The sequence below is a fragment of the Palaemon carinicauda genome, chromosome 15 (genome assembly GCF_036898095.1).
Source record: "Palaemon carinicauda isolate YSFRI2023 chromosome 15, ASM3689809v2, whole genome shotgun sequence".
NCBI lineage: Eukaryota > Metazoa > Arthropoda > Malacostraca > Decapoda > Palaemonidae > Palaemon > Palaemon carinicauda.
Window position 1 is genome coordinate 3,830,429 of NC_090739.1, and position 72,089 is coordinate 3,902,517.

The following is a 72,089-nucleotide window of genomic DNA, read 5'->3' on the forward strand; positions in this document are numbered from 1 at the left end:
ATGTGTTTGGCCTATAATTATGTCATTGCACAGTTTTCCATATAATAATATTTGGATGTAATTAAATTAATCTTTTAAGAATTTCAAGTATTGGAATTTCTTATGTTCTAACTGGCGTTAACGAACGTTGATCCTGCTTCAACTAATCACCGGATAGTCATTTAACAAAATAATAGTCCGTCTTTACTCTCTTACGGTTTTAGCTTTTCGCTTGTGATAGTATCCAGGGTTGCCAGGTTGGCCTTTTTTTGGGTCAAAAAAGTTCAAATTTGGCCTTTTTTGTGCTAGATACCTAAATTTGACCTTTTTGAAAATGGTTGGCCTTGAATGCTATATTTTCGGGCTTTTTTTTACTATTAGGTTGGCCTTTTTAACCTGTAGTTGATCAGATGTAGACCTTTTCTCATTTGGAAAACCTGGCAACCCTGGTAGTATCATCACAGCAGTCAGTTAAGATCTATCCATGTAAGCGGTTGGTATCGCTGCTCGTCTGTAGGAGATCGGTGACTTAAAACTTAGTTTATATTATTAATTTGTGTTTATTTTGTTTGTGCGCGCGTACGTCTGTTGCCGCATTTATCCAGTACTTCATCTTCGGGCCTGGATTGGTCTTGGTGAGTACCAAACGCAATAACAATTAGTAATCTAATTGGCCATTGGTTTTGTTTTGGCGGGAACCTTTTAAGACAACTCCATGGCGGTTGGGTGTCATTTAGATGTATAATTAATTTTTTTTCCCTTTTATATTGATTATTAACTAATTTTGAATCTTGCTTTCCATCTCTTTCCAGTAGTGTTACCAGATCTAAAATGACATTATTCCTTTGACATAATCAGTGGGTTATTATTATTTTTTTTTTTACCATGCTCGTTTAGCATAATTTTATGATGATTCGGGAATATTTCCCATTAAAATGCATAATTTGAGAAAATTGATAATCATAGGAATGTTCAGTCAGTAATAAAAAAAAAGAAATAATATGAAGGTGTAGCCCAAGCAATCAAGAGGTATTATTAACTCGGTGAACAAAGAAATCTTCTATGAATAGACACTGGAAAGAAATAATCACGTTTACATAATTTTAAAAGGGCAATTTATTATCTGTATTTATTATTTCTCTAAAGAGGAGCATATATGATAGCCATCAGGTCAACTTATATCTGTTTGAAACACCAGATTGTCAGCAACCACCTATGTTGAAACTGTCTGAAGTCGAAGTTAAGTTTGTCCATAATATAGATATATTATCTAGGTATTTGTGCCGACTATTTTAGGTGGTTGTAGAGTTTGGCATTTTGAAAATAAACTCGCTCTGAAACTAAGCATAATTTTGTTATTACACTGCACAATTCTACTGTATACTGGTCTAGCATTATTTGGACAATGTGGTGTGGTAACACTGATTAGTGTAATTGTGTGTAGGCTAAAATTTAATGAGGGTTTGCGTTGCACCATTAGAAAAGTTAAGATTATCTGGCCTTTTTATTTAATGCAACAATTCTAGAATATTCTGCAATTTTGGTTGAGCATTAACAAAAAATGTATCTCTGCACTTTTTCCAATTTCAATTCCGTAATCTTATGGTCTTTTCAATTTCAATTCCGTAATCTTATGGTCTTTATGTATGAAACCATATTTGTTTTTTATTTTCATAACCGAGGCCTAATCTGTTCCATTCCAACACCCTTGGTTCAATGTCGAGGTCCTTGTGTGCGCCGAGATTCTTTGCATGTACCGAGATTCTTTGCATGTACCGAGATTCTTTGCATGTACCGAGATCCTTTGCATGCACCGAGATCCTTCGCATGTACAGAGATCCTTCGCATGTACAGAGATCCTTTGTATGCGCTGAGAACCTTTGCATGTACAGAGATCCTTTGCATGTGCAGAGATCCTTTGCATGCGCCGTGATCCTTTCATGCACCGAGGTCCTTTGCATGCGCCGAGGTCCTTTGCATGCGCCGTGATCCTTTGCATGCGCCGTGATCCTTTCATGTACTGAGATCCTTTGCATGCGCCACGATCCTTTGCATGCGCCATGATCCTTTGCATGTGCAGAGATCCTTTCATGTACAGAGATCATTTGCATGTGCAGAGATCGTTTGCATGCACCGAGATCCTTTCATGTGAAGAGATCCTTTGCATGCGCAGAGATCCTTTGCATGCGCAGAGATCCTTTGCATGCGCAGAGATCCTATGCATGTGCAGAGATCCTTTCATGTGCAGAGATCCTTTGCATGCGCAGAGATCCTAATAGAATTTAGGTTTTTATTTTTCATAGATACCGTTGCATAAAATTTGGTTAGCTATCTCAGGCAATTTTGCCTCGTGGTTCGTCCCGTAATTTATCTAATTCAGCAATTCTAGAATATTCTGCAATTTTGGTTGACATTAACAACAAATGTATCTCTGCACTATTTCCCATTTCAATTCTGTAATCTTATTGTCTTTATGTACGAAACCATATTTGTTTTGTATTTTCATTACCGAGGCCTAATCTGTTCCATTCCAACACCCTTGGTTCAATGTCGAGATCCTTTGCATGTGCAGAGATCCTTTGCATGTACAGAGATCCTTTCATGTGCCGTGATCCTTTGCATGTGCCGAGATCCTTTGCATGTGCAGAGATCCTTTGCATGTGCAGAGATCCTTTGCATGTGCAGAGATCCTTTGCATGCGCAGAGGTCCTTTGCATGCGCAGAGGTCCTTTGCATGCAACGTGATCCTTTGCATCCACCGAGATCCTTTGCATGCGCCGAGGTCCTTTGCATGCTCCGAGGTCCTTTGCATCCGCAGAGATCCTTTGCATGCGCAGAGATCTTTTGTATGTGCCAAGATCCTTTACATGCGCTAAGATCCTTTGCATCCGCAGAGATCCTTGCATGTGCCGAGCAGAGATCTTTTGTATGTGCCAAGATCCTTTACATGCGCTAAGATCCTTTGCATCCGCAGAGATCCTTGCATGTGCCGAGCAGAGATCTTTTGTATGTGCCAAGATCCTTTACATGCACTGAGATCCTTTGCATGCGCAGAGATCCTACCATATGCCAAGATCCTATGCATGTGCCGAGATCCTTGCATGCGCCGAGATCCTTTGCATGCGCCGAGATCCTTTGCATGCGCCGAGATCCTTTGCATGCGCCGAGGTCCTTTGCATGCGCCGAGATCCTTTGCATGCGCCGAGATCCTTTGCATGCGCCGAGGTCCTTTGCATGCGCCGAGGTCCTTTGCATGCGCCGAGATCCTTTGCATGCGCCGTGATCCTTTGCATGCGCTGAGATCCTTTGCATGTGCAGAGATCCTAGCATATGCCGAGATCCTTTGCAGGTGCCGTGATCCTTTGCATGCGCAGAGATCCTAATAGAATTTAAGTTTTTATTTTTCATAGATACTGTTGCATAAAATTTGGTTAGCTATCTCAGGCAATTTTGCCTCGTGGTTCGTCCCGTAATTTATCTAATTCAGCAATTCTAGAATATTCTGCAATTTTGGTTGACATTAACAACAAATGTATCTCTGCACTATTTCCCATTTCAATTCTGTAATCGTTTTGTATTTTCATTACCGAGGCCTAATCTGTTACATTCCTACAACCCTTGGTTCAATGTCGAGGTCCTTGTGTGCACCAAGATCCTTGCATGTACAGAGATCCCTTGCATGCGCCGAGATCCTTTGCATGCGCCGAGATCCTTTGCATGCGCCAAGATCCTTTACATGCGCAGAGATCCTTTGCATGCACCGTGATCCTTTGCATGCGCAGAAATCCTTTGTATGTGCAGAGATCCTTTGCATGCACCATGATCATTTGTATGTGCCGAGATCCTTTACATGCGCCGAGATCCTTTGCATGTGCGGAGATCCTTTGCATGCCCCGAGGTCCTTTGCATGCGCAGAGATCCTTTGCATGCACCATGATCCTTTGCATGCACCATGATCCTTCGCATGCGCCGAAATCCTTTGCATGGGCAGAGATCATTTGTATGTGCCAAGATCCTTTACATGCGCCGAGATCCTTTGCTTGCGCAGAGATCCTAGCATATGCAGAGATCCTTTGCATGTGCCGAGATCCTTGCAGGCGTCGAGATCCTTTGCATGCGCCGTGATCCTTTGCATGCGCCGAGATCCTTTGCATGCGTTGAGATCCTTTGCATGCGCCGAGGTCCTTTGCATGCGCCGAGATCCTTTGCATGCGCCGAGATTCTTTGCATGCGCCGTGATCCTTTGCATGCGCCGAGGTCCTTTGCATGCGCCGAAGTCCTTTGCATGCGCCGTGATCCTTTGCATGCGCCGTGATCCTTTGCATGCGCCGAGATCCTTTGCATGCGCCGAGAACCTTTGCATGTACAGAGATCCTTGCATGTGCCGAGATCCTTTGCATGTGCCGAGATCCTTTGCAGGGGCAGAGATCCTTTGCATGCGCCGAGATCCTATGCATGCGCCGAGATCCTATGCATGCGCCGAGATCCTTTGCATGCGCCGAGATCCTTTGCATGCGCCGAGAACCTTTGCATGTACAGAGATCCTTGCTTGTGCAGAGATCCTTGCATGTGCCGAGATCCTTTGCATGTGCCGAGATCCTTTGCATGCGCCGAGATCCTTTGCATGTGCAGAGATCCTTTGCATGTGCAGAGATCCTTTCATGTACGGAGATCCTTTGCATAAGCCGTGATCCTTTGCATGCGCCGAGGTCCTTTGCATGCGCCGAGATCCTTTGCATGCGCCGAGGTCCTTTGCATGCGCCGAGGTCCTTTGCATGCGCCGAGATCCTTTGCATGCGCCGAGGTCCTTGGCATGCGCCGTGATCCTTTGCATGCGCCGAGATCCTTTGCATGCGCCGAGGTCCTTTGCATGCGCCGAGGTCCTTGGCATGCGCCGTGATCCTTTGCATGCGCTGAGGTCCTTTGCATGCGCCGAGGTCCTTTCCATGCGCCGTGATCCTTTGCATGCGCCGAGAACCTTTAGCATGTACAGAGATCCTTGCATGTACAGAGATCCTTGCATGTGCCGAGATCCTTTGCATGGGCAGAGATCCTATGCATGCGCAGAGATCCTATGCATGCGCAGAGATCCTTTGCATGCGCCGAGATCCTTTGCATGTGCAGAGATCCTTTGCATGCACCGAGATCCTTTGCATGTGCAGAGAGCCTTTGCATGCACCGAGATCCTTTGCATGTACAGAGATCCTTTGTATGCACCGAGATCCTTTGCATGTGCATAGATCCTTGCATGCACCGAGATCCTTTGCATGTGCATAGATCCTTGCATGCGCCAAGATCCTTGCATGCACCGAGATCCTTTGCATGTGCAGAGTTCCTTGCATATACAGAGATACTTTGCATGCGCCAAGATCCTTGCATGTGCCATGGTCTTCCTACATGCCGAGACAGTTCCTAGATACCATGTGCCAAGACAAGTCTTCGATGTGAAATCATACTGCGCTCTAAAACCTTGAAACGCTATAAGGAATTGGAACTGGTGACTTCTGAGAACCACTGTCAGAGCATGTAGAAGAGATGCCCCATTGTATTCACGATGTTGACAGTAAAGGCTAAAGCACTTGCCCATCAACTTCTGAGGGCATATTTGATCTCCTAAGGAGAGTCCCTGCATTAATGTCATCCATTCATCCTCTACAGGGTATTGCCTTGGTTCCTTGCTTGGTCCAGTTCACTGGTACTCACAATGAGAAGGAAAATTCTTCTGAGGTACATGTTAGACCCTCCCCTCCAGTAAGGGGAAGAAGTCCCGAGAAATAAGACCCAACGACACCCAATTCCATTCCTGTCCTGTCCTTGCAAAAGCAGAGGATCACAAGACTAATCCACATAAGTCAGGGCCCTTGCATCCATTTGGGAGTACAGTACAATGACTTTGGGGAGGCTGCTGTAGCTCCTGTTAAAGGAGGGATAACTTATATATATTGGCACATCAGTGCCCCCTCAAGGGTTTATGCCTGCCCCCGAATTGCTTTAGTCGGATTTTGCTTAAGGGTCTTTGGATGGGGTTACAGTAATTCATGCATCTGAGGAATTCCTTACATCAACCAATAGAACAAGATCTTGCCTCCCACACGCTCTCTCGACAACAAAGATATTACATGCCAGAGGACACAGACCAGTCTCTTATGTTCATCAAACCAGCAGTGGCCATGCTGAAGGCAAGGATCCCTAGGGAGACTCGAAACGAGGAGGTTACGATGGGGAATTGGAGGAAAGTGAACCATGATTTCCTTATCCATCGTTCAGTCACCTTTTAAGGCTGCAGACCCTTTAAAGGCAACAGCAGCAAAAGCTTCAGACTCCACCACTCCTTTGAGGGATGCCTTTCAAGCCATTACGCAGTGACATGGAATAGAGCTGGGTGGTGTAAGTCCTTCTGGACAGATACCACCTACTTTTTGCCAATTTTTACCCTCCCCCTCACTTGCACATCATTTTTGCTCCAGACCTACCCTCCAAAATCTTAAGCTCTGCCTCCTGTGGCAGAGTTGAACAATGGAAGAAAAGAACATGCTCCAAGTCATGAGAGATAGTTTTACGGGCTTTTGCAGTCAACTCTTCCTGATAGAGAAATCGACTGGGGCTGGAGTTCTGTCAACAACCTCTTCGTTGAAAGGTTTGTTCATTCAAAATGGAGACGCTCAGCACCGTACCCTCTGCTATTAAAAATAGACATCATGCATCTGAAGGTTGCGTACTTCCAGATACCCATCTATCAGGCCTATAGAAAGTACTGTACCTCTGCTTTGTCTTTGGCAGAGTAGTACAGTATACTGGCTTAAAGCCCAATGCTTTGGACTGTCCATCGCTCCTAAAGTGTTAGGGCAAGTTTTCACGCCAGTTTCTATTTTGGCCCACTAACGGGATTAGCTTCTATAGGTGGTTGATTCTGTTCATCAGGAAGTGGTTGCTCCAGGATCGAAAGGCTGCTTTCCTTTTGCCATGATCTGGGAAAGTGTGATCCATTGGAAAAATTCCAGTCTCGCACCATAGCAAAGGATCGTGTCTGGGTATGTGGATAGACATAGCAGCAGCGAGTGTCTTTCTATCAAATGATGAATCGGCAGACTCTGATGAAGAGCACCCATTCCTCCACAATCAAGAATTCCTGGCTAATCAGTCGCCATGTCTTCTGAGACCTTTTTATTGTTGGAAAAGATGATCCCTTACAGGTGTCTTCTCCAGCGATCCCTCCAGTGGTGTCTGAAGCATCACTGGTCAGCTGCCAGCCATTCCCTTTACCATCAGGTTCCAGTGGAACAAGAAGTACATGATGATCTGGCCTGATGGCTCAATGATGAATTGCTCACCAAGGGAGCTCCATTAGCGTCCCTACCTCCAGAAATGATGCTCACAGCCTCATCAAGTACGGGTGGGGCATGCACCTGAGGAACCCGACTGCCTTGGGGATATGTTTCAAGGAAGAAAAGCACCTGCATATCATCCTTTTTGAAATGCAAGCACTAGTATTGTAATATTTCCCACAAACTTTGATAGGGCACTCGGTAGTGCTGATGAGTAAAAACACTACCATTGTTGCTTATGCCAACAAATTAGGGATCATTGTCAGACAGACCTTTTGTGAGTTGGCAAAGCAGGTGCACACCAGGATAGTTGACAATACAGTACAGTACGGTAGAGCTGTCAGCGAGGTTCATCCCAAGCAAAAGGAATGTTCTAGCAGGCACTGTGAAGGGTTGGAGTGGTCCATACTTCCATGCATGGCAGGAAGATTTTTTGCTCTTTGGGAATTTCTGTCGATTGAAATGTTCTCTATTCGGTTAAACAAGAAATTTCCAGTATCATGCTCTTCAATTCCAGCATTTGAGGATACCTTCAACACTCCCCGGAGCAGTTTGCTTGCCTGTGCCTTTCTACAATTTTGTCTGATTTGCCTATTACTCTCTTGACCAGTGGTTCCCAACCTGTGGTACGCGAGGGCCTTCCAGGTGGTATGCGAACACTTTCGGGCAAAGACGAAGCACAAAGAATGCTCTCCTTTAAACTTCTGGGTGAGCATGGCCTCCTCGTACCCGACGCTAGCCCGTCACGCTGTTCCCCAACTATTGATTTTCCCCTTGATGTGGGAGTGCGAGCAAGGGTTCTCAGCCTTCATGGCCATAAAGTCGAAGAGCCGGAACCGTCTTGCTGCGCCCAGGCATGATTTCCGATGTGCTGTGAGCAAAGTCATGCCCCGCATTGACCAGCTGGTGGAGAAGCAGATACAGCCCTCGCATTGAGTTGTTGTTTTCTTAAGAACCAGGTGGTACGCGGCGACTGTACGGGACCTCCAAGTGGTACTCGATCACAAAAAGGTAGGGAATCACTGCTCTTGACAGACTGTGAATGACATCAGGTCTGAAGGTTACAATGATGGCTCCCAGGTGACTATTTTCCCAGCTGATTTCTTTATCACTCAAAAGTATTAGAGAGGATTAAAGTTCTAAAGAAATCTACTGTAAATTTTGAATTTCCATACTGATCTTGAAAACCAGAATGGCACTTACTTATTGTAATCAATATTACTTGCCAACCTACAACCCTATAGTCCATTTATTTTAGCGATTCATATTTGCACCGACTCGCAACGGTGCCCTTTTAGCTCGGAAAAGTTTCCTGGTCGCTGATTGGTTAGAATTATCTTGTCCAACCAATCAGCGATCAGGAAACTTTTCCGAGCTAAAAGGGCACCGCTGCAAATCTGCCTTGCTAAAAGAAATGGACTATAGTTGGAAAGGCAGGATGCTATAAGCCCAAGGGGCAACCTTTCTTTGGCCTCTAGCACATTGTAGTTGCTTTACTTGTGTATTAATGTAGTCCCCCCCCACCTGAGTTGCACTGAGACAATGAATGATCTTTCAAGTGCCAGGCTATATAGTCCAAATCCATAAATCCAATATATCAATGGATTTATGAATTTCAGTTTTATAACAATTTTGGGGCCATTTAGGGTTAAAGTATAACTGGGAGAAACACTGCAGTTAACTTGAAGCCACAGTTAAAAGGATGGACACAAAGATGGAGTAAGGTAGTATGATATAAAGAAGTGTATCCTAGACCTGATGGGACTAATTACAGTACAGAGAATACAGTAATGTAGTACTTTACTAACGTTGTATGCAATTGAAGAAGTCTGGTTAAGTTTCTCGAAAGTAGGTTTACAATCAGGAATGTATTAAAATTTTAATGCTAAAGTTTTTATCCAATTAATAACTTCAGATATTTTAGTGGCTGGGAATGATTAAGTTATATGAAAATTGATAACTTATCGATCTATAGTATATGTTAATTGTATTTTACTGACAAGACCAAAATTGAGAAGGAACTGCGTTAACCATGTTAAGATACTGACTTTTAGGGCTGGTTTGACATATTTAAGCTTTGAACTTCCAGAAAACTTAATTTGAATTAAGGTTATAAAAGAATGAATGGATGAGAGGTATCGGACAATGAGAAGCACTGAAACCAACAAGATTCTCCAAAGAGCCTTTATCACTGCATCCTAGGAAAGTACACTACTGTGTATGGAAGGGCTAATAACAAGCAAATTTTTCAAAATAGCTTTATTAAGATCCAGTTCTAAAAATACTATTTTGATCTAACACAACAGTTATTTACATATATACTGTGTATAACAACCAAATAAGATTTTAAAAATTGCCTATAAGTGTCTCCTACAAATAATACATGATGCTATTATTGTACTCTACCGTATAGGTCTTCTTTACAAGCAAGTCGCTAGCATAAAACGACACAAGCTCACATTTACACAAACATGTACCAAGAAAATTGAACATGAAAAAGATTTCCCTAATTTATTCCTTTTTGCTTCATTAACCTTATTCATCACTATAGAACATAGGAACTTATGAAAGACACCATTATACTGAATTAAAGTCTTATTTCTACGAACCTCACCTGTTGTTCATATTGCTTCTCTCCCAATGCTAGCATATACTGTACTGTACATAGACATTTACCAACATTTGAAATAAAAATCATTCTTTCAACACATAGAGTTCTTGTAAAGTATTCAGACAATCTGGCAGCACAACTGCTTTTCTCCCAATACTAGCATATACTGTACTGTATATAGACATTTACTAACATTTAAAATAAAAATCATTCTTTCACAGACTTCTTGTAAAAGTATTCAGACAATCTAGCAGGTAATGACAATAAGCATGGCTTGGTTATGCCATTCAGTCTTTCATTTTTGTCTCTTCGTTATTCTTCCTTAAGAAAGTCAACGTTAATCTTACATACTTTCTCCATGTGTAATTTTGCTTATCAATAACAGCAAAGGATGTATTCTGGATTTATTAACAATCACGGCATAAATTGCTCACAAAGGATTCTTTTTCTGGGTACTAATGGTCAGCATTCTTTCTCTCATGCCAAGGCAATATTGTGATTTAGAAAATCGTTGTGAAGAATGCAGAAGATTATGGTTTCTTCTTACAGGAAAATGTATTCGGATGGACACTGACCAAATTCAAGTTCCAAACATAAAAGAAAACTATCTTCAAGAAGACAAGATTAGCTTACAGTGGGGAAAATTATTATACCACTCCAGCCATTGACTACAAGTTTAGTTTTGAAAGTGATAAGCTTCACCTCTTTTAGTTTTGAAGTTTCCTTTAAGTCCTCTCAAAAAATAAAAAAAACGTTTGCCTTCGGGATAAGACAGTAGTATAACCTAACCTGCCCAGTCTTGCCTAGGGGACTTAGAACGCCACTCAGTATGGCTCTTGACGGTGCAGTGCACATTCTAGACCCTCTCTTACAGCCTAAAATTCTATAATTACTTCAGATCTTTCCACTGTGCACACCCTCGCTTCTCTGAAATATAATCCACTACATCTTTAGGCAGAAAACAGAGCTGGTAGATTTCATCGAAATATTCCTCTAGTTACTGAAGTAAACACACATAAATAACCTCTTATTTCACAAATGAATGGCATGGCACATATCATTTTCTTGGAGCAAAGTAATAGAACTGTTGCATTATATTTCTGATGACTAACTATAGACTTGTTACATCCTTGCACTCTGAAGCAGCCAATCCCGTAGTCTTTATTTTTATTTCTGATAGTAGTTACCTTTGTGCAAAACCATCATACTGGTAAAAAATATACAAATATATATAAAAGTTATTAGACTTATGATCTTAAAAGTTACCAAGGTTATTTTAATGTAATATTAAAACTACAATATAAGCTCAAGAGAAGAGTAGCCTAATCAAGGTAATATTGGGTTTGGGAACAGCTTCAGCATTCCAAGCACTCCCCCTAGCCTTGAGGAATTGTAAATTCGAAAAGCTGTCATTGCTAGCCCATACACGACAATATTTAAAACAGAAATTCCATTGATTCATAAACATATAACTTGAAGGTATGAGTCTTTCTTAAAATATTAGAAAAAGTAATACATTGCTGTCAAACTAAAAACTGGTTGTTAAACCATAGTTACAATCTTTGAACTCTCATCAGAATAACTGAAAATGTCTATCAACCATCATGAACATTACAAAATAACAGATCAGGTACATGATAGTTTCTGCTCTAGGGTTTGCAGATAAGAGTAAAAAAAAAAAAAAAAAAAATATCGATGCCAATATTCATAATTACTGTACTACGAACAGATCAGGTATGTGATAGTGTCTGTAATGGGGTTTGTAGTCATCTAATCTTAGTGCGTAATGTTTTACTCTTGAATATATAAATGTTAGTATCTATGACAACAAACCTGAATGCACAAAACTGTCACATATGGGTTTTCCTTAAAAAACTCAATGTATAGGTCATAAATTTTTTAAAAAATCAGTCCTTTTTTTCTAAAGGACTAAAAATTCCACATGATAAAATAGGAGGCACTGCACTAAAATAGTACCCTACATAACCATAATACCCTATACTGCATATCTCCTTTATAGGTACACAAAATAACCAGTCGAAAACATATCGGGTAAACAAAAACTATCACTCCTGCCTCTCACTCGGTAACAAACAACCAAATTATTTAAGTAAAAACAATAATCAAAAGCATATTCAGGAGACTAAAGTCTTGCTAAATAAAATTTGGTCCACATCTCTCTGTACAGTAAGTCAAAGTAAAGTTACCTACAATACCCAGAAAATAATACCTGATATTGAAGTTCTATACGGATAAAAAAATCCCTTTTATTAAAAAGGTAATGTAAATATTGTTCATTAACAAGGAAACAAGATTTTTTTTTAATTTTAAAAAACCTGCAACAAGGGTATGTTTAATAATCACCAATAATTAGTTTTAAAAAAATTAACAACATTGTATGATAATTATTAGTAATAAATAGTTTAAGCAGACCAGTTAACTTGCATAATCATCATCATCATTAGCAATAAATAATTTTATAAGAACAATATGTGATAACATAAATATTCCCCTATCAAGATCTTATGATTTTCATAATACTGCAGTACAAGAAAGGGGAAACTAATAACCACTGACCAAACAAATTTAAAATCATTTCAGCAGTATAAACAAATACATTAATTTAAAAACTAGTATCCACATGTCTAGCCAAATATTTTTAACAGATAAAGGGAAATTTGAGAATACAATGGGCTGTATCATGTAAGAATCTCAATAAATAATTGAGGATAAGGATTATTAATAATGCACAAGATCTCCAAAATATGCAGTGACTGCCTTTAGCTTTTTGTTCATATAATTATACTCCAAATCCACAGCTCCATCTAATCCTGCTAGTTCAATGATTTGGCACAAATTACTTGACCTCGGAAGGTAGAGAGCAATATTTTGAGTAATCAACCGAGCAGCTTTCATCACTTCTTCACATTCCATAACACCACCAAGTTTTTTCACATCATACACTTTTTCCTGCAAATATTCAGTCCCCCCCCAAGGAGGACTAAGGAGAACAACATCAGCATTCAGCGTAGGAGCTAATTCAAGAAAGTCGCCGACGATGAATTTAATACGATCTTGTACTCCATAAATGGATGCATTATGGCGTGCTAATTCTATCTTTGCAGGGTCAATGTCAATTGCAATCACAGATTGGCAAGTGCTGGCCAGCTGAATAGCATTGCCTCCCGAACCACAAAAAGCATCGACGACGACATCACACTTGCATCTGTAAGCATGATGTGCTGCTATCATTTCGGGAGTAACTGAATACCAAGACTCGTCGTCTAACTTTACACCTTCGTCGTATCTCAAAAACAGACGGTGTCGCTGAACCCAGTACTTGTGAAGATGCTCTGGGAGATCTGGTGGTGGAGTTTCTTTGCCGTTCTTATAGCTAACAAATTTATGATTTGCAGTAATCTCTTTCCAAATGCCCTCTTCCCTATCTTCATATTTTGAACTTTCGATACTTTTTGGCTCGTTGACTGGGTTTCCCTCCTTATCAAATGTTACATGACAATTTTCCCAGTCATCCTCATCTGTGTTTAAGTGGTCTGAGAATAAAGGATCCTGCAAGTTGAGTGTATTAACTGTTAAAAAAGAACTGCCATCACCTTGTCTGACCAATTCTAAAGACTGAAATAGTGTTGGCATTACTCTCGCATCCTCATAGCTGTGAAATCTTGAAAAAGGCTCACATGTTGGAAGATTGACACTCTTATTGCAAGCTTGTTGCAACCACTTTTCCAACCTGATCTGACATGGCTTCTTGAATTTCTTCTTGACACTACTCTTTTCCTTTGAAGAAAAGCCAAATAGTTTACGAATGAATGCAAGAGAACTTGAAACTGGCCTTGAACTACTCACAGAGGGGAAGAAAAGGCTTAGAAAATGAGATGCAACCATAAATAAAAAGTTCTTTAGTGATGAAAATGGATACAAGAACCATGGCTTGCTTGGGGTCAGGGCAGTGGTTCCCTCTTTACTTGTGACCTTATTGTTTTTGGAATCACAGTCAGCAGGATCCGATTCTCCATCTTTACACACTTCCTCTTCATCTGCTTCGTAACAATCTTCACCGATTTCATTCTCAGCAGATTGTTTGTTTTTTAAATTATGGTCATTTTCACAAACGTCATCATCACTACTTTCATCATTAGATCCTTTATCCATATTATTTACATCTGTCTTTATATCGCAGCTTGAAATCAATGCAGTATCAACCTGAGAATCAAAGCACTTACTTAATTTCCTGCAATCTTCTTTCAAGTTTAGTTCATCAGCCTTAAACTGGTAATCTTCCGAGGGGAGGTTACCCAAAGAAGAGAGTCCATTACTTTGACCTAAAGCATTTTCTTGTGTTCCTTGGCAGAACTCCACACTGAAAATGTTATCCACATTAACCTCTGTATTTAAGTCATCTTCCTTAGCGTTTTCTCCAGACGAATTCCGATCGCGATCTTTCTTGCCGATGTAATTCATCAGCCATCCAAGCCCAGCATGACTGAAAAACAGACGTATTTCATTTTTTAAAAAAATGGTGAAACTGAAAGAGACAGATTGATGATAACCTGGAAGCAAATGAATATTAACCCTTTTACCCCTAGGCTATTTGGAAATTTCCAACCCTTAACCCAGGGGTTATTTTTTTTCAAGCACATTTTGCAGTATATTTTTTTTAAATTGCTCTAACAGCCTTAATTTTCATCGTAGAGAGGTCAGGTTGGTCTCATTCTCTTGGAAACTGTCTGAAATTTCTCAAAAAATCATCAAAAATATGCAAAAAAAAAAAAAAAAAAAAAAAAAAAAAAAAAAAAAAAATAGCAGTTTTTTGCAAGGACGTACCGGTACGTCCATGGGGGTAAAGGGATGAGTTTTGTGAAACATACAAGTACGTCCTTTGGGGGTAATAGGGTTAAAAAGAAAATAAAAAAGAAAATTTTGAATTCAAGTATTTCATAACATACAAAGCATTGTTTTAATTTCAAGTATGTGACATTATTAAAAACCTGATTCAATTCCAATTCAATTGAGTCATGAACTACAAATAACTTTTAATCATACCCAAATTAAACTCAGGTTTGATTCATACCACAAGAGCATACAGGTTTGTCTTTGTTCCAAAATCACTTTAAACATTCATTCACTACTGGTATGCAAAAAAATTATTCCAGTAAATAGCCTGTTTAATTATAAGTTGACAACCATAAACTACACAAAGAACTTTAATAAGGTGCCTTGCCTAGCAAATGAGTTCTATTAGCATTGCAAAAGTAAGTGCCATCAGAAATACTTGAGAAAAAAAAACTATAACAAAAATGTCAATAATTTAGTTGCTAAACTCACAAATACATTGAGAGATTACACTACAGCTTCAAGTGTAAAAAAAAATTTTTAATAAAGACTTTGTATCAGACATAGCAAAAGATTGGTTTAATTTTGTTCGAAAATGGAAAAACGTGATAAAAAAAAAAGGAAAAAAAAATAGAATAACAATTAAGAACAGTGACAACAAATGTGTGCAGCCCCTATCCATAGATGTGGTAATTTTCAAATTGATTCAAACAATCGTTTGGTCAGCCATTAAGCAAGTATAGTTCTGGGAAATAACATTCTGAATGATTTTTCTCAAAAATACAACCAAAAGTGGGGAACAAAATATACAAAATACACATAAAATAATGAAATAGAGGACTTTTTATCTGAACTAACTCTTTACTGGATATTAAAGTTGAGAAAAGAATATGAAAAAAATATGCCAATAAAAATATCCCAAGAGATGGTTGGTGTATACAAAATTGAATGAAGTTACATATTGGCAGAAACAAACTTACACCATATTCACGAACAGCAATTCCAGCTATGTGGATGAAACAAACGGTTACTACAAGACTTAAAGCAACAAGCTTAAGTTTCTCACAGCTTTGCAAACTGCATACAACCAGCGAATGAATAATGTAAATGCCCTTCAATTGGAATAATCAGCTCATTACGTCCCAATGAGCTCTACAATTCTAAGTCTTTCCATGTTTCTGCCCGGCGGGTGGTTGGGATATACCCTCAAACCACCATTGTTAGCTACGGATTGGGGATTTAGTCTGCTGAGTCATCAGCAGCCATTACCTGACCCTCCTTGGTCCTAGCTTTGGTGGAAAGGGGGCTTGGCCACTGATCATTTGTATATATGGTCAGTCTCTAGGGCATTTTCCTGCTTGATAAGGCAATGTCACTGTCCCTTGCCTCTGCTATTAATGAGTGGCCTTTAAACCACTACAACCTTGTTAGAAAGTTTAAATAGCCGTTTCCAGCTTTGCTGAAATTACTAGGGTTTGTATAGTGAGGATAAAAGGGATTTAATGAGTGGCCTTTAAACCACTACAACCTTGTTAGAAAGTTTAAATAGCCGTTTCCAGCTTTGCTGAAATCACTAGGGTTTGTATAGTGAGGATAAAAGGGATTTAATGAGTGGCCTTTAAACCACTACAACCTTGTTAGAAAGTTTAAATAGCCGTTTCCAGCTTTGCTGAAATCACTAGGGTTTGTATAGTGAGGATAAAAGGGATTTAATGAGTGGCCTTTAAACCACTACAACCTTGTTAGAAAGTTTAAATAGCCGTTTCCAGCTTTGCTGAAATCACTAGGGTTTGTATAGTGAGGATAAAAGGGATTTAATGAGTGGCCTTTAAACCACTACAACCTTGTTAGAAAGTTTAAATAGCCGTTTCCAGCTTTGCTGAAATTACTAGGGTTTGTATAGTGAGGATAAAAGGGATTTAATGAGTGGCCTTTAAACCACTACAACCTTGTTAGAAAGTTTAAATAGCCGTTTCCAGCTTTGCTGAAATCACTAGGGTTTGTATAGTGAGGATAAAAGGGATTTAATGAGTGGCCTTTAAACCACTACAACCTTGTTAGAAAGTTTAAATAGCCATTTCCAGCTTTGCTGAAATCACTAGGGTTTGTATAGTGAGGATAAATACAAATTACTTTAAAAAAAAATTAAATTTGTGATGTTTTGGATACCCCAAGGAATGCAAAAAGTCCCCTAAAGCGCACTTATACAAAATGAAATGATAAAATTATCTAACAAAATGTGACATGAAAATCAAACCTTACCTTGTGGGACTTGATAAGATTTTCTTCTTTCTCTTCTGCTTTGACGACTTTTTCATTTTAGCGCCGTCAACCGCCTTCATTAAAGTGCAGTCTTCAAATTCCTCACTATCCTCATCATCGTCAGTTGTGTTAAGATTCTTTTTATGGCCATTTACATCATTATGATTTCTTTCATGTCTTGGCCTCTTGCTATGCATTGAAGAATTTTTTCCAGCTTCATTTTCTCCTAAGTTTACTTCTTCCCTATCTCCTTTCCTACGCTTTGTCCCCGTCTTTTCAAGCTCCTCTGGTGCAAGAGTGCTTTCACTTACAGTGGTAAAATCTCCCTCATTACTATCATCAGTATGTTTCACTTCATTGGCAACTGACAGCTCTTGGCTTCCTTCATTGGCACTTTCTTTGAATTTATCAACATTAATTTCATAGTCGCCGACTATTGTAAAGTCTTGTAAGGAATCGTCTGATTTAATTGAGCTTCTACAAAAATCTACCTGGCCTTGTTCAGCAAAAAATTTTATAAGGCTTTCACTAGGCTCTACACCGTTATTCTGAAGAAAACTTCGCAAGTGTACCCAATACCTAGCATTCGAGAACTCAGAATATAGTTTATCTAATTTCTTCTTGGCCTCGAGATCATGATGACTGTCTTCTATATCACTACTTTGGTGAGACGTGTCCTCAGTGCCTGTCTTGTCTTCTGACTCATCTTCAGTGTTTGCCTTTTCTTGAGATTTCTTCTCTAAAATTGTCTTATCTACTGAGTTCTTATTATTATCATTAACTAAAATTTCTTGGGGCCTGTTTTCAGATTCTGCCTCTTCTTGGGACTTCTTATGAGATTCTGCCTTTTCTTGTGACTCTTTGTCAGATTCTGATTTTTCTTGTAGCTCTTTGTCACTGTCCCCCTTTTCTTCTTGATTCTCGTCAATTCCAATCTGTGCAGTTTCCTCCTGTTCTTTAGAGTCGCAATCAGATGTGTGTATACTTTCATCAAGACCATCTTGAATGACTGGGATTACCCAAGGGTAGTCCTTAATGTAAGTGTCATGCCATTCAACGTGGGAATCTTTGCAGAGACTACGATTCTTCTGAATCCATGATAACGGAATATATATTTCTTTCCAATTTTCCCAGTGTTCAAGCCATGATTGCCAAACTGCTTGTGGTACATCAGGTGGGCAAGTATATACCTGAAAAAATAAGGTCAGATTAGATGAAAAAAAGGTTAAATAAAACATAAGTGTCTATACTATCAACTACAAATAAATACGCAGAAAAGAGAATAGTCATACCCTGGTGAGAGGGTGGTATATATGCACATATCTAAATATTTAGCCGTTCTTTTTAACGGGTCGTGTACATTAGTTAATACATATAGCAGCAAGAAGGCATTTTGGTGAAACTAACACATTGATTTCTTTATATAAGTTTTTTAATGTATAATACAGCAATAGGGAGGCATTTGGTTAAAAAAAAAATGTTATTTTCATTAGTAAAATAAATTTTTGAATATACTTACCCGATGATCATGTAGCTGTCAACTCCGTTGCTCGACAGAAATCTACGGTCGGGATACGCCAGCGATCGCTATCCAGGTGGGGGTGTACACAACAGCGCCATCTGTGAGTAGGTACTCAAGTACTTCTTGTCAACAAGAACTCAATTTTCTCCTCGGTCCACTGGTTCTCTATGGGGAGGAAGGGAGGGTTCTTAAATTCATGATCATCGGGTAAGTATATTCAAAAATTTATTTTACTAATGAAAATAACATTTTTCAATATTAATCTTACCCGATGATCAATGTAGCTGATTCACACCCAGGGTGGTGGGTGGAGACCAGCATACATGTTAACAAAGAAGCTAAGTATCCCGTATTTCATTTTAGCAGTTATTCAAAATAACAAACATAAAATAAATAAGTACCTGGTAAGGAAGTCGACTAGAACTATTACTCTGCCTTTTTTAAGTACGTCTTCCTTACTGAGCCTAGCGGTCCTCTTAGGATGCTGAACGACTCCTAGGTGCTGAAGTATAAAGGGCTGCAACCCATACTAAAGGACCTCATCACAACCTCTAACCTAGGCGCTTCTCAAGAAAGAATTTGACCACCCGCCAAATCAACTAGGATGCGGAAGGCTTCTTAGCCTTCCGTACAACCCAAAAAAAACAACAATAAAAAGTATTCAAGAGAAAGATTAAAAAGGTTATGGGATTATGGGAATGTAGTGGCTGAGCCCTCACCTACTACTGCACTCGCTGCTACGAATGGTCCCAGGGTGTAGCAGTTCTCGTAAAGAGACTGGACATCTTTGAGATAGAATGATGCGAACACTGACTTGCTTCTCCAATAGGTTGCATCCATAACACTCTGCAGAGAACGGTTCTGTTTGAAGGCCACTGAAGTAGCGACAGCTCTAACTTCATGTGTCCTTACCTTCAGCAAAGCAAGGTCTTCTTCCTTCAGATGAGAATGTGCCTCTCTAATCAGAAGCCTGATGTAGTAAGAAACTGCGTTCTTAGACATCGGAAGAGAAGGCTTCTTGATAGAACACCATAAAGCTTCTGATTGTCCTCGTAATGGCTTTGACCGTCTTAAATAGTACTTAAGAGCTCTTACTGGGCAAAGTACTCTCTCTAGTTCGTTCCCCACCAAGTTGGACAGGCTTGGGATCTCGAACGACTTAGGCCAAGGACGTTAAGGAAGCTCGTTTTTAGCCAGAAAACCAAGCTGCAAGGAACATGTAGCCGTTTCAGATGTAAAACCTATGTTCCTGCTGAAGGCGTGGATCTCAATGACTCTTTTAGCTGTTGCTAGGCAGACAAGGAAAAGAGTTTTTAATGTGAGGTCCTTAAAAGAGGCTGATTGGGGCGGTTCAAATCTTGATGACATTAGGAACCTTAAAACCACGTCTAGGTTCCAGCCTGGTGTGGATAACCGACGTTCCTTTGAGGTCTCAAAAGACCTAAGGAGGTCCTGAAGATCTTTGTTGGTGGAAAGATCCAAGCCTCTGTGGCGGAAGACCGCTGCCAACATACTCCTGTAACCCTTGATCGTAGGAGCTGATAGGGATCTTACGTTCCTTAGATGTAACAGGAAGTCAGCAATCTGGGTTACAGTGGTACTGGTTGAGGAAACTGCATTCGCCTTGCACCAGCTTCGGAAGACTTCCCATTTGGACTGATAGACTCTGAGAGTGGATGTCCTCCTTGCTCTGGCAATCGCTCTGGCTGCCTCCTTCGAAAAGCCTCTAGCTCTTGAGAGTCTTTCGATAGTCTGAAGGCAGTCAGACGAAGAGCGTGGAGGTTTGGGTGTACCTTCTTTACGTGAGGTTGACGCAGAAGGTCCACTCTTAGAGGAAGAGTCCTGGGAACGTCCACTAGCCATTGCAGTACCTCGGTGAACCATTCTCTCGCGGGCCAGAGGGGAGCAACCAACGTCAACCGTGTCCCTTCGTGCGATGCGAACTTCTGAAGTACCCTGTTGACAATCTTGAACGGCGGGAACGCATACAGGTCGAGATGGGACCAATCCAGCAGAAAGGCATCCACGTGAACTGCTGCTGGGTCTGGAATCGGAGAACAATACATCGGGAGCCTCTTGGTCATCGAGGTAGCGAATAGATCTATGGTGGGCTGCCCCCACAGGGCCCATAGTCTGCAGCAAACATTCTTGTGAAGGGTCCACTCTGTGGGGATGACCTGACCCTTCCGGCTGAGGCGATCTGCCATGACATTCATATCGCCCTGAATGAACCTCGTTACCAGCGAAAGCTTTCGATCTTTTGACCAAATGAGGAGGTCCCTTGCGATCTCGAACAACTTCCTCGAATGAGTCCCTCCTTGCTTGGAGATGTAAGCCAAGGCTGTGGTGTTGTCGGAGTTCACCTCCACCACCTTGTTTAGCTGGAGGGGCTTGAAGTTTATCAAGGCCAGATGAACTGCCAACAACTCCTTCCAATTGATGTGAAGTGTCCTTTGCTCCTGATTCCATGTGCCCGAGCATTCCTGTCCGTCCAGAGTCGCACCCCAGCCCGTGTCCGATGCGTCCGAGAAGAGACGGTGGTCGGGGGTCTGAACAGCCAATGGTAGACCTTCCTTGAGAAGAATGCTGTTCTTCCACCACGTTAGAGTAGACCTCATCTCTTCGGAAACAGGCACTGAGACCGCCTCTAGCGTCATGTCCTTTCTCCAGTGAGCAGCTAGATGATACTGAAGGGGGCGGAGGTGGAGTCTCCCTAACTCGATGAACTGGGCCAGCGATGAAAGTGTCCCTGTTAGACTCATCCACTGCCTGACTGAACATCGGTTCCTTCTCAGCATGCTCTGGATGCATTCTAGGGCTTGATTGATCCTTGGGGCCGACGGAAAAGCCCGAAGAGCTCGACTCTGAATCTCCATACCTAGATAGACAATGGTCTGGGATGGGACGAGCTGGGACTTCTCTATATTGACCAGGAGGCCCAATTCCTTGGTCAGATCTATAGTCCATCTGAGATTCTCCAGACAGCGACGACTTGTTGGAGCTCTTAAAAGCCAGTCGTCCAAATAGAGGGAGGCTCTGATGTCTGCCAAGTGAAGGAATTTCGCAATATTCCTCATCAGTCTGGTAAACACAAGAGGTGCCGTGCTTAGGCCAAAGCACAGGGCTTGGAACTGGTACACAACCTTTCCAAAGACGAACCTTAGGAAAGGTTGGGAGTCTGGATGGATGGGGACGTGAAAGTACGCGTCTTTCAGGTCTAACGAGACCATCCAGTCCTCCTGCCTGACCGCTGCTAGGACAGACTTCGTCGTCTCCATCGTGAACGTCTGCTTGGTGACATAAGCATTGAGAGCACTGACGTCCAGCACCGGTCTCCAACCTCCTGTCTTCTTCTCTACCAGGAAGAGACGGTTGTAGAAGCCCGGGGATTGATGATCCCGGACTATGACTACCGCTTCCTTTTGTAGCAAGAGCGACACCTCTTGTTGCAACGCTAGCCTCTTGTCCTTCTCCTTGTAGTTGGGAGAGAGGTTGATGGGAGACGTAGCTAGAGGGGGACTGCGGCAGAACGGAATTCTGTATCCCTCCCTTAGCCACTTCACAGACTGAGCGTCTGCACCTCTGCTCTCCCAAGCTTGCCAGAAGGTCTTGAGTCTGGCTCCCACTGCTGTCTGGAGAGGAAGGCAGTCAGAACTTGCCTTTTGTGGACTTGGAACCCTTCTTGGACTTGCCACGGTGACTGTCGGCACGGGTACCTCCTCTGCTGGAGGTTCTGCCACGAAAGGGCGGGATGAACCTAGTTGCAGGTGTGTCTACTGCTGCAGGGCGGAAGGGTCTAGGCACGGAAGATAAGGTTTTAGCCTTGCGTGCGGAAGATGCCATAAGATCATGGGTATCCTTCTGGATAAGCGAGGCAGCCATCCCCTTGATCAGCTCCTCCGGAAACAGACACTTGGAGAGAGGAGCAAACAACAACTCTGACTTCTGGCAAGGAGTGATACCAGCCGATAAGAAGGAGCAAAGATGTTCTCTCTTCTTGAGCACTCCTGACACGTACGAAGCCGCAAGTTCACCAGACCCGTCCCGAATGGCTTTGTCCATGCTAGACATGATCAGCATGACAGAGTCCCTATCTGAAGGGGAAGTCTTCCTGCTTAAGGCTCCCAAACACCAATCGAGGAAGTTGAAGATCTCGAAGGCACGAAAGACTCCCTTCAACAGATGATCCATATCAGAAAAGGACCAGCAGATCTTCGATCGTCTCATAGCCAACCTGCGGGGAGAGTCAACCAGACTTGAGAAGTTGCCCTGGGCAGAGGCAGGAACTCCCAAGCCGGGTTCCTCTGCCGTGGCATACCAGACGCTCGACTTGGAAGCAAGCTTGGTAGGCGGAAAGATGAAAGCAGTCTCCCAGTTGCTTCTTGGAATGCAACCACTCTCCCATAACCCTCAAAGCTCTCTTAGATGATCGTGCGAGAACAAGCTTGGTGAAGGCAGGAGCAGCAGACTGCATGCCCAGAGCAAACTCGGAGGGAGGAGAGCGAGGGGTTGCAGACACAAACTGCTCAGGATACAAGTCCCTGAACAAGGCAAGGACTTTACGAAAGTCTAAGGAGGGAGGCGTAGACTTGGGCCCTTCAAAGTCAGAGTGCGGTTCATCCAAATGTGCAGCTTTGTCATCCGATACTCCATCATCCGAAAGCTGAGTAGGAAGTGGCAAAGGCAGAGCAGAAAGCTGAACGGCTGAATCCGGCAGTACGGGTGCATGCGTAGCTGCGGATCCAACATCATGCCGCTGCTGGTCAGTCTGCGAGCTGGCAACAACAAAAGCAGAGGGTTGGTGCGTGGGAGGGGTTGCGGTGGGTTGCGGAGCATGCTGTATGGTATGCGGAGCATGCCGCATGGGTTGCGGAGAATGCCGCATAGTGTTGGAACCCGGCAGCTCTACAGCACCTTCCCACTGCTGATGCGGTAGCTCACGCATGTCAACGGATGGTGCAGCAAGAACATGCGTCTGGCAGGGTGGACTGCGCATCGGTGGTGGAGCTCTCACAGGTGGAGTGTGGGAGCAGGCAGCCGCAGTATCTGCTGAGCGCACAACCTCGGCGGGTTGTAGGTTAACAGGTGCAGTGTTAACCTTCTCAGCATGATACTCCTGCATGAATGCCGCAAGCTGAGACTGCATAGTCTGCAGCATGGACCACTTAGGGTCTACCGTGGTTGGAGCAACAACAGACGGAGCAGTAGCCTGTTGTGGAACCACTCTACCTCTCTTGGGAGGTGTGCAGTCATCAGATGACTGCGGCGAGTCCGAACTGACCCAGTGGCTACACCTGGGCCGTTGGACTCGCTCGGAAGGGACCTTACGTTTGAGCGGTCGTGAAACCTTGGTCCATCGTTTCCTCCTGGAAACTTCTTCCACAGACGAGGAATGTAAGGGCTCATTCGTCTGTATGTGGATGGGACGATCTTTGACAGATACGTCCGCAACCACTGAGGATACATCCGTGCGCCGAACAAGGCCTGCCGAACCCTTTGGTCCTTCGACATTGCTTCTCCCCTGGGCTTGGGAGCTTGCAAGAGGTCCCGGACTGGGAGGACGACTGGCACGCACAGATGTACCCTCATGCGCAACACTGACACTGACACTTTTCACATCACTAGCACTGATAACACTTCCCACTGCACTTTTCGCTTTCAGCTCTCTGACATCTGCCAAGAGCTGATTACGGTCATTAGCCAATGACTCCACTCTGTCACCGAGAGCCTGAATGGCACGCATCATATCCGCCATGGATGGCTGAGCACTAGTAGCAGGTTCGGGAGTCACCACCACAGGGGAAGGAAAAGGTTGAGGGGCATGGGGAGAGGAAAAATCCACAGAGCGAGAAGAACTCCTCCTGATTCTCTCCTTCTCTAACCTACGTGCATTTTTAAGGAATTCGTTAAAATCGAATTCCGAAAGCCCAGCGCATTCCCCACATCGATCTTCCAATTGACAGGATTTACCCCTACAATTGGAACAAACGGTGTGAGGATCTATAGAGGCCTTCGGAAGACGCCTAGCACAAGTCCTAACGCTACATTGCCTGTACTTAGGGACTTGAGACTGGTCAGACATCTTGAATTTTAGAAGTAGTCAAGGGGGAATTCCAAAATCTAGCAAAGTTCGTTAACAATTAATCCAAATTAATTCCAAAAGCTTGCTAAGCTAATGATAAAGCTTCCTGAATAGCGAAGGCTAAACTCTAGAGTGAATACATCACCAAATCGTGAACAACAACTCCAGAATCAACAGCGTATCCAAGTAGGTCTTGCCGGCGGCACGACAGAGGAAAAATTGAGTTCTTGTTGACAAGAAGTACTTGAGTACCTACTCACAGATGGCGCTGTTGTGTACACCCCCACCTGGATAGCGATCGCTGGCGTATCCCGACCGTAGATTTCTGTCGAGCAACGGAGTTGACAGCTACATGATCATCGGGTAAGATTAATATTGAAAAAACAGCGATACCTTTCAATATCTTCACTTCATTAACTGCATCAATGATCTGAGTTACTTTTCATAATATAAAGATCTACCACAATATTGATGCTAAACCTCTCATAAGCATTAACAAATTAGTAAAATGGATTTAACCTGAAAGTACAGTGACACTGTAAAATTATGGATCCTAATAGCAAATTGTCCTTAACAAATACAACTTACATTGTCATCAACAGGAAGCGAATCGCCATTTAAAGTTACTGGCATAGAGATGGTATCATCAGCATCTGTGGCTTCCAATGTTGACAATGTCTTTTCTTCAGCATCTGTAACTTCCAATGTTGATGAAGTCCTTTCTTCATATTCACTGAAAAGAAAGAATACAAATTTGCGAATGTACAATATATAGTAACTATTGAATAAAGTTTATTCAAGATGTAGAATACCTTCCCATCCACACACCTAAGAAATAAAATTTGGATTAACTGTGTATAAAAGAAATTACATTACAGTACTTCAGAATAATGCAAACTAAAAACAAGAACAAATTATGCTCTACAGTTAAAACATATATGTGGGAATAAAAGATATCTAAATACCATGGCAATTAACTTCAAAAGACGGATACTCTTAAAGCTTTTTGAATCCTTCACCAAAGATGTATTTCATAATACACCTATGAGGTGTAGACTGGCAATACTTGTTTAGTAATATAAGACACATTTAATGGTTCCAAAACTCAAAAAACTAATCAAGTAAAACTGGAACAGACTACATTTAAAACTAAAATGCAATAGCTAAATTGTAAAAGCATAAAATCAATTTGATTATATTTCAATTAGCTGATCATAATTAAAAAAAAAAATCCTAAATGTAACTTTGAGGTACTACAAGTGGTCTGGCTAAATGCTAAGAGTTTAATGTTATCACAACACAGACAGTATTTAAAACAAATTTTACTAAACATACCTTACATACAATGAAGACATATAACAAGTTATTTTCCCACTACTCTTAGCAGAGGTTTCTTTGTCATCCTTTTCTTCACTTATTGGAGCCTCTTTCTTGAACGATAATATGGACTTCCCCTCCCCATACCATTCTGTCACGACATATTTGGGAAGAACCATTTTCCTGAAAAAAGATAAAATGGATTTTAATAAAGCTAATATTTATATAAAATGTTATTTTGATAATAAAATAAATTTTTGAATATACTTACCCGGTGATTATAATAGCTGCAACTCTGTTGCTCGACAGAAAAACTCTACGGAAAAATTCGCCAGCGATCGCTACACAGGTAGGGGGTGTACTCAACAGCGCCATCTGTCGTTCAGATACCCAGTACTCATTGTAAACAAAGAACTCAATTTTCTCCTCGGTCCACTGTGTCTCTATTGGGGAGGAAGGGAGGGTCCTTTAATTTATAATCACCGGGTAAGTATATTCAAAAATTTATTTTATTATCAAAATAACATTTTTCAATATTTAACTTAGCCGGTGATTATAATAGCTGATTCACACCCAGGGGGGTGGGTAGAGACCAGCAAAATATGTTTACATCATATGAGCTAAGAATTTTTATTTCATTTTAGAAGTTATCAAAATAACTAAACAAAATAAATAGGTACCTGGTAAGGAGGTCGACTTGAACAATTACTCTGCCTTTTTAAGTACGTCTTCCTTACGGAGCCTCGCGATCCTCTTAGGATGCTGAGCGACCCCTAGGAGCTGAAGTATCAAGGGTTGCAACCCATACAACAGGACCTCATCAAAACCTCTAATCTAGGCGCTTCTCAAGAAATGACTTTGACCACCCGCCAAATCAACTAGGATGCGAAAGGCTTATTAGCCTTCCGGACAACCCAAAAACAACAATAAAAACATTTCAAGAGAAAGATTAAAAAGGTTATGGAATTAGGGAATTGTAGTGGTTGAGCCCTCACCCACTACTGCACTCGCTGCTACGAATGGTCCCAGAGTGTAGCAGTTCTCGTAAAGAGACTGGACATCCTTAAGATAAAAAGACGCGAACACTGACTTGCTTTTCCAATAGGTTGCGTCGATTATACTTCGCAGAGATCTATTTTGTTTAAAGGCCACGGAAGTTGCGACAGCTCTAACTTCGTGTGTCCTTACCTTCAGCAAAGCTTGGTCTTCCTCATTCAGATGGGAATGAGCTTCTCGTATTAACAGTCTGATAAAATAGGATAAAGCATTCTTTGACATAGGCAAAGATGGTTTCTTAACTGAACACCATAAAGCTTCAGACGGGCCTCGTAAAGGTTTAGTTCGTTTTAAGTAGAACTTAAGAGCTCTTACAGGGCATAAGACTCTTTCTAGTTCATTTCCAACCATACGATAAGCTTGGAATATCGAACGATTTTGGCCAAGGTCGAGAAGGCAGCTCGTTTTTGGCTAGAAAACCAAGTTGTAGAGAACATGTAGCCGTTTCAGATGAGAATCCGATGTTCTTGCTGAAGGCCTGAATCTCACTGACTCTTTTAGCTGTGGCTAAGCATACCAGGAAAAGAGTCTTTAAGGTGAGATCTTTCAGGGAGGCTGATTGTAGCGGCTCGAACCTGTCTGACATAAGGAATCTTAGTACCACGTCTAAATTCCAACCAGGTGTAACCAAACGACGCTCCTTCGTGGTCTCAAAAGACTTAAGGAGGTCCTGTAGATCTTTATTGTTGGAAAGATCTAAGCCTCTGTGACGGAAGACTGATGCCAACATGCTTCTGTAACCCTTGATAGTGGGAGCTGAAAGAGATCGTTCTTTCCTCAGATATAAGAGGAAGTCAGCTATTTGAGTTACAGAGGTACTGGTCGAGGATACGGATACTGACTTGCACCAGTTTCGGAAGATTTCCCACTTCGATTGGTAGACTCTAAGGGTGGATGTTCTCCTTGCTCTAGCAATCGCTCTGGCTGCCTCCTTCGAAAAGCCTCTAGCTCTCGAGAGTCTTTCGATAGTCTGAAGGCAGTCAGACGAAGAGCGTGGAGGCCTTGGTGTACCTTCTTTACGTGTGGCTGACGTAGAAGGTCCACCCTTAGGGGAAGTGTTCTGGGAACGTCTACTAGCCATCGAAGTACCTCGGTGAACCATTCTCTCGCGGGCCAGAGGGGAGCAACTAGCGTCAACCTTGTCCCTTCGTGAGAGGCGAACTTCTGCAGTACCTTGTTGACAATCTTGAACGGAGGGAATGCATATAGATCTAGATGTGACCAATCTAGGAGAAAGGCATCTATATGAACTGCTGCCTGGTCCGGGATTGGTGAGCAAAATATTGGGAGCCTCTTGGTCATCGAGGTTGCGAAGAGATCTATGGTTGGCTGGCCCCAGGTGGCCCAAAGTCTCTTGCATACATCCTTGTGGAGGGTCCTTTCTGTTGGAATTATTTGTCCCTTCCGACTGAGACAATCTGCCATGACATTCAAGTTGCCTTGGATGAACCTCGTTACTAGTGATATGTTTAGACCTTTTGACCAGGTGAGGAGGTCCCTTGCGATCTCGTACAACGTCAGAGAGTAGGTCCCTCCTTGCTTGGAGATGTACGCCAAAGCCGTGGTGTTGTCCGAGTTCACCTCCACCACTTTGCTTTGAAGGAGAGACCTGAAGCTTTTCCAGGCCAGACGTACTGCCAGTAGCTCCTTGCAGTTGAAATGCATTGTCCTTTGACTCGAGTTCCATATTCCCGAGCATTCCCGACCGTCTAATGTCGCACCCCAGCCTACGTCCGATGCGTCCGAGAAGAGAACGTGGTTGGGAGTCTGAACAGCCAGGGGAAGACCCTCTCTTAGGTTGATATTGTCCTTTCACCAAGTCAGACAAGACTATCTTTTCGGAAACCGGGATCGAGACCGCTTCTAGCGTCTTGTCCTTTTTCCAGTGAAAAGCTAGATGGTATTGAAGAGGACGGAGGTGTAGTCTTCCTAGTGACACAAATTGATCCACGGATGACAGCGTCCCTACCAGACTCATCCACAGCCTGACTGAGCAGCGTTCCTTCTTCAGCATCTTCTGGATGGATAGCAGGGCTGGGGGCTGATCGTCTTGTTGTTCAGCAACGTCCTCATCAGAGGGTTCCTCATCCGAAACTGATGAGGAAACGGCAACGGAGTGGGCAACGTCTGACTCGCTGAATCCGGTCGCACTGGTGGATGCGTGACGGAGCCGGACGCAATATCATGGAACTGCTGCACAGTCTGTGAACTGTCAACAACCATGGGTGCGCGAGGAAGCACAGCGTCAACCCGAGACTGTCTAGACCGTCTGGGTTGTGCAGTCAACACCCTACCGGGTTGCTGAGGTTGACGCACTGCGTCAAAACAAGTCACCTCTGCTGGATGTTGAACGTCCTGAACGTCAACAACCACCTCCGAGCGTCGCTTAACGTCAACGTGCGGCTGGCAACCCACACTGGGTCGCATCGGTGGAGGAACCACCTCAACTGGCAGACGCGAGTAGGTTACCTCAGTGTCAACAGGGCGCACAACCGACCGGTTGGAAGGTTGTTGGCCAGAAGGTTCTTCTCCGCATTTAAGTCCTCTATCAAGGACGCAAGCTTGGACTGCATGTCTTGCAGCAAAGCCCATTTAGGGTCTACGGGAGCAGGTGTGGCAACAAACGGGGTTAGCGACTGAGGCGGAACCGTTTACCATCCCTGAAAGCCTTGTTATGCGTGACATAATAGTACAGCAAAACTTCAAAGGCTCGACAACAGCTGTGAAGTTGACCTGTAAACAACTTGGAGCGTCTCCTGGCTAGGCGCCAGGGAGAGTCTACCAGAATTGAGAAGTCTATCTGGGCAGAGGCATGAACTCCCAAGCCGAGAACTTCTCTCGTGTCATATCAGACTCTCGCTCTATAAACCAGTTTAAAAGAAGGGAAAGCAAAGGCTGTATCCCCCAAACTCCTCCTGGTGAAAAACCAGTCGCCTAGCCAACGTAACGCTCTCTAGGAGAGCGAGAGAGCACTAGCTTAAAAACAACGGCTTCGAAGTAGCTAGGCCTAGTGTAAGCTCTGACGTTTAGGCGAACGAGGAGCAGCAGTTACAAAAAGATCCGGACGAAGATCCTTAAAAAAATCATCATGATTTAATTAAAGTCCATAGGAGGTTAAGCAGCTTTAGGCTCCTCTCCATCTGACAGAGTCCTCAAGGGAATATCAGTAGGAGGGAGAACAGCAACTTCCTCATCTACAGGAACCTTGTCCGATAAAAGCTGAGTCTCTCACTGGTGCATTAGTAGCGGACCAGAACGCAACGTCATGTAACTGCTTGACAGTCTGTGAACTGTCAACAACTGAACTGTCAACCACAACAGGTGCGTGAGGACGCACAGCGTCCACTCGAGACTGCTTTGACTGCCTAGACTGAGCAGTCAAAACAACTCTAGAATGCGGAGGTTGACGCACAGCGTCAAAACAAGTCGACTCCGATTGTTAGTGAACGTCTTGAACGTCAACAGGAGCATCAGCCAGTGGCCTAACGTCCAAATGCGGCTGAAAAACCACACGAGACCGCATCGAGTGTGGTTCTAAACAACCTGACTGACGTGACTAAGCTACGCCAACGTCAACAGTAAGCACAAAGGAACGTTAGGTTGGCTGAAAGCCAGGATATTGATGAGATAAACGGCTAGACTCAACGGACTAATCGGCAGAATAGTCTTCCATAAGGGAGGCAAGCATATACTGCATGTTTTGCCATACAACCCCTTAAGGATCAACGGAAATGGTTGTGGTAATAGACGAGGGTAACGTCTGTGACCGCAACACTTTGCCTACAAAAAAAAGACTCTCGGAGTCTGTGTTACGCTTTTGTTAGGCGGCGAGCAGTTATCCGATGACTGCATAGGGTCAGAGCTGTCCTAATGGCTGTAACCAGGACGCTGGACCTGTCCTGAAAGGACTGACTTTCGCTTAAGTCCTTCGAAACCTTGTGACAGGTTTCTTATGCGAAAAGCCTACGGATGGCGAGGAGAAACAAAGTCTCTCTCGTCTTATGGTAGGGGAGATCTTGGTAAGATACACCCGATACCATAGAGGGAAAACGTCTGTTCGTTGGTCAAGGCCTCTCGAACCCATAAGTCGTTTGACATTACTTCTCCCCTGGGCTTGGGAGCATGTAAGAGGTCCCGGACTAGGTGAACGACAGGCACGAACAGACGAACCCTCGGACGCAACACTGTAACACTTTGCGCCTCGGACGCAACACTGTAACACTTTGCGCATATCACTTTATCACTTCGATTTTCTGTTTTGCACTTATTTCTACCTGAAACACGCAATTCTACCCTTCATTAAAAGGTAGTAATTGCGAAATTAGTCGTATAATGCAAGCTCATAATACCAGCAAAAAACAGAAAACATATTTTAAGATAAAAAGAAAAATCAGTGGCTGGGAAAGAGACTAAACACTAGTTCATATAACTACGTTTTCAATCTCTCACCGCACATAGCCTGGGGACGAGAATAAAAACCTAAAAACGTTTTATCCTTCCTCCCCGTACAGCGACTAAGGACGTGAGTAACACGAGAACAACGTTACCCGCTTGAACGGAACGTTTTCTCTCCTCTCTCTCCCTCCGTCTCTATCTCTCTCTCTCTTTCTCTCTTGATTTCGCACCTAAGAGAAGAGCCCAATTATATATCGTCAAAAAAACATGTTATTTGACTAAAGGAAAAAACTGAAAGGTTTTTCAAATAAAAAGTTCCTTTAAATTAGAATTTAAAACATTTAAGCTAAGAAAGAATGAACAAAACGTCAGAATCGATTTACTCTTACTGCAAAGTGAAACCGTGATACACTCTCTCTCTATCGTAACGATAGAGCGCATGTTGAACGTCCTGAACGTTAACAACTGCGTAGCATAAAAAACTAAACGTTAGTTCATCTTTGAAAACAGTACGAAGACTATCAAAGAAATTCTTTCATAAAATATTACATTTAAAAAGTTTTAAATCCTTAGCTCTTTAAAAGCTAAAGACGATATAAAGGGCTCAACGTTGATTAACTTCGGTTTCCAAGTTAGGACCGCCTACTCTCAGGAAAGGTCTATCTAAACAAAGCATTAAAATTTATTTTTATATGTTTATAAAAAATGGAAAGTTAATCGAAGAGGCCTAATAAAGGCGGAGAGATATAAAATATATAGGGGAAAATCTATAACGTGATAAGATAATTACTAAAAGCCTAAACACACTTTTTCTAAGGGAAGGGTCGGCCATTTAAAAGTGAAAGAAAGTCCATACTCTCTTTGTCACCATAATTAAATCTATCCAAAACGAGTTCAAGTTTTAAGATGAAGATAAAACACCTGCATAGCGAAAGCTCAAAACTAGAATAGTGTACTTCACCAAATAGTTGTGAAAACAAATCCAGTTAGCAACAGCGAATTAGTAGGTCTTGCCGGTAGCCCGACAGAGAGAAAATAGAGTTCTTTGTTTACAATGAGTACTGGGTATCTGAACGACAGATGGCGCTGTTGAGTACACCCCCTACCTGTGTAGCGATCGCTGGCGAATTTTTCCGTAGAGTTTTTCTGTCGAGCAACAGAGTTGCAGCTATTATAATCACCGGCTAAGTTAAATATTGAAAACTTAAAATCTTTGTTATGCCACAGGACATAATTTTCAACATATCTGAATCTCAACCTCAAATGAGTTGAGCACATTGCATTGCAATACAGTAGTATACAGCTTGACAATTCAGGACTATTTAGTACAGTAGTACTGTATACTGTTCAATAGAATAGGCATTAACCCTTTTACCCCCAGGCTCTTTGGAAATTTCCAACCCTTAACCCCCAAGGGGTTATTTTTTCCCCAGCACATTTTGCAGCATATTTTCTTTAAATTGCTCTAACAGCCTTAATTTTTGTCATAGAGAGGTCAGGTTGGTCTCATTCTCTTGGAAAATGCCTGAATTTTCTTAAAAAATAAAAAAAAAATATGAAAAAATAAATTTTTATAGCATTTTTTTGCATGGACGTACCGGTACGTCCATGGGGGTAAAGGGATGGCTTTTGTGAAACGTACCAGTACGTCCTTTGGGGGTAAAAGGGTTAAAATAAGTTAAAAGCCAAGGATTTTCTTCCTATGATAGCTAAATATTTTAAGCATGCTGAGAGATTGCAGAGTTGAGTTCAACGGATGTTTTCCTATTGCTCGTCCCTATGAGCATATAGTAGTACCTTGGTTTAAGAGTTTAATACATTCTGGGAACCAGCTCAACCCAAAACAAATTTCCTCATAAGAAATATAATTACATATATCCATATACACACATACTCTCTCATTTTTAAAGGTTTATGATGTCATTTAGTAAACACATAATATCCACTTCCAATAGAAATGAATAAAAATCAATTCACAATGATAAATAGAAATATATACAGTTGTTCCCCTATTTTTTGCAAGGGTTACATTCCAGGATGTCTCACAGGATGTAGATACAGGAGAGGGGGTTCCCAGCCCCCTCGTCCCGTCCCTTTTAGTCGCCTCTTACGACACGCAGGGATAACGTTGGCGCTATTCTAATTGTTTTTATGCCCCCGCGGCCACAGGGGGGAGGAACATAGAGAGTAGAGGTCCCCTTTTTTGTTTTGTTTCATTTGTTGATGTCGGCTACCCCCCAAAATTGGGGGAAGTGCCTTGGTATATGTATGTATGTAAATTCCAGGACCACCCGAAAAGTGGGGAGAACCTATTTTCTGCTATTTAAGGGCATTTCAAGTCTCTGTCAACCATCCCCCACAGTGTTACAAACACTACCCTTGCTCTCATAACACTTTCCACTTTCCAACAATTCTAACACATAGTCAAACACAATCTTTACTATAAACAAGTACACTGCTGTACTGTATACAGTATATGTGTGTTTAGGCTAGCCTAGCCTAGTTTACAAATACAGGACTGGTGTACACTGTGTTATGCATGTTCACTAACTTATGTGTGCGATACTTCTTAGAATATTTTAATGACATGGATAATTTCAATAAAACATCACTACATACAGCAATTTAAGGATGCAGGACATCACACTATTCTATTTTACATCTTTGTCTTATTTATTTTTTTAAGTTTTTATAGTATATACAGTATATGAAACATTTATTTTAATAATGTTACTGTTAATGAAATATTTCATTTTAATTGTTCATTACTTCTCTTGAAGTTTATTTCTTTATTTCCTTTTCTCACTGGGCTATTTTCCCTGTTGGAGCCCTTGGGCTTATAGCATCCTGCTTCTCCAACTAGGATTGTAGCTTAGCTAGTAATAATAATTATAGTGTTGATGTGAGACCAACATACTATACCAGGATGTACACCTAAGTAAGGGGCGTTTGCACTATGATAGCCACGTTAGACCTATGAAAAGTCTCTGTTGTTTTAAATGCTTTTGGCAGCAGTACGTTATGTTTTCTATGGTAGTCGACCTCTCTACTCCAAAAAGTACTAAGTTTTAGCAAGTTAGTATGAGTAAAGTAAAATAAGACTGGCAAAGGGTGTATTTCAACGTGTTTTTTATGACAATAACTAGCGGAAACTCATAACTTTTTAACTATGGCAGTCAACCCACCAAAACCAAACTATGGGTTTCCACCTGTTATTGCCATATGGAATATTAAAAACAAGTTTTCAGACGTAAGTTGGCACGAGTTTCATCAACCTAAATATGATGTCTCGTTCCCTACCTAACCTTTGCTTATAAAAGTAGTAATTGGGGAATTTACAGGATATGGCCAAACCTCCCAGAAACCTAACCCAGGTAGGAATGTTTACAGGTGGGACTCTATATTAAGGGATTTTGACGAAGGAAAAATCTATTTCTGGGGAGAGACCTGTGACGCCCAAAAACAATTACGACTATGCGGGCAAGTCCAAAACAGAAGGATGACCTAGAGGGCGTTCATGTGGGTGACGGTGGCGTGGTCCAAGTGTGGTTTCTGCGGTCTTTGTTACGGCCCTTCCCTTTGATGAAGGAGTTATCTAAATGGAAGACAGCCTGTGAATAGTGGTTTTCACACGCCCCTGATGTATACACGACAATCACGAGGTGCTCGCGCGAGGGTAGTAACCTCTGCATTCCATGCTTTTATCTTTCTCTAGTATATTTGGAAGATTTATATCAGAAAAAGTGTAAAGAAGGACTTTTTCACCGGCCGTCACAGGTCGACCCAGAAATATAACTTAGGTTTGAACATATATGAAGCTCTACCCATTTTGGGGATTTTTTAGATCATACAGGAAATTCCCATAAAAGGTGTGCACACTGGGCCTAACTTACAAATTACTGTACAAGCAAGGTAACTTCCAATCATGGATGGTGTGCCGGTAGTTGAATCACACACCCTTTGTCTAACAAAATACTCGCCCACCTGATCAAGGCGCGTAGCGCAAAAAATACCGCTTGCCAACACAACAGTAAATATGCCTCCTAAGTAAGGGGTGTTTAAAATATAACAGCTATGAAAGATTCCCGAGAAAATGGGGGAGAAAAACCCTGTTTTTAATACATCCAGAAGACCTGTCATTCTGTAAAAACTTGTGTTTTTAAACGTTTTTTATGTTAATATCTGGCATAAACTACTTTTATAGCAGTCAACATCTCTAATCTAAAACCTACCAAGTTATTAGAGTATCAGTAAAATAAAAGGTATTTGAAGGTTTTTCAAAAAATTTTCATGACAACTAGCTGAAATCTATGATTATTTAGTTATGGTAGTTGACCCTCCGTAACTCAATAACTACGGGTCTCCGCCTGTTATCGTCAAAGGAAATATTCTAAATAGCATGTAACTGTATCGTCTTCTCTAGCAATTGTTGTTCAATTCTATAATTTTACCAGCAAGTAAATGTTGGGTCTCAATATAACTAAGAATCAAACTTCTTTTCATAATTTCAATCTCTCACCACGAGATGTAATGCGACTGAAGCTCCGTCGTTTGGAATATTTTATTCATGCAGTATCATGTGCTTGCAATAGGGTGCAGCCAATTCTTCAGACCTGTGTAAGTTGGCAGCAGTTGTCTCAACCTATGACTCTCTCCCAACCTAAACTTTACTTATAAACATCGGAGTAATTGTAGTACAACGTCTTACGAACGACTAGAAAATGTGAAGACGTAAAAGTTCCCATTTTCTATGCACGGGGGAGGAACTGGCCGCTGATATACAAAGGCTCCTTTTTACAATTTGCGAGATAATTAAGGGAACTATTGTGTATCAGTAGGCAGTTCCTCCTGCTAACATAAGAAATGGACACCAACAAACCTAAACTTCCCCACCTAACCTAACCTACAAGCTGTGTCCTTACATTCTTACGTAACGGGGCTAACACCCCCCCTTGCGACCTTCTGTACATTGCCGTATTTTTAGTTGACAGTCATCATACATACACCCCCATAAAACTAAGGACATAATGTCTTTTTTAAGACTGCTTTTTACGTAAGAAAAATCTATTTTTGGGTGAGATAGCCATGTCGTCCTGATGGAAGGTCCTAACGGCAGCTTCCTACGGTATAATATTTCTGCGAGTGATATTACAAGAGAAATACCGTCAGGTAACACGGGGTTCTAAACATTATCTCTACAGACAGGATAGGTATTGAAGTTTTGTCTCCAGATTTTACATACTTCCAAAAGAGAAGACCAGTGACTAAATTATCATTGTCTGATACAACTAATATAATTAGGCTATACCCAAACGACAGTTAATATAAAGTACAGGTAACCAATTATCATTGTCTGATACAACTAATACCATAATTATACCCAAACGACAGTTAATATAAAGTACAGGTAACCAAAGTACAAACGCCAAGAATTAACCTGCGCTTGAATATTACAATTTCCGACGACTCCTGGTGCCCTCGCGAAGTACGGTAGCCATAGCCACATGTCATCCTCAATATTACGATTACATTCATTGAAATTAATAAAAATGTGTAGTCATAATGTCGTACAAACATCGGGGTCTACGGACTTTCATATGAAATATAGGATTACGCTGTTATTGTAAAATTAACAAGTGAACTTTAACTCCCAGTCGAGAAAGCGTGACACTAACGAGTCAGTCTTTGTTGTGTCACTCCCTTATTTAATAAGTCTATAAAAGTATAGCAATATAATTCCACAGTTTGAATGAACACCTACACGCAGTTGCTCCTCACCTGATAATCTAACATCCAATATATGTGATGAAAACAGGAGATTCTTTACAGTCCAGGTCCCATAAATCGAATAATGGACTGTCTCTGTTCACTGTTGTTTACCTTCTGGGATGGAGGCATGGGGGACCCGGGAGAGGGGTACGGAAGGCATTTAAACGTTTACCGCTTTTCCACAATTTTTCAATTTTATCCTAATTAAACATCATTCAACGAATAAATGACATTGATTTAAAAAAAATATCATGTATATAATCATTGCTCGACAGTGATTAAAATTATTTTAATGGTGCGATTTACTGCTTGTGTGGAATCAAAATGGATTTTTCAGTACTAGTTTGTCCTAATCAAACATCATGCAGTAACTGAATGATCGTGATTATTTTTTTTAGATTATGTATAATATCAATAATATAATCAATAATTTAATCAGTAATTAGAATTATTTTAATGGTGCAATTTGCTTCTTGTATTGGATGGAAATTTTCCATAGAACCAGTTCAAACTGGGGGTGTTGAGTGCAGCGCATATGGAATTCAAGGTCACCGCATTTAAGTTTTTGCTTTCTAATTTGACCTGTGCAAAAGCTTCCTATAAACCACGTGTTTTTGTTTGGTAGAAAATCACAAATTACTAAATATTGTTTTAATTTGTCTTCGTTGTTAACAATAGTTCAACCTTGTAGCAAATGTTTTTCATGTCGAACAGACTGGCATAAGTCTCTCTCTCTCTCTCTCTCTCTCTCTCTCTCTCTCTCTCTCTCTCTCTCTCTCTCTCTCTCTCTAGTTTATATATGAAAGATCTGTTTTGGTGGTGTTACTGCTTTTAAGATATTCTATTTTAATTGTTCATTACTTCTCATAAAGTTTATTTCCCCGTGGGAACCTTTAGGCTTATAGCATCATGCGTTTCCAACTAGTGTTGTGGCTTGGCTAATAATAATAATAATAATGATAATAATAATAATGGTGAAATATTAATACGTAAAAATACGTAATTGAAATATAGTTACCTTGTACAGGAGGCAAATTTTAGTGAAATTATTAGAATTTAGAAGAAATTTGCATGTTTTATTTTTCTATTTTTAGTAGTAGCATATAGGCTTACTCCTCTTCTTTCTTTTACATGTTTATTACTCATTGTAAATGTTAAATGTTACTGAACATTCTTTCTGAGAGACCATCAAATGTAGGCCTACTGTGTAAGTCTTCACACAATATTATGTCCATAATCAGTAAAAATTTCCTTTGCTTAATAGAAATAGCCTACAGAATTCAATTTCGAAATTCTGATGAAATGAAATTAAAGACATTAAGAGATGATTCAAGCATCTGTGATTTTGTTTTTAGCAGTGATTATAATTATGATAAAAAGGCAACAGTTAGACATATTTATAGTATATATTGTCGCAACTCATATACGGTAGATTAATACAGCATTTTGTCACACATGTATGGGAATTATTCATTATATATAAAATTAAGAGAATAAACGCTCTTCTACATTATTTAGCTTCACAAGAAACTATAGCCTACCTATAAATAAACAAAAATTCTATACGGTTGTGCTATACTCTATCTATATAAAAAACAAAAATCTTTTTGTTATACATCCCTCTAGTGTAACCTATCTACTCTTTCCTATGGTTGCAGAATCCCTTAATAGAGATAAAACTAAAATTAGTGCATGATGTATATTATGGGTAATGAAGTTGAACACTAATAAAGCTCATAATTATATCTGTAAATAGGTCGAAAATTTTGTAGCTCTTCAATATCCAGATTTTCAACTATATAAAGCTCATTTGCAATACTAGATGGAATCTTGATCAATGATTGACATGGCTCTTTTCATATATATATATATATATATATATATATATATATATATATATATATATATATATATATATAATGCATGTATAATGTGCATACATAACATACAAACTCTTCCTAAAAATATAACAAACCTTCAGTATATCTGTTATAACGATATTTCGATCATAATGGTAATACTAATCCTACACTACTGTAAAAGAAACTTTCCAAATCTATTAAGTTGCCACTTTAATTTGTTTCTAAGTTCATCATCTCTAACCATTAAAGAAAATGATTCCCAAGTACTTTTCATATTAGATCAAGACTGGTCACTCGACGCTGGATGGGTTGATTACTGGGTGCTATAATCCAGCGAAATCTAGCAATAAATCTAAATGTTCTAAGGGCACACCTCTGCATTACTTTGTCAGTGAAGCCAGTGTTTCTGCTGAATAGAGTAGCCTGGCAATCTATTGGACAAGGGTTCAAAACCAGCTCAAGCTTGATAGTTTCTTTCAGTGTCAGAAATCTCACTGTCCTTGTGAGCTCGGAATGGAGGATTTATTGGAGCCAATAGGTCTACCTGCGTAGTCATTAGCAGCCATTGCCTGGCCCTCTTTGGTCCTAGCTTGGAGAGAGGTTCATAAGGGCTGATCATATGTATATATGGTCAGTTAATAGGGCATAGTCACTCCCTGTCAATAGGGCATTGTCACTCTCCCCTGTCTCTGCCAGTAATGAGTGACCTTTAAACCTTTATGCATACACATATCTTTACCCCCTTCTACCATTGTGAGATTTGTATTTACTTGTAGTTTGGCAATCTCTCCATTTCACTCTAGTTGCAAAGGGATTTATTTTAGAAAGCTTATAACTCTAGCAATATGATGGGTGATCCTTTTATAAGGAGCCTAATAATCTCTGTCTGATTTCTAACTTATTTCTCACAAAAAATTTTAGCTGAATTAAATGGTTGTATTACCCAAACCAACATTTATAACTGTCTTATGACAAAACTTGCCAATACACCCAGACATCCAGCAAAGTTTCAAAGTTTACAAGCTGAAATATTTTGGTACATGTCGCTGCTGAAATGAGATGTGTAATCACATCGTTTAGCAAGGTCTGATAAGAAAACACACACTGAGTGAACCATTTTAATGGACTTTGTTCATCAATGGAAATCAAATCAAACTAGTGACTGGAACATGGCACATTACTGCATATGAAAGACATTACCATCAGTACTCTAGTTATACAATGGCAGACTGATCTTCAATTAAGCATTACCACACAATGTATAATAAACTGAAAAATATTTCCCGCACTGAAAACTTAATGTTATAAATTTTATAGATTGCACTGTAATGAGATCATCCGTGCCTATTTGAATCAAAGCATGTAAGTGCACAGCAGACACTTCATAATGCACTGATACTAAAAATTACACTTCAGTGAGATCAATTTCATCTGTTGAACAAAATGAATACTGCAGATATAATTATAGTTATAAATGTGAAGGGTGGATGACTAATATAAATGAGCCAAAAAAGGCTGGTGTAAATTTATATGACTGTTCAGCAAAATACTTGTTAATGAGCGTCACACAAAATTCAGGCATATAGCTCGAAAGAGTTAACATTCGCAAAATGTTGAAAATTACATGCAAAACATGCTCAGCTTTTCTCCATCACATTCACCAGATGAACAACAAATCCTAGCAACATACTTATGAAGTCCTGTCTCTCATCTTGAAAGTGATATAACATACAGTACGTTTTTTAGAAAAGTAAAAATGAAACTTATTGACATCTTTTGTCACATGATCAGTATATATTTAACACAACTCTTTCATACACGATTAATAATCCTTCCCAACAATCATATCTGTAAAGTTTCCTCAACTATTTTCTGAAAAACTTTTAAATTACATTTCTGAGAATTATTTTTCTATCAGTCTTTTCTTGAAGTCCTTTGAAAGATTTTCCTATCATCTGCTGGGTTCAGAGCCGGAATAAAATTATTAAAATACTGTATACCATATGAACCATGGTCCTTAGACTTGTATCACTAGACTAGAACGAACGCTATTCTTACCACAGTCCCTTAAAAAGCAAATCTGAATACTGAACTTGAAAAGTAAAGGGATTTTGACAAAGGAAAAATCTATTTCTGGGGAGATACCTGTGATGTCCGGTGAAAAGAGTCCTTCCTTACACTTTTCTGATATAAATACTTCCAAATATACCAGAGAAATTAAAGTATAGAATGCAGAGGTTACTACCCTCGCGCGAACACCCTGTGGGCGTCGTTTATAAAGCAGGGGCGTGTGAAAACCACTATTCACAGGCTGTCTCCCATTTAGGTAATTCCTTCATCAAAGGGGAGGGTCGTAATTGTTTATTCACAAGCATTTTGATATAACGATAATTGGTGATACAATGTTACATAATTAGAATCCTGAAGAAAAGTACATTATCACGATCGTCTTTTTTAGAATTATTTAAGTATGTAAATTACTTTAGAAAAGCAATAGACAAAAAATCTTGAATAAAAAGGTTGCGTTAAGTAGCATTCATCTAGAAAAATTATTTTTTAATTATTGAGTATTACAATACATATTAACAACAAAAATAAATACAAATTATTAAATATGAAGCATACAATCTAGTAATCTACAGGGGTTTTAGAACTATGAAGTACAATGTCCACTTTGTTGATAATAACCAAATGCATATTATTGGGTAATTTCTGAGCTTGAAAACTGTGGCAATTCAGACATAAGACCTGTTGGGCTATAGTCTACCCTATCCTCTGCTATTTGATGAATATTGTATTTCATGTTTACAACATTACTCAAATATAGGTATTTTACTTTTATTGGAGTTTTCACAGTAAATTAAAAAAAGTTCTGTTCCAGGCCATAACTCAAGTTATTCACTAATAACTGTCTGACTAAAAATTAAGTTACTAGAGTACAGTATAGTGGGCTAAATTTTGACATGTGTGCTGTCATTCATACAGCACAAGTTGTATGCCCCTAAAGCCTTGTCCACTCGATCGATCCTGACCGACGGGCAAACAGTGATTTTTTAAAAATTTCGTAAAAAAATAAAAATCAATATTTAGGAGTGTATTCAAACATTATAACAACAACAGTAAAGCCCTGTCCACACGATCGAGCATGGCTGACGAACAAAGTGATACCAGACCACAGTAGTTGGTAAGAATGAGTGTTGATGACGTCAGAAGCGGGAAAACTAAAGGCAGGGATCTGGCAACACTGAATGATGCCAGATCCCCGTCTGTGGTTTTCCCGCTTCTGACGTCATTAACACTCATTCTTACCAACTATTGTGGTCTGGTATCACTGTTTGTTCGTCAGCCATGCTCGATCGTGTGGACAGGGCTTTACTGTTGTTGTTATAATGTTTGAGTACACTCCTAAATATTGATTTTTATTTTTTTACAAAATTTTAAAAAAATTATTGTTTACAACAGTAGCCTATTACAAAAATTTTGTCCAGAAACATTTTTCAATATATTTTTCTATGGTTAGATGAATTTCAAACTAGAGATGTTACTCTTTATGCAGAGGACAAATTTTGAGGGCTAATATTTTTTTATTTGAAATTTCATATCTTTCAACAATATAAAATTACCCTTACTCTTATTTGTAGATACTTGTAAAACAATAATCGAATTAACTATCATTTGATGTACTGTAGATTGCACTAAAACAGACATTTCTGAAATCACAGCGAAGATGGGGACATATTGCATAACAGAATAATTACCATAGAATACAATCTACTAAAAACATTTTCAAGCATACTTAACAAACATAATACTTTTATTATATTAAATTCCTTAACAATTTAAGTCACATTATGATAATTGCAAGTCATCTAAAATCCTTTCCTTACTCTAGAAAAACTCCCATAGAGAAGATCCTTTAACAAAATAACTGTTTCTAAGTTCATTTCACAATTCTCATAATCTTGAATATAAGAACATTCTTTATCAATAATAGCTACAGGTACAGTGTTGCTACTTAGGCTCTTGTTTCTCAACTTCTTTTCCATCCAGTTTGGACTTAATTATGTTTCAATTTTCTGAAAAACTTAGTCATGAGTTGAAAGAACAGCAATGTAATGCAAACTGTATGTGGATAAATGGAAGTTAATTGAATAGCCATCTGCAATGTTAGCAAATTCAATAATAAACAGATAAGCCCATTTGACTTGTTACTTGTCATCTACCAATTTATTTTTCCTTGACAATGCAAGTATGAACACTGCTATATGCATAAGAAATAATCCCTTACAGTATATCTGATTGTGAGGTAAAGGAACGACATTTCTGTGGAAAGTCCTGAAAAAAAAAGATTATACGAGAACAAAAAACATAGTGTATAGTTATTTATTAGTGGCTCAGGTTGTGAGTATATTTACCGGTGCCATTTATATTAACTATGATGAAAAAACTTCAACCAACATGTTTTTACAAGCCACACTCAAAAGTTCTGCGAAGCAAGAAATGTCTCGTAGGCCATAGTTCGGCCCGACTGTGACCTATGACCTTTGTTAAATATAACCATTACCTGTAGTCCCCTCAGAAAGATTTACCTATGACCTCCAGTCCAGAAATTATCTACAAATCATATCAATTAAAGTTAATGAAATGTGGTATAATGAATTATAAATATAGACTGAAGTAATCAGTTTAACTAATAAAGAGATCTATTCTAATAATTCGGTAATACTGTATATTGCATTAATACAATTTGCATTTTTTTAGTAATAGTTATCTTCATTTACATCAAATGAATAATTGCATAGGTTTGCATTTTGTACCATAAACTTACAACTACTGTACTCTACTTGAAAGAATTACAAACGAAATATAATAAACAAAACCATAAAATCTTTAAATTGTATAAGAAATAATTTTATTGTAAACTTGTAATAATTATACACAATACTTTGCTTCCACACAAAAAGGACTACGTGTTTAAAATAGAGAACTAAATTACAGAAAGGTGGATGGATGCCCACAAACTCTTCTTTCATGTCTTTAACCAAGGCAAGTGGCCTTCCTTAATAAAGGTCAAATGAACTGCATTAGCTAACAGTCTATATAGTAGCATTTTAAGTATGAAGTCCATAGTGAAGGAGTCTAGGATAGGGAAAATGTGAAATGTCAGGATAAGGTGATTTCAAATGATTGGATGAGTCAGTTAAGATAGATTGTATTTTTTGTCCACCATTTGCTTTTCTCATAAAAATAGGGTGGTGATAATGTAAACTACAAGTAACATACATGGATCTTCTTGATGTTATTAGATCGTCAATTTTGCTATGAACTACTTCAATGTAGATAAAAATGTAGGTAAAAATAATCACCATTAATGCACTGTTCGAAAGAAGGGGCACACTAAATATAACTGGAGGCAAAGATGCAACAAAAACATAGGAGCAGCTTACTGCATAATGTGCATAAACTATAATATAGGTATATATAAAAAAATGTGGAGTAAACCATGGAAAAAGAAGTTAATGATATTAATAATGACACATTTGATGAATCTTTAAATCCCTCATGGCTAAATTCTTTCATAAAATGCAGACCTACTCTTGTCTGAATATTTATGTGCAACCTACTCAACTCTTTCACGGTAGTATTTCTGCCAGACAATCATTACAAGAAATAGAGTATTACATTATTAAAGACCTGGTATTAAAGGTTATTAAGCAGGATTAAAAAAAAAACTCAAATGAAACCTACTGAACATAAATAAAAATGATAATGAGAAAAAACATACTGTATAGGTCAGAGGAAGTGTATATTACAATAGGACTTTATAAGTCATTTGCTTTTGATATAAAAGATGGCCAAACAAAATTAACCCTTTTACCCCCAAAGGACGTACTGGTACGTTTCACAAAAGCCATCCCTTTACCCCCATGGACGTACCGGTACGTCCTTGCAAAAAAATGCTATAAATTTTTTTTTCTTTATATTTTTGATAATTTTTTGAGAAAATTCAGGCATTTTCCAAGAGAATGAGACCAACATGACCTCTCTATGACAAAAATTAAGGCTGTTAGAGCAATTTAAAAAAAATATACTGCAAAATGTGCTGGGAAAAAAATAACCCCCTGGGGGTTAAGGGTTGGAAATTTCCAAATAGCCTGGGGGTAAAAGGGTTAATAAGCTAATGTATAAAATATCCATCATAATATAAAAAATCATTTCGGATTATGAAGTGGGCAGGAATAAATCAAAGACGTATAGACAATGCATCCAATTAGAATTCACACCCCATGCTAAGAATGTCGAGAAAAAATGAGTGAAGCCAGTGCCTATCCTCATAATTTGGATTGGTCTAAACTGTTAATGGCAAATAAAAAGCATTTGTAAAAAATCCAGCTCTTGAGTAGTGTAAAAGCAAAAACAAAATTTGCAGTAAAGAGTAGAATGTATCTCTAATTAACGTAAAACTGGATTCCATAACTTGAATACTAGATAGATAGATACCTGTATATAACAGTTATCCTTATTTCATGAAAATAGAATAAAATGTTGTTTGCCTCAAATATAATGTAAATGGTTTGAAATATATAACATGCTATACAAAAAAAAAAGCTTGTGAATGTCAATAACAAAAAGAATTTTTTTTTTACTGATATTTGGCTAAAAATATGAGGTACTTGGCACTCCAAATTACAGAATTTTGGCAAAGAGATCATTCAGTGCTGAGGTACAACTGGGTGGTACACCTCAATCACTCTGTGATGTAAAAGTTAAGAGAGGTTGGTTAGCAAAATGGTAAAAAAAAAAAAAAAAAAGGAAAAAAGGAAAAAGGTTATAGGTTTAAAGAGGCTGCAAGGACCCTAGAGAAATGCCCAAGATGCACTTGGTATTAAAGGTCACGATGCAAGGTTTAAAAATCACAACCTAGAGTGAAACCTACTAAACATAAATGTGATGGACGGATGTAAAACTACATAGCATGGTGAAATGCAGCTCATAGCTGCAATAAAATACAGAATTTCCACATACAAATTAAAAGTTAAATATTTGCATAATGATTTCAATTGAAAATATGAAAAAAAGGCAGTTGAATTTCTTGCAATTTGAGAATTCATGGATGTGGTATAAGAAGCTCTCTTTAGTTACATTAGAGATTTAAATTTGAAGTATAACTTAAAAAAAAAAAAAACCTTTGCACAACCTTGTAAAATAGGGAAAGAGGAAAGGATACAAGTTATGATCTACCTAGTAAAAATAAATAGCTGCTAAGGTAAAATTGGGAGGTACTGAATACAATCTGTTGCTTAATCTGTCTGATCCAAAAGTAGCATAAGTATTCCTAGTTATAAAATAATGTATCAACTACTGTAAAGTAATTTTAAATGATTATTTAATAAAAACTGTTTACCCAATTCAATATTGAGAGATCTATTAGGTTCTATTTTTTACAGAAATAGCAGACAGGTGACCTTTTCCTCTCCTTGTTAGTATTAAGAAATAAAGAAGCATCAGGGTTAATTCATGGTAAAAAAAAGTTTTTCTTTTAGCAACGGAAACGTTGATACTATTTTAACGAGAGTGAGGACTGGACATACCAGCCTCACACAAATATATTTTTAATTTTTATTAAAACCAAGAATAGCGTCTCATTTTGAATTTGTTTTTTCTCATTTTGAATTTTTGACAGTTGCAAATAGTTGTTGATAGGATAGGCTTCCTAGTATTATAGGAATGTAATATTTGGTTTTCCTCGGGGTGATATTCTCAGACCATTGCTTTCCTTATTATATATGCATGATATATGGTTTGGTCATGAAAACAAGCTTGCTGCATGTGCAGACTGATAGCCTTTTTATAAATTACTTCCCCTGATGTAAGCCTGTGTTTGATGATTCTCTTGATAGAGATCTAGCTAAATTAGAGCATGATGTAAATTATTGGGATGAAATTGAACCCTAACAAAACTCAAAATGGGATTTTATGTAAGTTTAAGCAATGAAAGTACCCAGTGTTTAGAGGTTTTTACAAAGTAAAAGCAAATAACTTGACAGAGAATCCCTATTCTGTAAAGAAATTTGTTAATATGACACTATAGGCAACATTACGTGTATGTTTTCATTACTTTTCATAACTGAAAAGATGCAACTTTGTAACATATGGGAAAAGGAATTTTACAGTACATATTGTACACAATACTTAAAAATATATAAGATTCCCTTCAAAGTAGTGATATAATGAATACTGTAATACTATTATTTAAAATAAAGATAAATACTGCATTTTTCAATACACTAGACTTCTTTAAAAGAATTATTCTTTTAAAACCAACAATACAATTCAAAAAGATTCCCACATGTTTTCATATATAGAAGAAAAAAAATATTGTATTCTGTAAGTTTCTATCTATGAAGTATAGAAATTAAAACATCTTTCAAAACCAGTGAAAAAGATTCTCTCCCACTGGCTTTCTAAAAGCTCCAAATGCTATCTTTCTACGAAATCACCTTTCCAAGTGCTACAGTACCGATTTCTCCTTTTATAAACACTTAATTCCTATGTCTTCAATTAACACTTTTGCTTCAAGAATAGATATATCTTATAATAAAATCTTTTTCAGAGCAAAGTCTTTCACTATAATCTATGTTCTCCCCATTTAATGCATCCTTTATATAAAGGACTGGAGAAAAATAAGTAATTTTATGACATACACATTTATAAAGTAATACCCCACCCTACACCGTTAGTTGGTTTGGTGAGACAGACATTTGTAGATTTTTTATGTAGGTTGGATTTTCGACCTAAAAAGTGATTTCTATGTACCCTCTACTGTACACATACTAAACATGAAAAAGTACTTGCTATCATTTTATAAAAACTAGTTACATTACCTACATTAATAAGCTTCCAGTACAGTACTTCATTGTTATTGTACGAAGTAGAAACTGACGTCATGATTTCATTTTTGTATTACACTTAAGGAGAGACGTAAAGTTAGAACTATCGAATGTCGAACCGACAAAAATAGGGGTATTACTGTATGTGTACAGTACTGTACTTACAACCGAGCATTTGTTAACACACTGTACGATTCTCTCTACCTACATCTATATTGTAATGACAATAATCAAATCCTCATAGAACTCCATAAACCAGTTAAAATTTTTTCATCTTTAAAAGGAACTACTGTAGAAGTTAACTTGACCATGATCTAGAGTAACTTCATACATATCGGTATGTATAAATCATTTTACTCGTCAAATCTCGGAAGAAAATCAGTCGCTTAAAATAGTGGAACAGGCCACATTATTTTATCATGCCAAATGTTTTTAGTTAGGTTCCTTCCAGTTTAACTTCTATTTCTTCTAAAGCAAGACAGGATTATATATCATTTTGGGTAATATCATACTATACTATAAATGCATATGTGATGCAGATCCTTTGGTCAATCATCTTATATGATAGAATAAAGGCAGTACACTATCAGAAACATGCCAGACATCATCTATTGCATGCGGAAAATCAATTGACTGTTGTTAAAAAGTACTGTACTGCTTCATTCTAAAGCAAGCAGGATTAATTACAAGATTAAACCTACTATAGTCCATTTCTTTTAGCGATGCATATTTGCACCGACTCGCGGCGGTGCCCTTTTAGCTCGGAAAAGTTTCCGGATCGCTGATTGGTTGGACAAGATAATTCTAACCAATCAGCGATCAGGAAACTTTTCCGAGCTAAAAGGGCACCGCTGCGAGTCGGTGCAAATCTGCCTCGCTAAAAGAAATGGACTATAGTGTCATCCACTAGCTGATGTAACATGTTTTCAGAAATATAGTAAATTGCATGCAGACTGTTATCAATCTGAAAGAAATACATTTGGTCTCTTTGTTTAAACCCATACCTTTGATATATACTGTATATATAACTATATAAAGAAAATTCTAATATAAGATGGTCAGACTATTACTGCTTTCATGACTACCTCAGGTCTTAAAAAACCCCCAATGAAAATAAGGGCTGATAACTTATCTCTTATAGAAGAGAAATACTGTATATTTTTATAAAATATATAAATCACATAGTAGTCTTTAGAAAATAACTAACAGACATGATATAGTCTTTGTCTAACAGGTCATTTACATAAATAACTTATAAAAGAAAAATATATAAGATTTTATGTCTTCATTTCTACTGAGAGGTCATTCAGCAATATAGTTAAGTGATTAAATATTTGGTAACATTAGTAATACTAACCATTATATTCTATTGATGGAATGCAGTAAATTTGCTTATATTATACAATAAATAGCATGCATCCCATCACTAATTTCATCTATTTATCTACCAAACCTGCTATCTGGAAGATGTTTTAAATAAAACTAGATCAAACTGTACTATAAAACATAGAATGTCTAGCATTCAAATGTTGACTTCATAACAAGACCGTACATTTTACACCATATGTCAGAGTTCAGTATTTTATTTTAGAAAGAAACAAAACTACTACACTGTACTACCCCAGAAAACTGCAAACTCTAAATACAGTACATTAGATACGTACAAGAAATTATAGTTTCCCTCAATTCATTTGTTTTGTAAAAACAGAATTTCTGGTAATTACTGACTCCTGCTGAATTCATATCAAACTCTTCAGTTGTTTGGCAAGGGTGGTTTTTCCATCAATGGAGCCGCTTCACCGAGTCTCGCTGGTTCACTAGGCGTGTTCGAATCGGAATACGTAGGAGTGTTGCTCTGGACTGGCAGAAGGCCATTTTGGGCATTCTGCGAACTGTTACCTGGTGTATACTCGGGAGGAGGTAAAAGCTCAAAATTCTGCACTGCTGCTCCCCCAGGGTAACCTATGCCGTTAGGATTGTAGGCAGGATTACAAGCATATGTGAAGCCTGGGTAAGGAGGTGGAGGATCATCTTTAAGTCCAGTTGGTAAGACAACCATCATTTCGTTTGGTGAACGTGTGACTGCTACAACTGTCACCCCTAGTTCTCTCCTTTCTGCTTCCTTAAGCTGCATAAAATTAGTATGGGATGTAAGAACTGAACAAGAGAAAATTATAAAGGATGTGCTGGTGACAACTTTGTAATAGAAGTAGCTTAACTAAAAGACAAAATCAAATTAACAAATTTATAAATGATCATAAAGGTGAACTGCATGCTATGATATATTGAAATTTAGATATTTAAATTTCTTAAAACAAAACAGAGTTACAGTTCTTTACGGCAGTTTCTTAAAACCACATGAATGCAAATATATGATGACTCTCATTAAGTGTTTGCAGTACTGAATTTTTCTTTTGTTAAAATGATACCAAATGTGAGAGTACGGGTATGGTTGATTAATTTGCATTATACAGCGCTCAATGGCCTTTGATACCCCAGTGCATGGCTTAAGGCCTAAATTTTATATTCAATTCAATTAAACTCTTTCTGGTAAAGGGCATAAATATGTAAAATTAGTTTGAATTCCTATATGAATATACAGGTCCTCAACTTACAAACTTAATTGGTTTCAAGAAGCTGTAAGTCGAATATTGTTAAATTTTGGACTAAGGTAGGCCTAACCTGAATCCCACACCTATGATTTCCAGCAACAAAAGTCAACAAATAGCTGAGTTTTCTATGAAATAGATATCAGGTTATTACAAATATCATTTTGCTTACTGTATTAAATGATATATTATTGTTTTATTACAGTATTTCTTTATCTAATCTTTATTTTCAGTTGGATATGTGTTAGTATCTCCGAATGTTTGTAAGTTGGGGACTTTCAGTAATTATTTCTGTTAATAGATTTTATATAATATCAAAGATATATGAATTGCCTATCAAGGATCACCCAGCAATATAACCTTACCTCTAGATAATAGGAAGTCACGACTTGGGTGGAGTAAATAATTGCCAGGAGATCAAAGAGCGTGCCAATATTCAATCGCACTGGTCCAAAGCCAAGACCAAGCAAACTTGCGCAGTCAATGAAGATTTCAATAATAACCCATCCCAGCCATGGAATCATCATTCTTGGCTTTTTCTGAAATATTTCAATTTTTTAAATTGTTTCATATATACAAATCTCTTACAATTAAGTAACTGTATATGCTTTGCTAAGGACAAATGAGCAGTGTTGAATAACTGCTTAAACTCTAAATCAAAGGTTAACGAAGGTAGCCATAAGAGGCACTTTCTGACCTTCTCTTCCCAAATAATTCTCCTTACAACCAGTTGTAATCCTCATATAATCTGACCACAGTAATCCCTAGCCAAATCACAGTTCATCTTTCACTCCCTCAACACATCGGATTTATAAATATATCATATGTAAATCTATATTGCAGACTCGTCTCTATATCGCCGGCTTATTGTTGAAAGACAATGCTCACGATAGACGAGGGATTACTTTACCACACAAAATCATGAAAACCTAAACAGGGCTTTGGTCATAACTCACTATTTCATGGGCTGCTACAGAAGTTAAGGGTTTGGATTTTTCAATAGAAATGTTACGACCAGTGGCAAAGCAGATTGACTAGTCCTCCACAAGCATTGTGAGGTCATCTAATTCTGAGTTATTACCCTCAAAATCTCTTGGCAATGTCAGCAATTCTCTCTAAGGTTTAATCTCTGCCACTATGCAGGTGTTTAGGAACAGCAATGAATTCAATTTGTCTTTTCATTCTCTAATGATTATCTTTTCAGTACTTTTACTATAAATGATTTGGAACTGGTCCCTTCCAATTGATTGGTGCCTTATTATCCCCAAAACTCATCAAGCAACAAATATTTGTAGCTACTGTATTATTTGTATGAGATGTGGTTGATGTATTTTCCCAGAAGGGGGAGAACCTCTTCAGCTTATACATCAAATAACTCGACAGGCATTTCTTTGCTTGAGAATTCTCTGAAGCCTAATTTTTAGTTCCTATTTTAATTGACAAGGTTAGATATTGGAATTCTACGCTATCAGACATCACCCACCTTTTGTGTTCTGGGTTACAAGAAGCACATTCAAACCTGCACAGAATTTATCATATAAAGACCAATTCTAATCGGGGTAAGGTGGGGGAAAAAACGAGCAGGCATGAGGTAAAACCTTGCTAATTTAGTTTGTAGCTTCATTGGCTTAAGCAGCTATATAACACTTTGTATGTTCTTCATCACCAATACCATTGTATTGAAAAAAGAAATATATCTAATTTGCAGAGACATAATAGAATCATATCACAGAGATATCAGAGACAGATATTGCATTTACAGTTTACCCAACACAAATGTGAATTATTATGACATCAAATGGAGAGCAACATAATTACTTTAAATTTAGCAAGTTACTAAGAGAGAATATAGGCACTTAATTCTAAATAATAAACAACCCTCACTATAAAGCCTCCAGGTTTCTCCAACCCTCCCATTTTGCAAAATCCACAAGGATTTGCCCCAGCATAAAAAAATACCACGCTGGTAGCCAAAAATACTAGAAAACAAAAAGTTAAAAGAAAAATTAACATTCGTTGTAACAAGAATTCCCTTGAAAGGCACACTTTACATTACTATTACTAATTTTCTAAATTATTCTCTACTATGGTTAGTTAGCTAACTGTTCTCACTCTTCTTTCACCCACCTTTCCTATTGGCTAAAATAAAACTACACTTACCTTTATGACCCCAAAGACCATGATGACAGTCACCATGAAGAAGACGGAATACACAAGCGCCGTAATTGTAAATCTAATACGAGCTGAAATACAGCACATTTTATTAGTTGAAATACTCGTCAACTAAAAAATAAAATGTTCATTAAAATGATTACTGAAATTGATTTGCATTTTAAAATGGCAAAGTTGGAGGTCAATACAAACTGTAATTATGCTGTAGAAAATTTTGGTTTCATTGTTCTATTTTTTTTTTTATTAATTCAAAGATTAAAACTTTAAAACAAAAATCAAATAAAATTGTCTTATATACTTCATTACAGTACTGCAATAATGAATGCTGTAATTTAAGAATTATGTATTCAAAACAAAATCTATATTTTATAAATCTTCAGACAAACCCATTGTATATACAGTGTCTCCTTTTTTATGGTCAACAAAATTTTCAAAAAGATGAGTAAACAGTCACCTTCCTAACCAGGTGCAATGCAGCTCCTGGAAACATGGACGTACTGTATACCCCCAATAACTGATATGGTGAAGCTGTTGACCCCAAAATAAAATTCAAAGAAAGCCTAAGTCACCAATGTGAATTATTGCAACATCCAAGGGAGAGGAATATAATTATTTTAAATTTAACAAGCTACTACAAAAGAATGGTAAGTAATATACAAGTATCACTATGGAGGATGGGTTATTTGTAACCGGGACCTATATAAGTTTACTAAGGAAGAAATCTTGGATATGTGGCCTAAAGAAATATGGAAGATTCATAAGATTTCCAGAACCATTATGATTATTTTCCCTATTGAAGACCACGATGTACCCTCTCATGTATACACTGAAAATGAGAGAATACCAGTTGGTCTTTTTGCTTTTACAAACAGAAACCTTTGCAATGTTACAATTGCTCCAAATTTTGACATACATCTCGAGTATGTAAAAACAAAAAGCTGTGACTATTGTTTGGATCTTGAGCATGGAACCTGCATGTCTGTTGCAAAGTGCACTAATTGTAACCAGGATCACAAACCAATCAATTAGAAACATCTGCAATATCATATAGATGAAACAGCTGTTCAGAAATCAGACGCACAGCATATCAGTTTTGTGATATGCTTGGCAACTTTACAGTAAAACAAAATGGATGTTGGATATACACAGAAATGCAACACCACCTAAACCAGGTAATGGAAAGCTTTCACTTTCTAAATCTCTTAAGCCAAACCCCATGCTTCATGATTTGGAAACTGTGCCCCTTTCCTCTGAATCTTTCACTCTTCAGATGCATAACCCTAGGTTGACACCTCATGCCATTGTCAGGTTTAGGGGAAGAATCTTTTTGCTAGAGAGCTATTAGATGCATCTGTCACAAAGAAGGTACATAATCCCAATACAGTACTGTAGCTTTCTAGCTTTTAATCGAAAATGAGGGAGGCCGCCATCCCTCTCCCCTCCAATGAGAAATTAAAAATACTTATAGGAAATACTGTAGGTATATTTTATCTGAAAATAAAGATGATGAATCTTTAAGAAATTTGAATATACTGGACCTATGATAAGAAAAATGTAAAACCAAGCTTAGCAAGACCTACTTTCACAAAGAGATTATCAGATTCCTACCATTTCAAAGAGCACTGATAAAGAGACTTCAGCAAAGGAGTCTTCCAAAAAGTAAACTATTTCTCTTTAATCTTACAATGGAACTGTCACGGTCTGAGTACTAAATGTGGAAAGCTGAGGCTCCTAATTCATGACCATTCAACTATAGTTGCAGGTCTACAAGAAATGATGATAGATTTTTTTACTCCATGCCCTAGAGAATTTGTCAGTTACAGAATACCACATACTGTAATCCTCAGGGAAGAAGTCATCCTGAAAACCTCATTTATGTTCACTGCGACATTCCCCCAAAACATTTTAAATATGATATTTTAATTATAAAATACATTTTTGAATATACTTACCCGGTGAATATATAATAGCTGCAACTCTGTTGCTCGACAGACACATACATAAAAACTCGCCAGCGATCGCTATACAGGTTGCGGGTGTGCCCACCAGCGCCAACTGTCGGCCAGATACCACTCTCGATGTAAACAAAACCTCAATTTCTTCTCATCCCACTGCGTCTCTATTGGGGAGGAAGGGAGGGTCATTTAATTTATATATTCACCGGGTAAGTATATTCAAAAATTTATTTTATAATTAAAATATCATTTTTAAATATTTAACTTAGCCGGTGAATATATAATAGCTGATTCACACCCAAGGAGGTGGGTAGAGACCAGAGTTAATTATGTTTACATCGTATAAGCTAAGAGTTTTTTATTTCATTTTGACAGTTATCAATATAACAAAACCAAAATAAATAGGTACCTGGTAAGGAAGTCGACTTAGACGATTACTCTGCCTTGTAAGTACGTCTTCCTTACGGAGCCCAGCGATCCTCTTAGGATGCTGACAGACCCCCAGGAGCTGAAGTATCAAGGGCTGCAACCCATACAACAGGACCTCATCAAACCCCTAATCTGGGCGCTCTAAAGAAATTACTTTGACCACCCGCCAAATCAACCAGGATGCGAAAGGCTTCTTAGCCTTCCGGACAACCCATAAAAACAACATTAAAACATTTCAAGAGACAGATTAAAAGGATATGGAATTAGGGAATTGTAGTGGTTGAGCCCTCACCCACTACTGCACTCGCTGCTACGAATGGTCCCAGTGTGTAGCAGTTCTCGTAAAGAGACTGGACATCTTTCAAGTAAAATGACGCGAACACTGACTTGCTTCTCCAATAGGTTGCGTCCATGATACTTTGCAGAGATCTATTTTGCTTAAAGGCCACGGAAGTTGCTACAGCTCTAACCTCGTGCGTCTTAACCTTAAGCAAAGATCGGTCTTCCTCACTCAAGTGTGAATGAGCTTCTCGTATTAACAATCTGATAAAATATGACAAAGCATTCTTTGACATAGGCAAGGATGGTTTCTTAACCGAACACCATAACGCTTCAGATTGGCCTCGTAAAGGTTTAGTACGAGCTAAGTAGAACTTAAGACCTCTAACAGGGCATAAGACTCTTTCTAGTTCATTGCCTACGATCTCCGATAAGCTAGGAATATCGAAAGATTTAGGCCAAGGACGAGAAGGTAGCTCATTTTTGGCTAGGAAACCAAGCTGCAGAGAACAAGTAGTTTTTTCTGACGAAAACCCGATGTTCTTGCTGAAGGCATGAAGCTCACTGACTCTTTTAGCCGAGGCTAAGCATACCAGGAAAAGAGTCTTAAGAGTGAGATCTTTCAGGGAGGCTGACTGTAAAGGCTCAAACCTGCCTGACATGAGGAATCTTAGGACCACGTCTAAATTCCACCCAGGTGTAGCCAAACGACGCTCCTTAGAGGTCTCAAAAGACTTAAGGAGGTCTTGCAGATCTTTATTGTAGGAAAGATCTAAGCCTCTATGCCGGAAGACCGAGGCCAACATGCTTCTGTAGCCCTTGATAGTAGGAGCTGAAAGGGATCGTACTTTTCTCAGGTATAAGAGAAAATCAGCTATTTGGGCTACAGAGGTACTGGTCGAGGATACGGAAACTGACTTGCACCAGTCTCGGAAGACTTCCCACTTCGATTGGTAGACTCTAATGGTAGACGCTCTCCTTGCTCTAGCAATCGCGCTGGCTGCCTCCTTCGAAAAGCCTCTAGCTCTCGAGAGTCTTTCGATAGTCTGAAGGCAGTCAGACGAAGAGCGTGGAGGCTTTGGTGTACCTTCTTTACGTGTGGCTGACGTAGAAGGTCTACTCTTAGAGGAAGACTTCTGGGAACGTCTACTAGCCATCGAAGTACCTCGGTGAACCATTCTCTCGCGGGCCAGAGGGGAGCAACTAACGTCAACCTTGTCCCTTCGTGAGAGGCGAATTTCTGCAGTACCTTGTTGACAATCTTGAATGGTGGGAATGCGTAAAGGTCTAGATGTGACCAATCTAGGAGGAAGGCATCTATATGTATTGCTGCTGGGTCCGGGACTGGAGAGCAATAGATTGGAAGCCTCTTGGTCAGCGAGGTTGCAAAGAGATCTATGGTGGGTTGACCCCAAGTCGCCCAAAGTCTCTTGCACACATCCTTGTGGAGGGTCCATTCGGTTGGAATTACTTGACCTTTCCGACTGAGACAATCTGCTAGGACGTTCAAGTCGCCCTGGATGAACCTCGTTACTAGGGAGATGCCTCGATCTTTTGACCAGATGAGCAGGTCCCTTGCGATCTCGTACAAAGTCAGTGAGTGGGTACCTCCCTGTTTGGAAATGTATGCCAAGGCCGTGGTGTTGTCCGAGTTGACCTCCACCACCTTGCCTCGAAGGAGATTCTCGAAGCTTATCAAGGCCAGATGAACCGCCAAAAGCTCCTTGCTGTTGATATGCTTGCTCCTCTGACTCGAGTTCCACAGACCTGAGCATTCCCGACCGTCCAGCGTCGCGCCCCAGCCCAAGTCCGATGCGTCCGAGAAGAGAACGTGGTTGGGTATCTGAACTGCCAGGGGAAGACCCTCTCGTAGGTTGATATTGTCCTTCCACCAAGTCAGACAAGACTTGATCTTTTCGGAAATCGGGATCGAGACCGCCTCTAGCGTCTTGTCCTTTTTCCAGTGAAGAGCCAGATGGAATTGAAGAGGACGGAGGTGTAGCCTTCCTAGTGAGACAAATTGCTCCAGGGATGACAGCGTTCCTACCAGACTCATCCACAGCCTGACTGAGCAGCGTTCTTTCTTCAGCATCTTCTGGATGGAGAGCAGGGCTTGATCTATTCTGGGGGCCGACGGAAAAGCCCGAAAAACTTGACTGTGAATCTCCATCCCTAAATACAGAATAGTTTGGGATGGGACCAGCTGTGACTTTTCCAAGTTGACAAGGAGTCCCAATTCCTTGGTCAGATCTAGAGTCCAATTGAGATCCTTCAGACAGCGATGACTGGAAGAGGCTCTGAGAAGCCAGTCGTCCAAATAAAGGGAGGCTCGGATGTCCGATAAGTGGAGGAATTTTGCCATATTCCTCATAAGCCTCGTAAACACGAGAGGAGCTGTGCTTAGGCCAAAGCACAGGGCCCGAAACTGGTACACCACATCGTCGAAGACGAATCTCAGAAAAGGTTGGGAGTCTGAGTGAATGGGGATGTGGAAGTAGGCGTCCCTTAGGTCTAGAGAGACCATCCAGTCTTCCTTTCTGACCGCTGCTAGGACTGACTTTGTGGTCTCCGTGGTAAACTTCGTCTTTGTGACAAAGACATTCAGAGCACTGACGTCTAGCACCGGTCTCCAACCTCCTGTCTTCTTTGATACTAGGAAGAGACGGTTGTAAAACCCCGGTGATTGAAGGTCCGAGACTTTGACCACCGCTCCCTTCTCTAGCAAAAGAGACACTTCCAGTTTCAGGGCTTGTCTCTTTTCTTCCTCTCGGTACCTGGGAGAGAGATCGATGGGGGACGTCGCTAGAGGGGGTTTGCGTACAAAAGGGATTTTGTACCCCTCTCTGAGCAACCTCACAGATTGTTGATCTGCGCCTCTCTTCTCCCAGGCTTGCCAGAAGTTCTTGAGTCTGGCACCTACTGCTGTCTGAAGTTGCGGGCAGTCAGACTCTGCCCTTAGAGGACTTGGATCCTTTCCTCTTCCCTCTCTTCCCTTCGGCACGAGCACCTCCCCTGCTGGGGGCTCTGCCACGAAAGGGCGGGATAAACCTGGACGCAGGAGTGTTCATCCTAGGTCTGGCAGACAAGGCAGGCAAAGGGGGAGCTTTGCGAGCCGAGGACGCAACTAGATCGTGGGTGTCCTTCTGCACTAAAGACAAGGCAATTTCCTTAACCAAGACTTCAGGAAACAAGCACTTAGACAAGGGCGCAAAGAGTAGCTCGGATCTTTGGCATGGCGTCACTCCTGCTGACAGAAACGAGCACAGAGACTCTGGTTTCTTAAGGACTCCGGACGTGAATGAAGCGGCAAGCTCGTTGGACCCATCACGGACGGCCTTGTCCATGCAGGACATAATGAGTAAGATTTTCCTACTCAGGGCTCCTAGACACCAGTCCAGGAAGTTAAAGACTTCAAACGCCCTAAAAATGCCTTTAAGAAGGTGGTCCAGGTCCGAGGGTGACCAACAAATCTTCGAGCGTCTCATGGCAAGGCGGCGGGGAGAGTCTACAAGACTTGAGAAGTCGCCCTGGGCAGAGGCAGGAACTCCCAAGCCGAGAACTTCTCCCGTGGCATACCAGACGCTCGATCTAGATGAGAGTTTAGATGGGGGGAAGGCAAATGCTGTCTTCCCTAAACTCCTCTTGGTCTCTAACCAATCGCCTAACATCCGTAAAGCTCTCTTGGATGAGCGAGAGAGAACGAGTTTAGTAAAGGCAGGCATGGTAGCAGGAACGCCTAAGACAAACTCTGACGGCGGCGAACGAGGAGCCACAGAAATAAAGTGGTCAGGGAACAATTCTTTAAAAACAGCCATGACTTTTCTAAAATCCAAGGATGGTTGAACTGCTTTAGGCTCATCTAGTTCTGAAGGTTGATCTTCATGCTGTGGTTCAGCAACGTCCTCATCTGACTGTTCCTCATCCGATAACTGATGAGAAAACGGCAACGGAGTAGGCAACGTTTGACTCGCAGAGTCCGGTCGCACAGGTGCATACGTGACGGAGCCGGACGCAGCGTCCTGGAACTGCTGAACAGTCTGGGAACTGTCAACAATAACAGGTGCGCGAGGACGCACAGCGTCCACCCGAGACTGTTTAGACCGTCTGGGTTGTGCAGTCAACACCATACCGGGTTGCGGAGGTTGACGCACCGCGTCAAAACAAGTCAACTCTGATGGTTGATGAACGTCCTGAACGTCACCAAACGCATCAGTGCGTTGCCTAACGTCAACGTGCGGCTGGAAATCCACACTGGGTCGCATCGGTGGAGGTACCACCCCAACTGGTTGACGCGAGAAAGCTACATCCACGTCAACAGGACGCACAACAGAACGCTTGGATGGCTGAAGGCTCGTAGGTTCAACGGAAACCTTCTCAGCGTTGTAGTCCTCCATCAAGGACGCAAGCTTGGACTGCATGTCTTGCAGTAACACCCATTTAGGGTCTACGGAAGCAGGTGCGGTAACAGACGGGGTTAACGAATGAGACGGCACAACTTTGCCTCTCTTAGGCGGCGAGCAGTCATCAGATGACGGTAACGAGTCCGAACTGTCCCAGTGGCTACATCCGGGACGTTGGACTTGTCCTGAAGGGACCGACTTACGCTTTAAAGGTCTGGAGACCTTGGTCCAAGGTTTCTTACGTGAAACACCTTCGGACGACGAGGTAAAAATGGGCTCTCTCGTCTTACTTAGGTAGGGGCGATCTTGGAGAGAAACGCCTGATACCTTAGAGGAAACGTCTGATCGCTGATCAAGGCCTCTCGAACCCATGAGTCGTACGACATTGCTTCTCCCCTGGGCTTGGGAGCTTGCAAGAGGTCCCGGACTAGGAGGACGACAGGCACGAACAGACGAACCCTCGAGCGCAACACTGTTCACAACACTTTGCGTAACACTAGGCACTTTGACACTATCCTTCGTGGCACTTTGGCACTTGAGTTCCTTTACGTCCGCCATGAGTTGATTTCGGTCACTTGCTAAAGACTCAACTCTCTCCCCCAAGGCATGAATAGCACGCATCATGTCTGCCATCGACGGTTCCTGAGTGCTAGAAGGGGGGTTAGGAACAACCACTACAGGGGAAGGAATAGGTTCAGGGGCATGTGGAGAGGAAAAATCTACCAACCTAGGAGAACTTCTCCTTACCCTATCTCTCTCTAGTCTGCGTGTATATTTATCAAATTCGATAAAATCGAATTCCGAAAGGCCCACGCATTCCTCACACCGATCTTCCAATTGACAGGTTTTACCCCGACAATTGGAACAAACAGTGTGAGGGTCGAGAGAAGCCTTTGGAAGACGCCTATGACAGTCCCTAGCATTACATTTTCTGAACTTGGGAACTTGAGAAGGGTCAGCCATCTTGAATTAGTCAAGGGAAAATTCCAAAAAACGATCTAAGTCATCAACAATTAATCCGATTCAAAAAAGAGTTCAAGGATTTATTTGAAGAAAAACACCTGTACTGCGAAAGCTCAAACCAAATTAAAGTACTTCACCAAATATGATGGGAAAAACTCCAGGTTCAACAGCGAGTAAAGTACGTCTTGTCGACACATCGACAGAGAAGAAATTGAGGTTTTGTTTACATCGAGAGTGGTATCTGGCCGACAGTTGGCGCTGGTGGGCACACCCGCAACCTGTATAGCGATCGCTGGCGAGTTTTTATGTATGTGTCTGTCGAGCAACAGAGTTGCAGCTATTATATATTCACCGGCTAAGTTAAATATTTAAAACTACATAATGTTAACATTGGTAAAGGTGAAGTAGCAGCGTCAGTCGTGATGAAATAACGCCAAACACGGGAAAAAACACCGAGAGCACAAACAACACAACTACGCGAGCAAGTCCAAAACAGAAGGATGACCTAGAGGGCGTTCGTGTTCCAAGTGTGGTTTCTAGGGCATTTGTTACGGCCCTTCCATATAGATCTGATTAGGAAATATACCACATGTTCTCTTTATTTGTCCTCTAATGACAGTATCTCCTATGATGATGTAGCTGAAGTGAGATAAATCAACTCCCTCAACCATTTCTTCTTCTGGGAGATATGAACAGCAGACATTCATTATGGGAAGATATCTTAGCAAACTCAAAGGCAATTTACTAGCATCACTAATAAAAAATAAAGATATTTGGGTTCTAAGCACAGCCTACTCACTTCCATATCTAGACAAGATACTTTGTCATGCATAGGTTTTTTTAATAGCACGCTCTGTCTAGCCGACTCTCACTGGAGAACATTGAATAATGTTATTTTTATTAGTAAAATAAATTTTTGAATATACTTACCCGATAATCATGTAGCTGTCAACTCCGTTGCCCGACAGAAATCTAAGGAGGGATACGCCAGCTATCACAATACTAGAAGGGGGTGTACTAACCAGCGCCACCTGTGGCCAGGTACTCAAGTACTTCTTGTTGACACCTCCTCAATTATTCCTCGGTCCCACTGGTTCTCTATGGGGAGGAAGGGAGGGTCAATTAAATCATGATTATCGGGTAAGTATATTCAAAAATTTATTTTACTAATAAAAATAACATTTTTCAACATTAAACTTACCCGATAATCATGTAGCTGATTCACACCCAGGGGGGTGGGTGGAAACCAGTGTACAAGATTAAAGGATAGCCAAGTATCCCCAAATTTCATATAACAGTTATCTCCAATAACAAATGAAATAATAAGTACCTGGTAAGGAAGTCGAATTGAACCGTTACTCTGCCTCTTTTTTAAGTTCGTCTTCCTTACTGAGCGCAGCGTTCCTCTTGGAGGCTGAATCAACCCAAGGTGCTAAAGTATATAGGGTTGCAACCCCTACTAAAGGACCTCTACACAACCTTTAACCTAGGCGCTTCTCAAGAATGAATTGACCACCCGCCAAATCAAAAGGATGCGGAAGGCTTCTTAGCCTACCGTAACAACCATAAAAACAACAATAAAAGAATTCAAGAGAAAAGTTAAAAAGGTTATGGGATTAAGGGAATGTAGTGGCTGAGCCCTCACCTACTACTGCACTCGCTGCTACGAATGGTCCCAGGGTGTAGCAGTTCTCGTAAAGAGACTGGACATCTTTCAGATAAAATGATGCAAACACTGACTTGCTCCTCCAATAGGTTGCATCCATTACACTCTGCAGAGAACGGTTTTTATTAAAGGCCATCGAAGTAGCTACGGCTCTTACTTCGTGGGTCCTTACCTTCAGCAATGCAAGGTCTTCCTCCTTTAAGTGAGAATGTGCTTCTCTGATCAGAAGCCTTATATAATACGAAAGCCCATTCTTGGACATGGGTCTCGAGGGTTTCCTGATGGCACACCATAAGGCTTCTGACTGTCCTCGGAGAGGTTTAGACCTCTTGAGATAATATTTGAGAGCTCTGACAGGGCAAAGAACTCTCTCAAGTTCGTTACCTACCATGTTGGAAAGGCTAGGTATCTCGAACGATCTAGGCCAAGGACGTGAAGGAAGTTCGTTCTTTGCTAGGAATCCAAGCTGGAAAGAACATGTAGCAGACTCGGTCGTGAAACCAATGTTCTTGCTGAAGGCATGAACCTCACTGACTCTCTTAGCTGTTGCCAGGCAAACGAGAAAAAGGGTCTTGAGGGTAAGGTCCTTGAATGAAGCTGACTGGAGAGGTTCGAACCTAGATGTCATAAGGAACCTTAAGACTACGTCTAGATTCCAGCCTGGAGTGGAAAGACGACGATCTTTAGACGTCTCAAAAGACTTAAGAATGTCTTGAAGGTCCTTGTTGGAAGACAGGTCCAAACCTCTATGGCGGAGAACTGAGGCCAACATACTCCTATATCCCTTAATCGTAGGAGCTGAAAGGGATCTCTCATTCCTAAGATGAAGCAGGAAGTCAGCTATTTGGGTCACAGAGGTATTGGTAGAGGATATCGAATTGGCTCTACACCAGCTTCGGAAGACCTCCCACTTAGACTGGTAGACCCTACGAGTGGAAACCCTTCTTGCTCTGGCAATAGCCCTGGCTGCCTCCTTCGAAAAGCCTCGAGCTCTAGCGAATCTTTCGACAGTCTGAAGGCAGTCAGTTGAAGAGCGTGGAGGTTTGGATGTAACCTGTCTACGTGAGGTTGACGTAGAAGGTCCACTCTTAGAGGTAGAGTCCTGGGGAAGTCTACTAGCCATTGTAGTACCTCTGTGAACCATTCTCTTGCAGGCCAAAGGGGAGCAACCAGCGTCAGCCGTGTCCCTTCGTGCGAGACGAATTTCTGCAGAACCTTGTTGATTATCTTGAACGGAGGGAATGCGTACAGGTCGAGATGGGACCAGTTCAGTAGAAAGGCATCCACATGAACTGCTGCAGGGTCTGGAACAGGAGAACAAAACAGAGGAAGTCTCTTGGTCATGGAGGTGGCAAACAGATCTATGGTAGGTTGACCCCACAAGGTCCAAAGTCTGTTGCACACACTCTTGTGGAGGGTCCATTCCGTGGGAATGACCTGATTCCTTCTGCTCAGACGATCTGCTGACACGTTCATATTGCCCTGGATGAACCTCGTGACTAGAGAGAGGTTTAGACTTCTTGACCAAATGAGGAGGTCCCTTGCGATCTCGTAAAGGCTCCTCGAATGGGTCCCTCCTTGCTTGGAGATGTAAGCCAAGGCTGTGGTGTTGTCCGAGTTCACCTCCACCACTTTGCCTAGCAGGAGGGACTTGAAGTTCAACAGGGCTAGATGAACTGCCAGCAGTTCCTTGCAGTTGATGTGGAGAGATCGTTGTTCCTCGTTCCACATTCCGGAGCATTCCTTTCCGTCCAAGGTTGCACCCCAGCCCGAGTCCGATGCATCTGAGAAGAGATGAAGATTGGGGGTCTGAATGGCCAAGGATAGACCCTCTCTGAGAAGGAGGTTGTGCTTCCACCACAGGAGAGTGGTCTTCATCTCTTGGTTGATAGGGATAGAGATTGCTTCTAGAGTCGAACTCTTGTCCCAATGAGCTGCTAGGTGGAATTGAAGAGGGCGGAGGTGGAGTCTGCCCAGCTCGACAAACAGGGCTAGGGACGAGAGAGTCCCTGTGAGACTCATCCACTGTCTCACTGAGCAACTGCTCCTCTTCAGCATGCTCATGATGCACTCTAGGGCTTGGCTTATCCTGGGGGCCGATGGAAAAGCCCGAAAACTCTGACTCTGAATCTCCATTCCCAGATACACGATGGATTGTGAGGGAATGAGTTGAGATTTTTCCAAATTGACTAATAGACCCAGGTCTCTGATAAGGTCTAAAGTCCAATGAAGATTCTCCAGACAACGACGACTCGAGGAGGCTCTCAACAGCCAGTCGTCTAGGTAGAGGGAGGCTCTGATGTTTGACAAGTGAAGGAATTTGGCTACATTCCTCATCAGAAGGGTAAAGACCATAGGAGCTGTGCTTAGGCCAAAACACAGGGCTTGGAATTGGTAGACGACCTTTCCGAAAACGAATCTTAGGAAAGGTTGGGAGTCTGGATGAATCGGAACGTGAAAATAAGCATCTTTCAAGTCCAATGAGATCATCCAGTCCTCCTGTCTGACCGCTGCTAAGACCGACTTGGTCGTCTCCATCGTGAACGTCAGCTTGGTGACATACTCGTTGAGAGCGCTGACGTCCAGCACAGGTCTCCAACCTCCTGTCTTCTTGGCCACAAGAAAGAGACGGTTGTAGAAGCCCGGGGATTGATGGTCCCGGACTATAACCACAGCCTTCTTCTGCACAAGAAGCGACACCTCCTGGTGCAAAGCTAGTCTCTTGTCCTCCTCTTTGTAGTTGGGAGAGAGGTTGATGGGCGAAGTGGTCAGAGGTGGTTGAAGGTAGAATGGAATCCTGTAACCGAACCTCAGCCAACTGACAGACTGTGCGTCTGCACCTCTCATCTCCCAAGCTCGCCAGAAGGTCTTGAGTCTGGCTCCTACTGTCGTCTGGAGAAGCGGAGAGTCAGTGTTTTCCTTTGGATGGCTTGGATCCTTTCCTGGACTTGCCTCTGTAAGAGTCTGGACGGGAGCTTCCTCGGCTGGGGGCTCTACCACGAAAGGGCGGTATGAATCTAGTCGCAGGGGTATCAGCCACTGGGGAGCGGTAAGTCTTAGGGACTGAGGTGGAAGCCTTAGACTTACGAGCCGAAGAAGCTACAAGATCGTGCGTGTCCTTCTGTATCAAGGCAGCAGACAAATCTTTAATGGGCTCTTCGGGAAAAATAAACTTCGAAAGAGGAGCAAACAGAAGTTGTGACCGTTGGCAAGGGGTAATGCTGGCGGAAAGGAAAGAACACAGCTGTTCTCTTTTCTTCAACACCCCTGATACAAACAAGGACGCTAGCTCGCCCGATCCATCTCTGATGGCCTTATCCATACAGGACATTAACAGCATGGCAGAATCTTTGTCCGTATGAGAGGTTTTCTTGCTGAGGGCCCCCAGGCACCAGTCGAGAAAATTAAACATTTCAAAAGCTCTAAACACCCCTTTAAGCAAGTGATCCAGGTCTGAGAAGGTCCAACACACTTTTGAGCGTCTCATAGCAGATCTTCGAGGCGAGTCTACCAGACTTGAGAAGTCAGCCTGGGCAGAGGCAGGTACTCCCAAGCCTGGTGCTTCCCCTGTGGCATACCAAACGCTCGCTTTCGAAGTGAGCTTCGTTGGAGGGAACATGAAGGAAGTCTTGCCAAGAAGTTGCTTAGACTGCAGCCACTCCCCTAAGATCCTAAAAGCCCTCTTGGAGGATCTAGCTAGGACAAGCTTGGTATAGGAAGACTGAGCTTGTTGCACTCCCAGCGAAAACTCAGATGGTGGAGAGCGGGGAATAGCTGAGACAAAATGGTCTGGATAAACCTCCCTGAGAAGAGCCAAGACCTTGCGAAAATCAAGAGACTGTGGAGAGAGCTTGGATTCGTCCACGTCCGAAGAGGGATCAAGGTGTGCCTCCTCATCATCCGAAACCTCAACCCCAGAATGAGGCGACGGGATCGGATACGAATGCTGAACCGCAGAGTCAGAACGAGCAGGAACAACAACAGAGGTGGAAGGAGGAGGTGCAGCAAGTTCCTGTTCCTGTTCCTGTGGTATGAGTGGAGCGTGAAGAGACCGAGGCTGTGCAGAACAAGGTAAGGTTCCCGCAAGCAGAGATGTCTGAGGAGCAGGATCAGGGTGCACGGGTAGAGCTCGGTGCAGCAGTTGAGGAGACTGACTCACAGGTGGAAGAGGTTGTTGTACCTCCACCGAGAGTTGCACCGCCGGTGGAGCAGCCAGGGGAGGAGGAGGAAGAGTGGAGTAATCCTCCTGATCCCAAACCGAAGGTTGCCTTAAAGAAGGCTGATGCTGAACAACACTGGGAACAGTGAACACAGAAAGTGGTTCAACATCGTACGCCTGGCAGATGGAGCTGCGACTGGGTGCAGCGAGTGCAGGCGGGTGCAGCACAGGCTGAACGGGTGCAGGAGGTTGGTGTACCACCGGTGCAGGCGGGTGCAGCATAGGCTGAACGGGTGCAGGAGGTTGGTGCACCACCGGTGCAGGCGGGTGCAGCACAGGCTGAACGGGTGCAGGAGGTTGGTGCACCACCGGTGCAGGCGGGTGCAGCACAGGCTGAACGGGTGCAGGAGGTTGGTGCACCACAGGTGCAGGAGGTGCAACACTCTCAGCACGACACTCACGCATCAGGTCCGAAAGCTGAGCTTGCATGGACTGAAGCATAGACCACTTGGGATCAGCAGAGACAGTAGCAGACTGAGGTAAAGCCATAACAGTGGTTGCACCACCGGTGCAGCTCTGTTGTACCTTACTCCTCTTGGGCGGAGTACAGTCGCTAGATGACTGAGGCGAGTCAGAGCTGAGCCAACGACTGCAACCTGGCTGAGCACTCGAGGGCTGGACTCTGCGTTTAAGCGGTCTAGAGACCTGAGACCAACGTTTCTTCCCCGAGAGAAGATCAGCGGACGAGCGGAAGACGGGCTCAATCGTCTGCAAGTGGGAGTGACGGTCTGTGGAAGACACGCCCGCAACCACTGAGGATAATTCTGTGCGCCTAACAAGGCCTGCCGAACCCTTATGCCCTTCGACATTGCTTCTCCCCTGGGCTTGGGAGCTTGCAAGAGGTCCCGGACTGGGAGAACGACTGGCTCGCACAGAAAAATCCCCACGCACCACACTGGCACTAACACTAGCACAAGGCACCGCACCGACACTAGCACTCGTCACAGCACTGGCACTAACTTCACCCACTGCACTCTTGGCCTTCAACTCTTTCACTTCGGCCATCAGAGACTTATGGTCACTTACCACTGACTCTACCTTATCGCCTAAAGCCTGAATAGCGCGTAAAACCACTGACATATCAGGCGGAGGGCACACAGTAGGATCGGGGGTAGCCACTACAGGGGTAGGATCAGGAACGGGATCATGAGATGAGGAAAATAAAGAAGAGTGAGAAGAACTCCTCCTAGCTCTAATTCTCTCTAACTTAGAAGAATACTTTAAAAGTCGGACAAAATCCAATTCCGAAAGTCCGGCGCATTCCTCACATCGATTTTCTAACTGACAGGGTCTGTCCCTACAGTCAGAACAAGCGGTGTGAGGATCTACCGAGACCTTCGGAATACGTCTATTGCAAGACCTACATCGTCTATGGGAGGGGGCTTGCGAAATGTCAGACATTTTGTTTTCAAGAGAAGTCAAAGGGAGATCCAAAAAACAAGCAAAAATTCGTTAACCGTTAAACTGAATTAAATAAAAGCTATCTAGCTAATATCAGAAGGTTTCTAGTAATGCGACAGCCGTAAATCAAAGAGAATACATCACCAAATAAGCGAGAATAAACTCGAAGACCATAAGCGTATCCCAGAACGTCTAGCCGGAGGCACGACAGAGGAATAATTGAGGAGGTGTCAACAAGAAGTACTTGAGTACCTGGCCACAGGTGGCGCTGGTTAGTACACCCCCTTCTAGTATTGTGATAGCTGGCGTATCCCTCCTTAGATTTCTGTCGGGCAACGGAGTTGACAGCTACATGATTATCGGGTAAGTTTAATGTTGAAAAACTGGTATACAAGTGATCATACACAAATAGTAATTACAACCAACAATGGTCAACCTGAAAACAGATCACCTTGATGGTGCTTAGAAAGAGCCAACTGGCATATGTTTTAAAGAACTCTTTGAAGTAGATGGTAATGCAGATGAGGTCCAAAATATTGATACAGTAATACCATGAACTTACTCGATGGAACTCTTCACACAGCTGGAGTGAATTCCATTCCAAAAACGACAGGTCTGTTCCACTGGCAACCAGTTCCATGGTGATCACCAGGAATTCAGGTGTTGCATCGATCAACAAGAACTGCATTAATAAGGTGCTGCCAATATTGCATTAAGCAGAATATCATAACTTACAAGAATTGCAGACCAAAATTTTGAGGAGCAATTAAAGCAGCTCGGCATTAGCCTTGGTTATCTTTTGTTTCTAAAGTGAATAAGAGAACCCCACCTTCTGGCATTTGGAACAAAGTTCATTAAAATTGCTGGAAATATACTCCGAATTCTCCACCTGTGTTATAAAGTAATGATCAAGACATTACTAAACCCCAGGAAACTGTCACACTAACACAGTTATAGAGAAGCCACTAAAAAATCTGTCCTCCTTCTAATTATCCCTTCAACATCGATCTGCTAACATAATTATCTAAAAGAAAAAACAAAAGATTAAATCGGCCAGTTGAGACTGCCAGATGAATGTCTACTGAGAGATCAATGGTCTTAGAGGTGTGCGGGGCTTTCCCGCCACCCAGCAGTATCTACCTCGTTAAAATCTTAATGGCAATATCCAGGTTCACTGAAAGCAAAGATGAGGGTTTATATTCATGTAGGAAAAAATAGAAACATCTTCATCCAACAAAGTTAAGATAAAAACTCGCAAACTGTCCTACTGCCCACCTCTTAACTTTAGCGTGGCTTGTTGGTGTCCACAACTGTGAGTTCAAGATTTATTGTGATTTGTTTTCTTTCCAATGATAAGTGATATAAATTAATCTAATACACTATCCTATGTTAAAACTTGGACCTGACTCTTGAAAATCTTGTACCATGTAGCGCTAAAGAAATAAATAAACGGAATTATTCTTCTTATGATGAAATTACTAATACAGTATATAATACTAAGGTTTACAATACTGTAGTCAAATATCTACAACACTAAATTATCTCCCAAATGGCTACAATAAGAGAAACTATGGGGGGCTACTGTTGACACTGAGATACAAACCAACGGTCACATAAATGTTGGATGGACAGTTATCTTCCTTAAGCGCTTGTGCTGTGCTATCTGGGTCTTTCAAGGCAACATAATAATCATCATCATCATCTTCATCTGAATCTGCATTCTTATTACTTATAAAATCCTTGGGGACGTAACTGTATTTTCTTCGACACTGTAAGATAGATAACTCAAAATCTACAAGGTGTTGAATTGTCCTCCCAATAGCAAGCATAGATGAAATCTGAAATAGAATACAGAGAATGTTAGGTTACAAGCCGTTTTGATTAAGCTTTATAGTTGCTTACTGGTACAACATAGTGTCATCAATACAGTACATATTTGAAAACTATTATGCTGTATTACTATTATATCATATGGCCAGCTGCAACACTACCGTAGTTGAAAAAGCAGAATGCTAGAAGTCTTAAGACCCATATTGGAAAAAACCCAGTATAGAAAAAGAAATTGAAAAGTAAAAAATAAATTACAAAATAAATAAATTGAGATAAATAGCAAAATAAAATAAATCAGATAGAAAGAAACTATGTAACAATACTAATATCAATATACTAACAAAATAGCTTTTAGGCCAAGTATGAACTAACGAAGTTCACACCTTTTATCATTTTCCTTACCTGTCCTCTGTCAGTATTATTATTATTACAAGATAAGCTGGAACTGTAGTTGGAAAAGCATGATACCATAAGCCCAAGGGCTCCAACAAGGATAATAGCTCAGTGAATAAAGAAAATAAGGAAACGTAGAATAGTGTGCCTGACTGTCCTGTACCTTCAAGCATGAGAACTCTAACCCAAGACAGTGGAAGGCCATGGTACAGAGGCTATGCCACTACTTTAATATTCTACTTTTTTTTTTTGCACATCCCAATTTTACCAATACTGTATATCTTTCCATCTCTATACCCCTTCCTCAAAGTTGCAATTTTGTCTTGTCTCAATATTAAAAGGAATCTTACCTGGCTGCTTTTATGTTTATTAATCAAAGCCACCATCTTCCCAACCTCTAAAAAAATTTTTCTCCTCTCCCACCTCGGGAGGAAAATTAAATACAGTACTGTATATGCCTTGTTATAACCAGTAATTAATTTGTACAATGTGACAAGGCAACTTGAAATATTACTCAATAAATCTACAGATGTACTGTAACTTTACGAATGGTTTCCAATTTTACCTGTAAATATCAAGCTTGGTAAATCAATGGTTTAAAATTTCCATTATCACATTAAATGTCCATGAAAAGCCAATTCTATTACTAAATACTGTAATTAAAACTTAATCATATGTGGATGAGATCATGGTGAGGGGCAGATGGAGATGGTTTAGTCATGCTCTTCATACTCCCTAAAAGAGATTAGTGCACCAAACTTTTAACTGGGCTCCACAAGCCAATAGAAGAGTTGGAAGATCTAGACCTACATGGCTGAGGACTATGAAGCGTGAAGTAGAAAGGGACGAATGGAGAAGTATTGATTTAAAAGCTCAAGATAGAGACGACTGACGAAATCTAACCGAGGCCCTTTGCGTCAATAGGCGTAGGAGGAGATGATGATGATGATGAAAACTTAATCATACATCCCATACAAAGGGAAAAAATCATTCTTCATTAGGAGTAATTAAACTTCAAATATACTTACCATGCAGAAGAATCCAACAACGATGCAACCCTTCTGCAAGGGAATGCAACACATGAAGCATTGTACTCGTAAGAAATTAGGGCAACACATGTTCTCAAATGAGTTTCAATTTTCTTCTTTAATGAGGTCCAGTACTATCATCCAAAAATAGCACCTGAAAGAAAAAATAAAGTTATTTTAATAATTCATTCAATGTATTCACGTTATCTGTCAAAAACAGCTTGCAATGAGGCCAGTATTAAAGAATACAGAATTTCCCCAACTTACAAACGTTCAACTTAGAAACATTCAGAGATATAAACACAAATCCAACTGAAAATAACAAAGATAAGGTAAAGAAAACTGTAATAAAACAATATATGTACAGCGAGCCCTCGCTACTTCGCGGTTCGACCATCGCGGATACACGACTTCGCGGACTTTTTTCATTACGCATGTATATATTATAAAAAATATATCGCGGATTTTCCTGAAATTTCGAAAATAGCCGCGATATATGAAGACCCCAAATATTTTGTTAATTCCATTAATTAGTAATATCAGCTCTTACTGATGGTTCATTGCATTACATATGACATATAATTCAGTACAGAAAGAAATGAAACACGAAAAGAGAATGTGATCATACGATAATTCAGTATACGTAGTAAAATTAAATCGAACATGAAACGCAAATCAGATGCAGTCTGACTTTGTCATATTTGAATGGTGTAAGTACCTTGTATTTGTTAACAGTACTACGTAAAGGGAAGGTTTTAAAAGTCTGAATATACATGTTAAATAAATACGTAAATATGGTGTCCCTACTTCGCGGATTTTC

General features: G+C 40.6%; 2 protein-coding genes across 3 annotated transcripts in view; both read right to left on the reverse strand.

Moving 5' to 3' along the window:
- Positions 1 to 10,307: 10,307 nt before the first annotated feature.
- On the reverse strand, positions 10,308 to 37,300 carry Tgs1 (Trimethylguanosine synthase 1). Its single transcript, XM_068388084.1, has 5 exons — positions 37,182 to 37,300; positions 25,971 to 26,135; positions 25,224 to 25,368; positions 17,032 to 18,221; positions 10,308 to 14,419 (listed from the first exon to the last, which is right to left on the reverse strand). The coding sequence occupies exons 2-5, from the start codon at positions 26,129 to 26,131 to the stop codon at positions 12,655 to 12,657; spliced, it is 3,261 nt and encodes a 1,086-aa protein (XP_068244185.1). The 5' UTR covers positions 26,132 to 26,135; positions 37,182 to 37,300; the 3' UTR covers positions 10,308 to 12,654.
- Positions 37,301 to 49,193: 11,893 nt separating this feature from the next.
- LOC137654215 (uncharacterized) overlaps positions 49,194 to 72,089 on the reverse strand; it is a 36,912-nt gene continuing 14,016 nt past the window's right edge. For both annotated transcript variants that reach the window (XM_068387853.1, XM_068387854.1), the window contains exons 2-6: positions 71,270 to 71,423; positions 69,622 to 69,856; positions 52,695 to 52,777; positions 50,900 to 51,073; positions 49,194 to 50,053 (exon numbers count right to left, since the gene is read on the reverse strand). In XM_068387853.1, the coding sequence (XP_068243954.1) occupies positions 49,679 to 50,053; positions 50,900 to 51,073; positions 52,695 to 52,777; positions 69,622 to 69,856; positions 71,270 to 71,359 (957 nt within the window). In that variant the 5' untranslated portion in view covers positions 71,360 to 71,423 and the 3' untranslated portion in view covers positions 49,194 to 49,678. The remainder of the gene's footprint in view (positions 50,054 to 50,899; positions 51,074 to 52,694; positions 52,778 to 69,621; positions 69,857 to 71,269; positions 71,424 to 72,089) is intronic.

Bases quoted from the DNA above. Each gene is read 5' to 3' on its own strand.
- Tgs1 (XM_068388084.1), bottom strand. From the start codon at position 26,131: ATGGTTCTTCCCAAATATGTCGTGACAGAATGGTATGGGGAGGGGAAG. The intron at 25,369-25,970 runs GTATGTTTAGTA...CTTTCTTTTCAG, and splicing joins ATGTCTTCATTGTATGTAAG to TGAATATGAAGAAAGGACTT. The intron at 18,222-25,223 runs GTAAGTTGTATT...TTATTTTTTCAG, and splicing joins CGCTTCCTGTTGATGACAAT to GTATATACTTGCCCACCTGA.